General features: G+C 46.6%; 1 protein-coding gene and 1 pseudogene across 2 annotated transcripts; both read left to right on the top strand.

Moving 5' to 3' along the window:
• The first annotated feature begins 32,334 nt into the window (after positions 1–32,334).
• On the top strand, positions 32,335–35,148 carry APOBEC3A (apolipoprotein B mRNA editing enzyme catalytic subunit 3A). 2 transcript variants are annotated; one of them, XM_060166481.1, is made up of 5 exons: positions 32,335–32,425; positions 32,733–32,877; positions 33,952–34,231; positions 34,666–34,781; positions 35,045–35,148. In XM_060166481.1, exons 1-5 carry the CDS (start codon positions 32,397–32,399, stop codon positions 35,057–35,059), a joined length of 585 nt encoding a protein of 194 aa, XP_060022464.1. In that variant the 5' UTR covers positions 32,335–32,396; the 3' UTR covers positions 35,060–35,148. The 2 variants fall into 2 exon arrangements, with proteins under 2 accessions (XP_060022464.1, XP_060022465.1); XM_060166482.1 differs by having other exon boundaries at positions 35,051–35,143.
• Positions 35,149–45,029: 9,881 nt separating this feature from the next.
• On the top strand, positions 45,030–45,154 carry LOC132530098 (small nucleolar RNA SNORA70; annotated as a pseudogene).
• Positions 45,155–54,772: the final 9,618 nt, after the last annotated feature.

The raw sequence follows: 54,772 nt of genomic DNA, 5'->3' as shown, positions 1-54,772 counted from the left end.
TCCAAACTTCAGCTCCTTTAAACATTTCATACTGCATTATCCGGCACATATATTTGCTTAACTTCCTAAGTATAATAGACTGACAAACCTTCTCAAGTAATTAAGCCTAACACATTCTTATAAGCCTAACACATTTAGCTTAAAACTATGGTGACTTTGAAGTTCGATGAGCTGTCCCAGTTCTGTGTATGAAAGAGTAACATCTTAAGTGCTGATCAATTACTCGATTACATATTTTAAATTGGAATCACAAGGCAGTCTAATAAGCCAAGTTCTCTTTAACATTGTAAGGATATAAAATAGCAAAACCGCCTTCACATAAAAATATGAACACTTCAGTTTTTGTTCTTTTCACATTTCTGTACCTAATTTAAATCTTCCTGGGGGTAAAAAGTACTTACTCACTAGGGAAACCATTTAGTCATTTGAAGCAATTTTTGAGGATACCTACGCAGCCGTTTGAAGTCACATAATGACCCAAGACCTATAGGCCAGGATTCTTGCCTGTGACCCTCATGGGCCATTCAGAGATCTATATATAGATGCTTATCTCAAGATCTCCCATGTGGTGTCATCTCAGAGCCCTTGGGTTTGAATCATATCACTACCTAATTCTTCCCTCTGTTCACGGAAATCTGTAACTCTGACCTTTGTTTCTACATCATTGATTGGATTTTGTATCATTTTGCTTCTTAAAATATATAAAAATACCTAAAGTCCTCTGCATTTGATGATATTAGTAGCTGACGTTTACTGGAGGCTTACTCTGTGCCAGGAATAGTTCTATGTGTTTTTCACGTATTAATTCATTCAATTCTATCAACTCTTGAGGTAGGTGCTATTCATTTTCCCATTTTACAGATAAAGAAACTGAAGCACAGAGAGATTAGGTCATTTGTCCAGGGTCACATGGGCAGTTAAAAGATGATTCAGGATTCAGAGCCCATGCTTACCTGGGACCTTGCTGTTTTAAAAAAATCCTGGCAGGACCACTTAACTCTCATAACAATTAAAAGACTTCTGCTCTCTCTCAGGACTTTGACTACTGAGTCAGGACTCCACACTTAGACACGCATGTCACATGGGTCTGATGTCTGCTATTCAGACGTATCCATTCTGAGTTAGCCCTGAGAAACTGATCTTTACATGTTGGGAAATGGCCCTTGCTTCTCATTCTGAAGAGATAGTGCGGAAACGTTTTAGCAAAACATAAACAATGGGGATGTGTCAGTAAGCTTTTGCAATCGAACAAAAACACCCCAAAACTCAGTGGTTTAAATCAATACTCATTTATTCTTTTATAAATTTTATTCTTTTTTAAAAACAGCTATATTGGGCTTCCCTGGTGACGCAGTGGTTGAGAGTCCGCCTGCCGATGGGGGGGACGTGGGTTCGTGCCCTGGTCCGGGAGATCAGGCTGGGCCCGTGGGCCGTGGCCGCTGGGCCTGCGCATCCGGAGCCTGTGCTCCGCAGCGGGAGAGGCCGCGGCGGTGAGAGGCCCGCATACAGCCAAAAGAAAAAAAAAAAAACGATATTGAGATATAATTTACCTACAATAAACGTATATATTTAAAGTGTACAATCAGTGACTTTTGACATATGCGTACACCTGTGAAACCATCACCACAGTCAAGAGACTTTCGAGGAGCCTTCCCAGCAAGACCAGCCCCACAGTCGGTTTCTAAATCCACTGTAAGTCACTCAAAACAGTATTTTCAAGTTCTTATCATTTTCCAGGTACTCTTCCGGGTGCTAGGGACCATATTTTGTTAGCATAGGAACTGGACCACCTTTTAGCATCGTTGGAATAGGTTGATGATAATGTCGGCCTTCCTCTGGTACAACCAAAGCGCCGGCCATCTGGAAAGGCAGGACACTTGGATGCCCTTGGACCTGGGCAGCGGGGGCCCCAGGCTTCAGAGAGCCCCAAAGCAATTATCCTTTATAGCTGTTTTTCTAAATTAGGATCCAGGGCCCAACCTGTTTACATTGTAAATCTCTTAAAATTTAGAACAGTTCCTATTTTTCTAATGTGAATTGAAGGAACTAAGCTATTGTCCTGTAGGATGTTCTACTTTCTGGATTTGTCTGTTTGGTTCCTTGTCATGACGTGAGTTCAGCTGGTCCTTTTGTCTTCTTTTTCCCCCGTGTCTAATCTACCTCATTCAGTAACTCAGATGGAGCAAGCAGCCCTCCACCCCCCAAAATCTATGAGGATAAGAAGATGAGAACTATGGAATTACAAGTGTCACTTCATGGGAATTTCTAGAACATTTCACCAAGTAACTGGAGACGTGACCTTCTTTTCAAGCACACCTGGAATATTTATGGAAATTGACCATTTAGCTCATCAGAAAGCAATGTTTGGTTAATGTCAAAAAGTTGGCTTGAACAAATAACATTTTCTGACCACCATGTAATTCAAGAAGTAGTTAGTAACAAAAAAATATAGCAATAAAAAAACCCTCTTTAAATAATTCATGACTGAAAAGGAAGCATAATAAATTTTTGAGTATGCTTAGAAATGAATGATAATGAAAATTCCACGCATCAGAACGTATGGGAGGCTTCTATGAGATAAAAAGGCTGAAAATCAACAAGCCAAACATTCAACACAAGAAGTTAGCAAGAGAACAGCTGAATAAACTCAAAGAAAGTAGGAAGAAGGAAATGTAAAAGATAAGAATAGAAATGAACAAAACAAAGAACAACCATAAGGTAGATGTGACTAATGACGCCAAATTCTGGTTCTTTGAACAGACTAAGAAAACGGGCAAACCTCTGGCCAGTCTAAACAGGAAACAGAGGTGGCACCCATAAACTATTGAGAGGAATTGAAAGGAAACATGACTTCAGACAAAGAATAAATTTTAAATATGTTAAGAGAACATTAGGAGCACTTTTTGGCCAGTAATCTTCAAAATTTAAATCAAATCAAATTTTGAAAATTTAAATCGAGTGTGCACAATTTTCTATACTTACAAGTAATAAAATTTGGCTCCAGAAGGAATTTAAATGTGAACAATGTTGTAGCCATTAAAAAAATTGAGGGACTTCCCTGGTGGTCCAGTGATTAAGACTTCACCTTCCAATGCAGGGGGTGCGGGTTCAGTTGCTGGTTGGGGAGCTAAGATCCCACAGGCCTCGTGGCCAAAAAGCCAAAACATAAAATAGAAGCGATACTGTAAGAAATTCAATCAAGACTTAAAAAAAATGGTCCACATCAGAAAAAGCTTTAAAAAAAATAAATAGAAAATTGAATTAGTTACCAAAAATCTTTATATCAAAGAATATCAGAACTGAACTTTTTAAAGAAATCAGGAGTTTCACCAAACATTTAAAGATGTAGTAATTTCAATCTAATACAAACTCTTCCAGAGAACAGAAAAAATACCAATACTCCCTAACTCATTTTTTATGAAGTTGGCTTAATCTTGGTATCCAAACCAAAGGCTGTTGGAGAAAGGATATATAGGCCAATCTTTTTCATAAACAAAATGTCAGCAAATCGAATCCAGCAATACATATGAAAGATAATGCCTCATGACCAAGTTGGATGTGTCCCAGCAATGCATTAGAAAATCAAGCAATGTGATTCATCACATTAACAGATAACAGGAGAAAAACCATATGATCGTCTCGATAAATGCAGAAAACACGTTTGATAAAATTCAACCTCCATTTATGATCTTAAAAAATTCCAAGCAAACTAGGAATAGAAATTCTCTTAACTTAATAAAAGATATTTTTTTAAAAAAACATTAATTGAACATGTTAGTAAGCGATAAAATGTTAAGATCAGGAACAAGGCAGAGATGCCTACTTTCGCCATTTTTATGCAACATTAAAGTACGGTAGAGCCAGGAAAAATGAATAAAGAACATAAAATTGGAACAGGAGAAACAAAGCTGCCATTACTTACAGATGATCTGATCACTCTCTCTATATAGGAGTTGCTGAGAATTGTGCCTGGCACATGGTAGGCACTCAAAAAATATTGGTTGAATGAATGAATGCATGACTGGATGGAGAAAAGTATGTAAAAATGATTCACTCTGACAGTGATTTGTCAATTTCTGTTTGTAGGTTTGTTAATTTTTTCTTTATATAGTTTGAAGCTTCGTTGGCAATGAAGGTTAGAATTTTTCTATCTTCCTGATGAAACTTGTATCACTTGCATCAAAGATAAAGTGACTCACTGTGTCATTAGTTATTTTATTTATTTTTGCCCTGAAATCCCTTTTTTTCCCCTCTGAATATTAAAATATGTACACCTGCTTTCTTTGGGTATTTTCCCAGTATATATTTTTTATCTGTTTATTTTGCAACTTGGATTTTGTTTTCATATCAAATCTGCCAAATCCTTGCCTTTTATAAATTGCTATAAAATTCACATAACATAAAGGTCACCATTTATTTATTTTTTCTCACTTGCATTATTTTTTTCTTCCCGTTTTATTGAGATATAATTGACAGTACAGCACTGTATGAGTAAAAAGTTATCTTGGAGGGGCTTCCCTGGTGGCGCAGTGGTTGAGAGTCCGCCTGCCGATGCAGGGGACGCGGGTTCGTGCCCTGGTCCGGGAAGATCCCACATGCGGGGGAGCGGCTGGGCCCATGAGCCATGGCCGCTGAGCCTGTGCGTCTGGAGCCTGTGCTCCGCAACGGGAGAGGCCACAACAGTGAGAGGCCTGTGTACCGCAAAAAAAAAAAAAAAAAAAAAAAAAAAGTTATCTTGGAAAAGTGCCTATTCACGTCCTCTGCCCTTTTTTTTTTTTTTTTTTTTTTTGCGGTACGCGGTCCTCTCACTGTTGTGGCCTCTCCCGTTGCGGAGCACAGGCTCCGGACGCGCAGGCTCAGCGGCCATGGCTCACGGGCCTAGCCGCTCGGCGGCATGTGGGATCTTCCCGGATCGGGGCACGGACCCACGTTCCCTGCATCGGCAGGCGGACTCTCAACCACTGCGCCACCAGGGAAGCCCTTCCATCAATTTTTATGATTGGACATGAAGTACTAAGGGGCATCCCAGAACATCCTCTAGGTTTCAGATATCGCTCTCCCTGCCTCCACAGTGTAGTAGCAAACCAGTTTCCCCTCGTAGACAAGATCAGTCACCCCAGGCAGTAATCCCTATCTCGGTTTAGTGGCAGGGAGACCCAAAATGGCTGGTAGCAGCTGCAACTCTTGGGAACCGCAACCTCCAAACCCACAGAGCTCAGAGTTGTGGGGTAGGGAAGCAAAAGTGCTGCAAGCAGATTATTAGGTGTAACAGTGAGACGACCCACTCCTATTTCTATCCCTTAATTCTTGGACTCATATATTCTGGCGATGAGAGAGAAAGCACCATATATCGGTTTCTAACGCAAAGAATAAACTGCATCCTGTAAGTTAGAACTCCATCCTTTCCAGTTGTTCTTTCTGCTTGGTAGCCTGGAAGATTTTCTCTTTATCTTCTAAGAGCGGGCATTTTACCAGGATGTGCCCTCATGAGTGACTGTCTCATCAATCCAGCTAGAATTCAGCGAGTCTTTAAATCAGTTGGTAGGCGTATTTTCCCAGCTCAGGAAAAATTTCTTCTAGTATTTAATTATGACTTCTTCGCCATCTGCTTGCATTCGTCTCCATCTGGAACAGCTATTATTTGTCCATCAGATCTACTGGTTTTGTTCTGCTTTCCCTCATAAATTACATTTGGGGGTGGGGTGGGGATGATCTCTGTGTTTTTGAGATATTTCCTGTATGTCACCTTCAGGGTTGCTAACTGGGTATCAGTAATCTTCAATTTACCTGTTGAACTTTTTTTAGTTGAAAACCATGTTTTATGCTCCAAGAAATCGCATGTGTGTGTGTAATTTAAAAACTGAGATCCACTTGGATTCTATTTCATTAGGTATATTAGTTCTCTATTGTTACGGTAACTAATTACCAAAAATTCAGTGTATTAAAACAACATGAGGGCTTCCCTTGTGGCTCAGTGGTTGAGAGTCCGCCTGCCGATGCAGGGGACACGGGTTCGTGCCCCGGTCCGGGAAGATCTCACATGCCGCGGAGCGGCTGGGCCTGTGAGCCATGGCCGCTGAGCCTGTGCGTCCGGAGCCTGTGCTCTGCAACGGGAGAGGCCACAACAGTGAGAGGCCTGCGTACCACAGAAAGAAAGAAAGAAACAAACAAACAAAAAAAAAAACCAAAAAAAAAACCCCCACCAATTTGTTATCTTACCAGTTCTGGAGGTCAGAAGTCCAAAGTCAGTTTCACTGGGCCAAAATCAAGATGTGAGCAAGGTTGGTTCCTTCTGGAGGCTCTGAGGGGAGAATCTGCTTCTTTGCTTTTTCCAGCTTCCCAAGGCCACCTGCATACCTTGGCTCACAGCCACTTCCTCCATCTTCAAAGCACATCATTCTAACTTCTGGTGCTATTGCCACATCTCCTTTTTCTGACTCTGACCTCTTGCCTCCCTCTTATAAGGACTCTTGTGATTTTATTGGGCCCACCTGGATAATCCAGGCTACTCTCCTATCTTAAAATCCTTAGCTTAATAACATCTGCAAAGTCCCTTTTGCTATATAAGGTCACATGTTCATAGGTTCTGAGATTAGGACATGGACATCTTTTGGGGGTGCATTATTCAGCCTACCACACTAGGCCTGTGTTCTAATTGTCCAACTTGATCTTCCTTCCTCTGGTGGCAGGGGTGCCTCAGTCACCTTCTTTGGGAAGCCTGTTGGAATGTTCTCGAAGCTAGGTGTTTGGCAACTGCTGAGAGGCAGAGAAGTTGTACACCATGAGTGCCAGTTCAAGGGTAGCGTCTGTCAGTAATCTCACCTCCCGGAAATCCCAGAGGAAACTTCTCTGCAGTGTCTCCCAGTCTTGAGTCCGTGCAGGCATCCAGGTGTTTGACTCTTCATATATTTACTTCTTTAAAGCCATTGTCATATTGTTCTGTGATTACTTAATCTGTAGTGACTTCATGTGTTGATTTTGTTGGCTTCCTTTCTTAGCATTAGATTTCTTTATACGTTTTGGGAATTTTGGTTTGCAGACGTATTTTGAGAGGAAACTTTTGTTTCTGTTTCTCTTTTTTTTTTTTTTTGCGGTATGCGGACCTTTCACTATTGTGGCCTCTCCCGTTGCGGAGCACAGGCTCTGGACGCGCAGGCTCAGCGGCCATGGCTCACGGGCCCAGCCGCTCCGCGGCATGTGGGATCTTCCCGGACCCGGGCACGAACCCGTGTCCCCTGCATCGGCAGGCGGACTCCCAACCACTGCGCCACCAGGGAAGCCCTCTGTTTCACTTTTTTCCCCTCTCTCCCTCTAGATAGTCCTCCCTGTGAGCATCTTTCAATTGCTGGGTCTTTGAGGCCCCAACCTCGATCCCATTTCACATCAGTAGCTCAGGTGGTTACTGTTCTGGTATTACTTTGGGCAATGACTGATCCAATGACAGAGCAGTGGGAAGTTAGCACAGCCCCTGGTCACAAGGTTTCTATCTCCCTACCTGTACCCCCCACCAGCTTCCAGACCTTCTTTTCACAAGCAGGGGACAATCCACGCAAGATCCAAGATGTCAAGCAGTGAGGCCGGACCCTCCCCTCCGTTTCATGAGCAGTCCTTGGGGGCACGCCAGCTCATTTCTTGGTTGCATTTCCCTCTGTGCATATACTCCAAGCATCATCAGTTTTTTCTTTTCCATCTGTTTTCAGTCTTTCTGATTATTTTCTTCTCTAGGACCTCTCTTTCATTCTCTTCTTAATTATGGGTTTATTCCCTTTTTATTCTTTACTGTCATCTTGGAGGGGTGTCCTGGGGGGAATGGGCTGAATGTGTGTGATCACCTCATCGACTTCAGCTAGCAGTCTGTAAAATAATTAAAACCCCTGTTCTTCAGTCTACACAGATTTTGGATGAATGGTTGATTTAGAGACTTTTCTGAAGAAAGGATAAATGTCGTCACTAGCATATATAACAGAGGAGAGGAAGATGCAAAGGTGATTTCATATGGCTATGGCCTCAGGGACCAGAGTTTTAGAAACCAGGACGGTGAAGCAGATTTTGGAGGCAAAGACAGGGAGGTGAGACCTGAGGCTGGAGACAGAAGGAAAGGAGGACAGGGAGAGAGTTAACAGAGTGGCCCAGACTTCGTGTTTGTCAAGGCCTTCACTGAGGGGGTAGGAGGAGGAAGGAATGTCAGTCAAGTTTTGCTATGAGGGGTATTGCTCTAAGAGCGGACTCTCGGGGAGGGAAATCTCACCTTGCAGGTGCAACAGACAGGCCAGCAGAAAAGGCTCAGCCCTCCTTTGTGTTTGGCCCTGGGTGCCCCTTGCTGGGGCACTGCTCCATGAACTCCTGTACCTGAAAGTCGTCGACTAACTTGAATAGGAGGCTTAAAGCAGAATAGCAATGTGACTTTGCTTAGGAATTGCTCTCAGGGAAATCCACAGATGTCCCATCCTTTTATATCTGCTTACCCCAGAAGCTGACAATTGGAGCTCCCCTTTCTCATACATGGGTCCAAATGGAAAGCGTTCCTGGGTAGTTTTGGTTTTCAGAGCCGTCTTTCAGCCCTGAGAGGAGGGTTGTCATAAGTCACAGCACGAGTGCTGGTGTCCATCCAGTTACTCCAGCAGCTGGAGCCATACCTGTGAGAGGCAGGGAGGCTCTGCCGTCAGAATGAGGCCCTGGGCTCACAGGACTCACCTGTCTGGACCAGGAGGCGCCCATCTGGCGCTGTTCGTGGTCCTGAACCACAGCTGCTGGTCTTTATTGCGCTGTTATTCCACTTCCACTGGGGCAGTGGTGACTCCTGTTCAACCCCTCCCAGGGACTGGGAATCAAGTGAGCGAGGATGTAAGAGATAGAGAGAAGGGAAGGAAACAGACTGAGCCCTTTGGAGAATCCTGCTGCTGAGACATTTCCAGAGAGAAGAGACTGGGACGATTGTGACCGTCATTCACAAAGTTTTACAGTTACCAAGACATCTGGGAAGTTGGGAAGCACATGACCCCACCATTTCCCACTGATGGTAAATTTGTAGATGAGGATAGAGACATGGGACTGTGAATTCCTGGAGTTCAGGTTTCATGCTGGATTCCCTTATTGCCTTGCCAGTGTATATGGCAGGTGTTCAGTAGGTGTTGGTGGAATTGATAAGATGGGTGTAAGAGAAAGAGTGTGAACTAGATACTTAGAATAAGTTTTGCTTTCATCCCTGCCCTGAAGGAGGGCAAAGGGGCTAACATTTGAGATTCAGCTGTTTCAGCCATTTGATATTAGGTTCTTTAGCTTAATCCTCATGAGAGATTTATCACGAATTTCCCAGTCAAGAATCAGACTCATAGAGGCAAGCCTCCTGAATGAGATCCCATTGCTCCTACATGGGTGAGTCTAGGGCTCAAACCCAGGTCTTGCTGACTCCAAAGGCCATGTGTTTCCCATCATCACTGGCTACTTTCTTCTTTTGCAAGGAGAGAGACATAAATTCCACAAGGGAAAAATGGGCTTGCAGTCGGCACAAGCATCTTGTCTGATGTCTGGAGATCACGTTAAAAGGTTAGAGAGCTGGTTTTGTGGTGGCGACTATTGCCGATCAAGGTTTGGGGTCAGGAGCTTAGGTCTAGTGTTGGGGGTGGAGGGAGAGTATGGGTTCAACCCTCAGCAGGGCCCAGGGTTTTCCCCTATCTCAATGCCTCATGCATGTTCCAGCTTTGGACAGCAAAAGTAATGAGTAACTTCCAATGACAGAAGAAGTCACTAGGAGAGCCAATAAAGACACAACAGATCTGGCAGGGGAACAAGATATGGCTCAGGTGATGTGATATGAGGCTCAGTCTAAGCTGCAGCCAGGTGGTTTTCTCCAGCTCCTGGATGAATCACCTTGGCAGTCACCCAGGCTTCAATCAGATCCAAAGGTGCAGCCAACTCTGGATCCGTGTCAGGCCAGCTCTGTCCTCATGTCACCTGAGAATGGAGTTTTTTTTCTAGCCTACAGGGAGCTTATCTTGATAACACTTGGTCCACTTGAGTGCTGCTCTCCACCAGTGCTGGTAATCCACTAAGCATGGGCTATGCTGCCCTATGAACTGTCTCCGAAAAGTACCCTTAGAGGAGGATGTGAGGTTGTCTTCCAAAGGATCTATAGAGAAGCTTTGAAGTACTTATGGAGCCAGTGTCCCCTTTGCTGTGATCTTCCTTCCTCCCCCACATTGGTGGGAACTGCAGGCTTCCATGGCCAATAGGACCAGGTGTGGACACCTGATGCAAGCAGAACCACTCAGATTCTCCCTTCTGGAGACTTAGACTTAAGAGGCAGTGGTTCTCCTAGGTGAGCTTTGGCTGCTGGACCTGGAAGGTCAGAGAGCCCTGGGGCTGTGTGGGCCATTTTGGGACAGGCATGACAGTCCTTGTGCAGAGAGAGACACCAGACTGATGAGGGATGGAATGAAGGAACTGCACAAGGAGAAGCAGAAACAGAAAAGGACGAGGCGGACAGAGGCGCTGCCTTGGGCAGGACAGCCTGCAGGGAACACTGACATTGTGGAGCTGGTGCCAGGTCAGCACAGAGTTCGCAATAACAGGATAGTGGAAAGTCAGGCCTGCCGCTTCCAGCTCTCTCCCTGCCACTTGCTGACTCCATTCCCAATGAGGGGAACAGATGAAGGAGAGTTTTATTAGGGGTGATGAATTTGTAGTAGTTGTTTAAGCATTTGCTACTTAGGAGAACACGGATTTGCAAGGGATATTCGTTAGGTATTAGATCGTTGAAGCATCCTTTTAAAGCACAGTTCCTCAAAGGTTTCACACCACACATCACCAATTTGTAGTATTAAAAAAAAAAAGCATAGTTTCATCAATGATTTTAAATTACAAGATAAAACAGTATTTTAAACGTTAAGAATAATTTCGTATCGGTAAGATCGCCTTCCTGCCCTTCCCGCTGTGCTTTGCGGGCTTTTTGTCTTTAGGCCAGGGGTGGAGCAATCAGTGGGTTCCACCCCCCAGCCACACTGTGATTGGTTTAGAAGTGGACATGTGACCTGAGCCCATCCAATCACTGTGAATCTCAGGACTTTTTCTGGGAATTCGGGGCCACAGCTACTCTGTTCGTCTGGACTGTGTGGGTCGAATGTGTGAGGACTGGTTCTGTTGTAACCATTTTCTACCACAAGGGAAGCTAGCCTGAAAAGAAGCCAATACAAGGAGGAGGACAGAGCCAAGGCACCTGCAGTGAAATGGAGCCAGAGCCCTGACATCACAAACGATCTAATTAGTTCCACTTATTGTTTAATGCACTTGGAATTGGGTTTCTGTCGGCCCTGACTAAAAGCATACTGACCTGTATACTGTTTTTTTCTCTCAGAGTATGCAGAATAGATGTGCATTTAACTTCACTGGGATTAGATGATATGTTTTTGTTTTGTTTTGTTTTTTACTTCCTTTAACCCTGAATCAAGGTCCAGCTGCATTTTGTTGACCATAATTGCTTTTCTGTGAATAAAGCAGCGTGTAAGAGAGCAACCTCTTTTATTCACAGAGAAGAGTCCTTGCTCATGGCAGCCATGGCTGCTTCAACTCCGGCACCGATCCCAATGTGCCATTTCTAGCACATGACTCACAAAGTAAATAATCCATAACTGAGAAGCCTCTTATCATACTTTGGCACGACAAACAAAATGACAAGCCAGGCAGCATTTTTTCCTTCATGTTTGAACCCCATATATGCCAAGGGCTTGCTTCATACCCCACACGTGAGCAGTTTTGGCTTGCTGAAAAGCAAAGTATCCCCTGGCATGTGTACGCACTAATTGCTCTTCTACTTTGTGTATTCTTAATGTTGTGCAATGTCTAACAATGTAATCTGATAAAGGAATTTTGTCAATAGTCCCTTTGGCTCTCTCTCCAAGAATAGTCTTTATCATTGTTTTTGCAGCTGGTTTATAGTCTTCTTGGTAATTTTGTGACTGACTTTTATGAGCATTTTATGTGCATTTTTAAAGGGGGGCAGCAGCTTACGGCGATCCCTAGGTAGCTTTGGTCTCCTCTGCACGTTTAGTAACAAGGATAATTAATCTTATGTTAGAAAGCATTATTTTGTGTTTGTTCTGGAAAAACTGGATTGGTTGCTTTGGGGGAAGATAATGGAGCCCTTTTTATGGCTTCAGACTACCATTTACCAAAGTTTTAATTTTAATGGTAACGTTGAGGACTAGGAACAATGGACTGCTGGTCCAATAAATGAAATTTTCAAGTAGTTTTCATTGGGGCTTCCCTGGTGGCACAGTGGTTGAGAGTCCGCCTGCCGATGCAGGGGTCACGGGTTCATGCCCCGATCTGGGAAGATCCCACATGCCGCGGAGCGGCTGGGCCCGTGAGCCATAGCCGCTGAGCCTGCGCGTCCGGAGCCTGTGCTCCGCAATGGGAGAGGCCACAACAGTGAGAGGCCCATATACCGCACAATAAATAAATAAATATATATATTTTTTCCTTGAACTTATACTCACAATTTTCATTTATGGCTACATGTATAAAAATCATTGCCCCAGAATTTGTCTTAGAATACGCAGTTTAATATTTCATGGATACACTGGAGAACTATTTATTCATTATGCTTACTGTGTTCTTCTGATGATTTATGCTGTCATTTCATCATTACTTTACACTTTGAAGAACCTCCTTCAAGGCATTGATCCATTTTTGGGAAATGGAGATAAAATGCAACATAACAGTAACCATAGAAATTCAAAAATAGCAAATATAAACAACTTGCAAGTGAGAAGCCCTCTGCCAGTCTGATTCTCTTTCCTTTCTAGGCAATATCTCTCTTCTAACTGGTAGCTTTTAGGATTTTATTTTTGTTCCTGATGTTCTGAAGCTTCACAATGGCATTTTTTTGGTGTGTGTGAGAGAGAGAGATGGGCGGAGGTGGAAGCAGATGGGTGAGAGCAGGCAAGCCTTTCAACAAATATATCAGGATCGAGAGACCATTAATACTTTGTCTGAAGTCTCTTTCCCTCTGTTCTCACCTTTCTCTAGAAACATTTTGCTTTTTCATTGGCCAGGAGGTGGCTGGTAGGTAAGGTGTGTAAGGAACACGCCAGGCAGGTGCATGCTCTGTGCCTATGCTGTGCTGAGCTGGGACACTGATGCCAACTTCTTCCAGGCTGTGGCCTCTGTCCTTTTAAGGGGAGCTACGATAGAAAAATAATCTAGAAATAGTGTTGACAAACGTAGCCTCTTTTGAATTATCATACCTCTTTCCCTTTCCTGGGCTCATTTATTGGCTCAGACTTTCACAAAGAAGTTAGCTAAACTATTAGAGAAATGCAAATCAAAAGTACAAAGAGGTACCACCTCACACTAGTCAGAATGGCCATCATTGAAAAGTCTACAAATAACAAATGCTGGAGGGTGTGTGGAGAAAAGGGAGCCCTCTTGCAGTGTTGGTGGGAATGTAAATTGGTGCAGCCGCTCTGAAAACAGTATGAAGAGTCCTCAAAAAGCTAAAAATAGAGTTGCCATATGATCCAGCAATCCCACTCCAGGGCATGTATCCAGACAAAACTATAAGTCAAAAAGATATGTGCACCCCTATGTTCATAGCAGCACTGTTCACAATAGTCAAGACATGGAAACAACCTAAATGTCCATCGACAGATTAATGGATAAAGATGTGGTACATATATACAATGGAATACTACTCAACCATAAAAAAGAATGAAATAATGCCATTTGCAGCTACGTGGATGGACCTAGAGATTATCATACTAAGTGAAGTAAGTCAGAAAGAGAAAGACAAATACCATATGATGTCACTTATATGTGCAATCTAAAATATGGCACAAATGAACTTATCTACAAAACAGAAACAGACTCACAGACATAGGGAACAGACTTGTGGTTGCCAAGGGGGAAGGGGGCTGGGGGAGGGATGGACTGGGAGTTTGGGATTAGCAGACGCAAACTATTATATATAGAATGGATAAAACACAAGGTCCTACTCTATAGCACAGGGAACTATATTCAATATCCTGTGGTAAACCATAACAGAAAAGAATATGAAAAAGAATGTATAACTGAATCACTTTGCTGTACAGCAGAAATTAACACAACATTGTAAATCAACTATACTTCAATAAAATAAATTTTTTTAAAAAGTTGGCTAAGCACAGTGATACGATCATGTAATGGCCATCAGGGCTACTTTAGAACATTCCCATTGTCCTTCTTCCAGCCCTTGGTGAAGTTTCACTTTCTGACACCTTTGAGATTAGGTGTGAGCATGTAATTTGCTTTGGCCAATGAGATGTTAGCAAAAGTGACACATCATTTCCTGGCAGAAGCTTTAAGATCGGGAGAGTAATGTGCAGTGTCCCTGCCAGGTTCCTAAGTGATCAGGTAGAGGCATGGTGGCATCTGCCTGCATCCAGGAGGCTGGCAAGGATGGTGGCATAGAGTGTTCCCTACCCCCTGCCATGCACGGTGAACATAAGCAAGAAAAAGCCTTCTCTGATTTTTTTTTAATCTTTTTTTTTTTATTGGAGTAAAATGGCTTTACAATGTTGTGTTAGTTTCTGCTGTTCAATGAAGTGAATCAGCTGTATGTATGCCTATATCCCCTCCCTCTTGGACCTCCCTCCCCCCGCATCTAGATCACCACAGAGCACCGAGCTGATCTCCCTATGCTATACAGCAGGTTCCCACTAGCTATCTGTTTTACACATGGTAGAGTATTTATGTCAAACCTAATCTCCCAGTTCGTCCCACCCTCCCCTTCCCCCCATGTCCACATGTCCATTCTCTACGTCTACGTCTCTATTCCTGCTCTACAAATAGGTTCATCTGTACCATTTTTCTAGATTCCACATGTATGCGTTAATATATGATATTTGTTTTTCTATTTCTGACTTACTTCACTCTGTATGACTGACTCTAGGTCCACCCACATCTCTACAAATGACCCAATTTCGTTCCTTTTCGTGGCTGAGTAATATTCCATTGTATATATGTGCCACATCTTCTTTATCCATTCATCTATCATTGGACATTTAAGTTGTTTCCATGTCCTGGCTATTGTAAACAGTGCTGCAATGAACATTGGGGTACATGTATCCTTTTGAATTATGGTTTTCTCAGGGTATATGCCCAGTAGTGGGATTGCTGGGTCATATGGTAGTTCTATTTGTAGTTTTTTAAGGAACCTCCATACTGTTCTCCACAGTGGCTGTATCAATTTACATTCCCACCAACAGAGCAAAAGGGTTCCCTTTTCTTCACACCCTCTCCAGCATTTATTGTTTCTAGATTTCTTGATGTTGGCCATTCTGCCTGGTGTGAGGTGATACCTTATTGTAGTTTTGATTTGCAATTCTCTAATAATTAGTGATGTTGAGCATCTTTTCGTGTGCCTCTTGGCCATCTGTATAAGACTTCACTGATTTAAGCCACTGAGATTTCAAGGATTGATTGTTCCTGCATCATAACTAGCCTCTTCTGACCCAAACAGGTGGGTGCGCATATAAATAAAGAACATGGATCCCGTTGCCAGGTTCGCTGAGAGCTTCCCCTGATTGGTGCCCCGCCAAATCCCATGGGCGGGTCTACCCTCACCCCCCACCTCCAACTCCCCAAGGCCTTCTTTTTTACAGAGACGCACACTCCTATATTTTCAAGCTTTCATTATTCTAGTCGCCATTCTTTCATTTTCTGTTTGCCAATCACACACCCCAAATCAGGAATATTCTCAGTAGATCACTTTATTGGTATGGATTTTCATCAAGCAAAAATAATCTCAACAGCATTTTTTTTTTTTTTTTACAAAAACTGAAACTAATATTGGGCCTGAAGTCTCCCGTGGTAATTAAAATACAAGGATCTGTGCAATATTCAGAGATTTCCGGTGCGCGGCGCTGCTGCGCAGTCGGCCGAGTCCCTGGCATCGCCGCGCCCAGAGCGAGCCTCGTTCAGCCCTGATAGCGGTGGGGATGTCGCGGGGCGCGGGGAGGGAGGCGGGGCGGGGGGCCGGCTGAGGCTCGGGCTCGTTGGAGAAAGGCGGACGCCCACCCCGGCCCCCGCGCACCCCAGGGACCCGCCTGGCCGGACTCCGCGCGCTGTCCGCGCCCCCGACTCGCCATCGCCCCCCCTCGAGCGGCGGCCGGAGCAGCAGCGAGCGGGGGACCTGGCACCGCTTCCAGGCCCGAGACCGCGCGGCTGGAGGGAGGATGGAGCTGCAGCGAGAGGCTGGCTGGACTGTCGGAATACAGGTTTACGAAGAGGCTGGCGTCAGAGGAAGATTAGGGAGACGCCTGGGCAGATTTGAGTGGCACCAAGACCCCAACTTGTTAACCTTTTAAGAATAGGATTGCCGCTAAAAATTGAGTGCTGTTATACTGCCGGCAAATCGGGGCCACGGTTTAGAAAACGAAATCTTATGCCATAAACGCAGCGCAGCACATATGTTTATGTTCTTACCGTCACTGAAATATGAGAAGATTGGGAGAGATTCTGTGAATATGGCAAAGGGTAGAATGATTCCACGTGGTAGATGCAATCACAGTTCCCGTAAACCTGGAGAGCGAGAGCTGAGTTGTTTTCGAGCTCTGCAAACGCCACGCCCCCTTTCTGCAGACCGTTTGTTTGCGACTCTGCACAGACCTCAGGGTTACACCGAGTGTAAGAGGAGAGTAAGCCTCCGACACCGTGCACAGTGTCAGCCGAGAGAAGCGGCTTTATTATCCTTGGCAAACATCTGAATGACACTTGCAAACGAATTTGCCGTGACGGGATTTCAAACAATTTGCACGTTTCCCAGATGCTTTGAAATCCTCTTTAAAAAAAACAACAACAAAGTGTAAAATATTTTAATAGGCCAAAGCCATGTGGATTAAAAAAATGTTTAGGTGTCTTAACTGTGCCTCACCACCACCTTGTGTTCCTTGAGTGTCATTTTCTTCACAGCATTCAATTTTGGGGGGGTCCATTTGACATCAACCTGTGGTTTGTTTTCTAATGGTGGCTTCTCCAAGTCAGATCCACTTCCTTGTGGATACATTTCCCCCTGTTTTCTCTTTCATAGCACTTGCATATTCACCACTCCTTCTATGGGGGGAACTGGTGAAAATGCTCATTCTTGGGCCTCAAGAAATTTCCATCAATTCCAAAACTTGTTTCGTAGGGTCACCATCTTAATTCATAGATTTCAGATTTGGACTGGTGTTGTATTGTGCAGTATTTATTTTGGCAAATGATTTCTCTTGCTCTTTTCAAGAATTTGTCAACTCATTTGCCTCTGTTTTCACTCGTATTTTGTCGCTAGCTACCTCCTATGACTATTTCCTTTAATAACTCAAGGGTAATTTAACACAAAGTGCAACTCTACAGAGCTGGGGACTTTTAGGGGGGTGTTGTTAACAAAAGGCAGTTTTCATCAGAAGTTGTATTTACTACTTGCTGTCAGTGTTGTCTCCATGGCTAGTTGACTAAGTGACTTTTGCAAGGTTAGTTTCTTGCTGGCCCACTGTTGCAGACCTATCAGATTGCACAGAGAGGGACCTTAGATTGTTCCCTCTTCTCAAAGCTTTTTTTTTTTTTAAAGAAGATGTTGGGGGTAGGAGTTTTATTAATTAATTAATTTATTTTTGCTGTGTTGGGTCTTCGTTTCTGACCCAGAAAGCGAGGGCTTTCTCTAGTTGTGGCAAGCGGGGGCCACTCTTCATCGCGGTGTGCGGGCCTCTCACTATCGCGGTCTCTCTTGTTGCGGAGCACAGGCCCAGATGCGCAGGCTCAGTAGTTGTGGCTCACGGGCCTAGTTGCTCCGCGGCATGTGGGATCCTCCCAGACCAGGGCTCGAACCCGTGTCCCCTGCATTAGCAGGCAGATTCTCAACCACTGCGCCACCAGGGAAGCCCTCAAAGTTCTTGATAGATACTATTCTCACAAACTAATTTTGGGGGCACTGTGATGTGCTCTGAATTAAGGATTTTTTGTCTTCTTTCTACCTTTATACTTACTTGAAAGCTAGAATCCTATCCAAAATACACAGGTACCTGTTCTGAAATTCCTGCACTTCCCGCAACCAGGCTGGAAATGAGGTAGGAGGAAAGTCCTTTGAATAAGGTGTGGGATGGGAGAGTGAGAAAGGTCATCCTGTAGGTAGATTAAACTTTCTGCAAATATTGCAACTGATAGTTTATAAAAAGGCAAAAAATAAATATGGTTAAAATATTTTTGTCCAAGTTGTTAACCTTCTAAAAATATAGTTGCTACTAAAAATTGAGCATTTTACACTTAAGGAAAATTGGTACCACTGGTTTGGAAACGAGGTCTTAAGCCATAAATGTAGCTGAACTAAAGATGAACTTTAGTTCACAAATTAATGCTGTTAAAGGAAGGAGTCAGGGGACTTCCCTGGTGGGTAAGTGGGTAAGACTCCACACTCCCAATGCAGGGGACCCAGGTTCGATCCCTGGTTGGGGAACTAGATCCCACGTGCATGCCGCAACTAAGGAGTCCACCTGCAGCAACTAAGACCCGGCACACCCACAAAAAGAAAGATAGATAGAAAGAAAGAAATCTTTGAAAAAAAAAAAAAAAAGAAGTCAAGTAGAAAATAGCTTTTAGACATAGTTTCATTCTAAATCATCTAGTGTGTGCGATCAGATATGGTCACATCCAGAAGTCTGCAATTTTTCTTTGTACAGAAAGTGATTTATTCTGGATTTTTTTTTTAAAAAAAAGCAAACATTGAAAATCCCACAGACTGACCTTTTCTATCGGTCTTTAATGGACCAAGATCTTTTTCTGTCAGTAATCCCTCAAATTTCTTTAAGATATATACCCACACAGCAGAGACACTAGATTGTTTTTGTATAAGACGGCTTCCACCTGAAATGCTGTCATAAGCACTTGGGGTTTACCTTGTACGTGATATTCTTAGAGGTAGTAATGCATGGCCCTATTTTATATACTCTTGAACTCTTAATTTGACACATAAAATATGCATAGTATTGATGTTAACCATCTCTCAAAAATTACAATTTGTTATAAAATAGTCTTTGGTCATTTGGGCTAAGTAGTGTCATTTGGGTCAGGATTTTTTCAATTCCATTGAACAAACAACTGTGTTTAACCTAAATAGACATTTCTCCAAAGAAGACATACAGATGGCCAATAGGCATGTGAAAAGATGCTAAACATCGCTAATTATTAGAGAAATGAAAATCAAAACTACAATGAGGTACCACCTCACATCAGCCAAAATGACCATCATTAACAAGTCTACAAATAAATGGTGGAGAGAGTGTGGAGAAAAGGGAGCCCTCCTACACAGTTGGTGAGAACCCTCCTACACAATTGGTGGGAATGTAAGTTGGTGCAGCCACCATGGAGAACGGTATGGAACTTCCTCAAAAAACTAAAAATAGAGTTACCATATGGCCCAGTAATCCCATTCCTGGGCATATTATCCAGACAAAACTATAATTCAAAAACATACATGCACCCCTATGTTCATAGCAGCACTATTTACAATACCAAAGACATGGAAACAACCTAAATGTCCATCAAGAGATGAATGAATAAATAAGATGTGGTACATATATACAATGGAATACTATTCAGCCATGAAAAAGAATAAAATAATGCCATTTGCAGCAACATGGATGGACCTAGAGATTACCATGCTAAGTGAAGTTGGAAAGAGAAAGACAAATACTATATGATATCACTTATATGTGGAATCTAAAATATGACACAAACGAACTTATCTATGAAACAGAAACAGACTCCCAGACATAGAGAACAGACTTGTGGTTGTCAAGGGGGGAGGGGGGTGGGGGGAGGGAAGGATTGGGAGTTTGGGACTCATAGACGCAACCTGTTATATATAGAATGGATAAACAGCAAGGTCCTACTGTATAGCACAGGGAACTATATCCAATATCCTATAATAAACCATATGGAAAAGAATATGAAAGAGAATATATAACATATGTATAATTGAATCACTTTGCTGTACACCAGAAACCAACACAACATTGTAAATCAAAAAAACATTGTCTTTATGCTACTTGCAAAATTCTGGAGTCTTCTGTTCATATAAGCAACAGAAGACTTTAAAGTTGTCACACTTTGAATTTGTGGTTCTTGTTCACTATGCTTCTGGAGCCCCATTTAGCAAAGTTAGACCCCAAACAGATTTGTTTTTCCTAAGAGAATCAGCCAACAATTTCAGGCCAGAAAAGTCAAAACTACTATAGACAAACTATCTCAATCCTTCAAAATTTGCAGTGTGGGGACTGTCATTTGTGTTTTTTGTGTGGTGGCTGTGTGAAATTGGGCAGCGAATTTTGCAGTCCTAAGTGCCTCCCAAATAAAAAAACAGAAAATAATTTTTTATTGTAAATTAAGACTTGCAGACATGAAGTAGAAACTGTCCTACATGTTTTGTAAACAGGTGACATTTTTGCCACTGGAGGGGAAGGGGGAAGGGAGAGTTAGTTTTTAATGAGTACACAGTTTCAGTTTGGGAAGATGAAAACATTCTAGACATGGTCGGTGGCGATGGTCTCGCAGCAATGTGAATGTATTTAATGCCACTGAATTGTCCACTTAAAAATGGTAAATTTTATGGGAGTTCCCTGGTGGTCTAGTGGTTAGGACTTGGTGCTTTCACGGCTGCGGCCTGGGTTCAATCCCTGGTCGGGGAACTGAGATCCCTACAAGATTAAAAAAAAAAAAAAAAGATAAATTTTATGTTGTGTATATTTCACCACAATTTCAAAAAAGGCCTTCTGTGTCCTGGCTTCACTGCCAGCTCAGCCCCTTAGCCCTCAGGTCACCTCCCAGCGGCATCAGGGAGCTGTACTTCTGACCACACCCCTCCTACCCCTGCCTCTACCTGCTTCTGCGTCGCTGCGCTCGGCTCCTTGTCTGAAGTGCCTTCCTCTTCTTCACCTGGTCCAACCCCGGCCCTCCCCGCCCTGCCCCATCTTTCTGAATTAGGAAGAGGACAGTCGGGAATCACAGCCTCATGAAAATCAGCTTTGGGAATCCATTCGTGATCTAGGTTCCACCCCCGCCCCGCCCTTTTTTTTTTTTTTTTTTTGCGGTACGCGGGCCTCTCACTGCTGTGGCCTCTCCCGTTGCGGAGCACAGGCTCCGGACGCGCAGGCTCAGCGGCCATGGCTCACGGGCCCAGCAGCTCCGCGGCACGTGGAGTCTTCTCGGACCGGGGCACAAACCCGTGTCCCCCGCATCAGCAGGTGGACTCTCAACCACTGCGCCACCAGGGAAGCCCCGCCCCCCCCTTTTTATCTGCAGTTAAGTATTCAGTAAGTCAGAATGTGCCTGGGCAGATTCTGGGACCCCTGGAATTCTTGGCATTCACCTTGGACCTGTGTGGCCCTAGCAGTTCTGATGCAAACTTCCCCCTGGTTCCAAAGCCTCACGCACTTCCAGCGCAGAGGGGGCGAGGCTCCGGTCTGTCCAGGCGTCAGGGTCCTGGGAAGTCCTGAAGGATGTTATGAACTGAATGTTCGGGTTTTCCTAAAATTCTCATGTTGAACACCGCCCCCTACCCCCCTACCCCACCAGCCATGTGCTGGTATTAGGAGGTGGAGCCTTTGGAAGGTAATGAAGATTAGCTGAGGTCACGAGGGCTAGTGCCCTTATAAGAGTCCCCACAGAGCTTGATTCCTCTCTGCCCTCAGGCATGTGAGGCTACGAGAAGTCAGCCGTCTGCCACCCAGAAGAGGGTCTCACCGGAACCCAGCCATGCTGGCGCCTGATCTCAGACTCCCAGCCCCCAGCATGGTGAGAAATAAATTTATATTATTTATAAGACATCCAGTCTCTGGTACTTTGTCATAGCAGCCCAAACAGATGAAAACAACGGAAAACCATGCCATCTTGGGATACGGAGTTTAAAGAATGTCGAGTCATGAAGCGTGAAATTTGGCGCTAAGCCAGGCCCATCTCTTCTCCTAGCTTCTGGCAAAATTAGACACTGTTGACCCCTGGTTTTGAAGGGACCAGCGTCCAGCAAGACTGGGCCGTCATCACCCATCAGTCACTGCGGCCAGCAGCACACGTTGGTAACACTCAGTCCTTAGGCTTTGAGGTATTAAAAGCAGAAGCAAAACTCATCTTGACTGAAAAGATCCGAGGAGGGAGAAAAAAGGAGAGCGCTGTCTCTAGGTGAACGTGACTTCAGTTCTTCAACTTATGGCTCCTGCAGCCCATGTGTGGGCTGCTTACCTGGAGGAGCTGTGTTCTGTCTCTTCTTAGCCCGTGGGAGGTGCCACCTGGTCCCGGGGCAGCACTTTGCAGAGGGTTGGCCCCTACCCTCCCTGATGGGCTCTTTGTAGACGGAAGCGGTGGTTCCCGTGGTGGGGCCTTAGTAGACTGTGCCTGGGGCAAGGCCCACCCTTGAGAGGGCCTGTGGAGAAATGATGGCTTCGAGACTTTTCTTTCTTAATAACTTCTGTGACTATATAAACAACAGTCACTCATTGTAGGCAATTTGAAAAGCAGAGATAATATGCGACACAAAACGACTCCTATTACCACCTAGAGATAGTGAGCATTTTAATTTTACTTTTTATTGTTTAAACTTATTTGAGTTCAAACTTACAGAAAGTTGCATATAAAGAGCATCCAGGGGGGTGGAGTCACGATAGCGGACTAGGAGGACGCAGAATTCGAGTCTCCTCACAACTAGGGCACCTACCAGGCACCGGTGGGGGACCACGCACACCGAAGGGGATGGGAGGAGCCCCCAGCGACCGGGTAGGACGTGGGGCCTGGGGGGAGTGAAGGAGGAGGAGAAGTGGAGGCGGGATGGGACTGGCTCCCCTGAGGGGCGGCTGGGGGAGGGGAAGGGATCCCACACCCGAAGGGGTAAATTGGGGGACCACTGGGCGGGCAGAGGATCAAAGGGGAGCGTGGCCAGGTTTCCCCCTGCCCACTTGGGCCCCCAGGAGCTTGTTGAGATCCCAGGCTTGATCCTCTGCCCACCGAGGCCCCCTCCAGCCGCGTCGGTCCTGAGGGAGTGGGAGGGAGGGAAGGGGGAGCAAAAGTAAAGGCCGGACCTCTGGGACCAGCACCCCTGAGGGGTGGCTGGGGGGAGGGGAGGAGTTCCTACACCCAGAGGGACCCATCCATGGTTAGGGGTCCAGTGGCGAGGCGGGAGACCCTGGGGGAGACGGCAGGGGAGGGGCACGAAGGAACAGAAGGGAATGGGGCCAGCGCTTTCCCTGTCCACTTAGGCACCGGGAAGCCGGTTGGGCTCCCGGGCCTAACCTCTGCCCTCGGAGCCTCCCTCCTGCCGTGCAGAGCACAAGCCCCGCCCCTACACCTCCACCCAGGGCCCTACCTCTGCACTCGGAGACCCCGTCCAAGGAGCTGGGTCTAAACCCCACCCACACACCCTCACTCAGGGCCAAACTCCAGAACTCCACACCCCAGAGGCCCTTCTTTCCCAGTGCTGCTGCTCCCCGTCTGCACAGGTCCTAAGCAAAGGCCCCACCCCACGCTCAAACGTCACCCCCTCACCCGCCTAGGTCCCGCCCCACCCTAAACTCCACCCCTGCCTAAGTTCCACCCCCACCTAAACTCCACCCCCATATCCAAGACTTTTTTCTTTTCTTTTCTTTTCTTTTTTCCTCTTTTAGATTGGGGTTCTGTTTTACCTTGTTGATTCATTGTTGTTGATTCTTTTATATTTTTAGTTTTCCTAATAACTCTTATTTTTCTAATTTTATTTTATTCTTTAAGCTTTGTTAGTGATCTCTCCTTTTGGCTTGTCCACCCCCCCCTTTTTTTTTCCATTTTTCTGTTGTGGTTTTATTGTACCTTGTTGCAGTTACTTCAATTATAGTTTTATTTTTCCTAATATATTTTTTATCTTTCTAATATTATTTTGTTTTTTATTCTTTGATATTGTACTACTCTTTTTTTTCTTTCTTTCTTCCTTTTTTTTTTTTTTACCACACCACAAAGCTTGCGGGATCTCGGTTCCCAGGCCGGAGGTCAGGTCCGAGCTCCTGTGGTGGGAGCTCCGAGTCCAAACTGCTAGATTAACAGAGAACCTCAGACTCCAGGGAATATCAATCAGAGTGAGGCCTCCCAGAGGTCCTCACCTCAGCACCAAGACCCAGCTCCATCCAACTGCCTGCAAACTCCAGTGCTGGACCTCTCAGGCCAAACAACCAGTAAGACAGGAATACAGCACCAACCCATCAAAAAAAAAAAAAAAAAAAAGAAATGACAAAAAAATCTGTTACAGGAGAAGGAGTAAGGTAAAAACCTACAAGACCAAACAAATGAAGATGAAATAGGCAACCTACCTGAATAAGAATTCAGAGTATTGATAGTAAAGATGATCCAAAATCTCAGAAACAGAACGGAGAAAATATAAGAAACATTTAACAAGGATCAAGAAGAACTAAAGAGCAAACAAACAGTGATGAACAACACAATTAGTGCAATTAAAAATACTCTAGAAGGAATCAATAGCACAATAACTGAGGCAGAAGAACGGATAAGTGAGCTGGAAGACAAAATGGTGGAAATAACTGCCAGGGAGCAGATTAAAGAAAAAAGAATGAAAAGAATTGAGGAGAGTCTCAAACTCTCTGGGACAATATTACATGCACCAACATTCGAACTATAGGGGTCCCAGAAGAAGAAGAGAAAAATAAAGGGTCTGAGAAAGTATTTGAAGAGATTATAGTCGAAAATTTCCCTAACATGGGAAAGGAAATAGTCAGTCAAGTCCAGGAAGCACAGAGAGTACCATACAGGGTAAACCCAAAGAGAAACACGCCAAGACACATATTAATCAAACTATCAAAAATTAAATACAGGACTTACCTGGTGGTACAGTGGTTGAGAATCTGCCTGCTAATGCAGGGGACACGGGTTCGAGCCCTGGTCTGGGAGGATCCCACATGCCGTGGGGCAACTAGGCCCGTGAGCCACGACTACTGAGCCTGCGCGTCTGGAGCCTGTGCTCCACAGCAAGAAAGGCTGCGATCGTGAGAGGCCCGCGCACCGCGATGAAGAGTGGCCCCCGCTTGCCACAACTAGAGAAAGCCCTCGCACAGAAACGAAGACCCAACACAGCAAAAATAGATTAATTAATTAATAAAACTCCTACCCCCGATAACAACAACAACAATAAATAAATAAATAAATAGGACAAAAAGGAAAAAACCTTTGGAGCATTATGATTAAAAAAAAAATTAAATACAAAGAAAAATATTGAAAGCAACAAGGGAAAAGCAACAGATAACATACAAGGGAATCCCCGTAAGGTTAACAGCTGATCTTTCAGCAGAAACTTTGCAAGCCAGAAGGGAGTGGCAGGATGTGATGAAAGGGAAAGACCTACAACCAAGATTACTCTACCCAGCAAGGATCTCATTCAGATTCTACAGAGAAATTAAAACCTTTACAGACAAGTGAAAGCTAAGAGAATTCAGCACCACCAAACCAGCTCTACAACAAATGCTAAAGGAACTTCTCTAGGCAGGAGATACAAGAGAAGGAAAAGACCTACAATAACAAACCCAAAACAATTAAGAAACTGGTGATAGGAACATACATATCAATAATTACCTTAAATGTAAATGGATTAAATGCTCCAACCAAAAGACATAGACTGGCTGAATGGGTACAAAAACAGGACCCATATATATGCTGTCTACAAGAGACCCACTTCAGACCCACACGTACAGACTGAAAGTGAGGGGATGGAAAAAGATATTCCATGCAAATGGAAATCAAAAGAAAGCTGGAGTAGCAATTCTCATATCAGACAAAATAGACTTTAAAATAAAGACTATTACAAAAGACAAATAAGGACACTACATAATGATCAAGGGATCAATCCAAGAAGAAGATGTAACAATTGTAAATATTTATGCACCCAACCTAGGAGCACCTCAATACATAAGGCAAATGCTAACAGCCATAAAAGGGGAAATCGACAGTAACACAATCACAGTAGGGGATTTTAAAAGCCCAATTTCACCAATGGACAGATCATCCAAGTTTTTTTTTTTTTTTTTTTTTTGCGGTACGCGGGCCTCTCCCGTTGTGGAGCGCAGGCTCAGCGGCCATGGCTCACGGGCCCAGCCGCTCTGCGGCATGTGGGATCTTCCCGGACCAGGGCACGAACCCGTGTCCCCTGCATCGGCAGGCGGACTCTCAACCACTGCGCCACCAGGGAAGCCCGAATGAGTCGTTTTAATGACAGAGTTATATTTTAAACATTGCTCACATAGGCTGTAGTTATAATAGAAATAATCAGTAAGCAGGACTTAAGAGTGAATGAGATGCTCTTACAGTTGACAGCGTCGTCATAGGAACCAGTGTAACCTTGCCTGCCTACCTGGCTTTTTGGTCATAAGATCTGAAATAAGGACATTCTCTCTGAACATGTTAACTTTTAAATCCATTTCGACGTAGTTTCAGTTCCACCTCAGTCGACGTTCTGAAAGGTTAACAGGTCCAAGGTTTCCGAAAGCCCTGAAATCTGCCTACGAAGTTAGAAGGTAAGGACATGTCTGTCCAGTAGCCACAGAGATACTGGAGGCCCCAGAGCCCTTACAAAGGCGGGAATGACAGGGTTTGGCACTACAGGCAGAAAAGAATCCAGGGTGACACAAAGCCCAGGCCAGGAGCCTGGAGGGGGTTGGGCTGGAGAAGCTGATTTGGGGGCCTCAACAGAGCGGTCACAGCCGGCCCCAGGGACAGGGCCCATTCCTGGGGGGAAGGAGCCCAGAGAGAGGGCAGGCGGCCAGGGTTGCTCTGGAGAAGATCCAGGGAGAGCCCAGGAGGAGAGGAGGAGCTCTCGGGGGAAGGAGCCAACTTCACCACCTAGGAAACCCGGGAAGCAGAGAAAAGATGACATTGCCCGGGAGGATGGGGAGGGGGACCTGGGCCTCACCGGGGATTCCTCAACCTCGACCACATCCTTCTACATAACATCCAATCTACAACACATCCAATACATAACCCCTACTTCCCCTTCTCTGCAACCTCTTCTTGCACAGAAGACCAGCCACAGGGAGGGGCGGAGAGTAGGGAGTTTGGACATGCTAACATGGAAATGCTCTCCAGAGCTCAGAATTTAATCTGGGTTTTACTGAAAACCCTTTGCTGGGACAACTAACAAATCCTGACTTGTCATCATTTGGGGTCCAGTTTTCAGGGGCTCATCTCCCACTACCTGTCTCCTTTCATTGTGTTGTGTGGTTTTGTTTTTCTTTTCATAACCCGGGGACAGGAGAGAGGTTTATTCTATCAAACCGGGTGAAGCAATGCTTTACTGTCCTGTTTCCTATGTGGGGCGCTGACAGTTGTCTCTGGACCAGAATTCCTTCTCCCAGCCATGTATTTATAGGCGGTATTTGATGCCCAGGTGGACTTTGGCCCTGGCAGCCTGAACCTGGCTCTCCCTACCTTTGTCAGCCTGGAAACCTCTTCTTCCGCAGCGACTTTATTAGCATCTAATGATTTACAAAGTGCTTGCTTAATGCAACAAGTCACGTAGTACAGAGATATCTCACGGGAAAGCTTAGAGCCTCTCTCTCATCACCAACCCTCCTCCTCTCTAATCTCCCTCTTCTGTGGAGGAAGAAAAAATGTGTATTTCATTTCCCCATCACTTTATTTATTCAGTTTTTAATGTGTGTTCATTCTTTTGACTAATATTAATTGAGTACCTACTGGGGAGGTAGGCTTGGTCCAAGGTGCTGGGTACAAACTTGAATAAGGTGCAGGGGGCTCCAGACCACAAGGGGATGATGTCATGACGGCGGGAGACACAAAGGAAATAAGAAAATATGGGAACGGATAAGATAATTCCAGATCAAGGCAATTGCAGAAGGGATAAACAGGATGCTGTAATAGAGACGAACAGAAGGTGGGGAGCTGTTTAAATGGGGTGCTCAGAGCTGGTACCTTCTGCACCGGGACAGAAAGGATGAGAAAAAGTTAGCCCTGGGAGGACCTTGGGGGAAGAGCTTTCCAGGCAGAGATAACTCAAGTGCAAAGGCCCTGAGGCAGGAAGGAAGCAGAAAAGAGCGGTGTGTCTGGGGAGCAAAGTTTGGGGGCAGGGAGGTGGTGGCAGTTGGTCATAGGCAGGAGTTTAGATCATATGCTGAGTACAAGAGTCTGTGGGACTTCCCCAGTGGTCCAGTGGTTAAGAATCCACGCTTCCACTGCAGGGAGCATGGGTTCGATCCCTGGTTGATGAACTAAGATCCCGCACGCTGTGCGGCCAAAAAAAAGACTCTGTGCGTGTGTGTGTGTGTATGTGTGTGTGTGTGTGTGTGTGTGTGTGTGTGTGTGTTTTGAGGGGGTAAGGAAACAGGAAGTTTCATCCATCAGCCCAGTGACAGGTGACAGCGGAGGCCGTGGGGATGGAGATTAACAGTGAGTTTGACGGCAACACCGATCACGAGGACTTGGTTATGGATTCGATGTTACGGAGAAGAGGAGTCAAGATCTTCCGCTGGGTCTGGGCTCAAGCTCACCACTCGCTGGGTCGGTAGCGATATCCTTTATAGCGCTGGGGGAATCTGAGGAAAATGAGCTTTGGGGGAAAATATCCCACAAAAAAGTCTGTGGGGAAGGTTAAGTGTGCAGTGCCGGGCAGATGTCTGGTAGGAAGCTGGTACCTGAGTGTGGAGCTCGGGGCTGCAGCAGGACGGGAGACGTGGGCCGCGTGCCTGGGGAGCAGGCTGAGTCTCCTAGGGAGGTGGTGGGATGCACAGGGGGAGGGGCCGGATCACCCAGGAGAGGAGAGAAGCTGGAAGGTGAGCAGAAAGAGGGGGAAAACCATGGGGCAGGGTGGTCACCGCAGTGGGGGAGCAGCGTGTCTCAGGAAGGAGGTTATGCTCAGCTGTGTCCCTTGCTGCTGGCTGGAGGGGCAAGAGGATCACTGAAAGATATCCCTTTCTTCTTTTTCTTTTGGGGCCTGTGCTGTGCGGCGTGTGGTCTCTTACTTCCCTGACCAGGGATCGAAACTGCGCCCCTTGCAGTGGAAGCGCAGAGTCTTAACCACTGGACCGCCAGGGGAGTCCCGAACTATCCCTTTCTTCTGGCAACACGGGGATCATCGGTGACCTTGTCGAGAGCAGGTTCTCTGGAGTGGTGGGGAGAGGGAATGTCATGGGAGGAAAGCAGACAGGTGGGCAGGAAGCAAAACATGCAGAATAAAACATGCATAAAACTTTCTGATAGAAGTTTATTTATTTACGTCTATTTTTCTCCATGAAGGAGTGAAGAGAATGGAGGGAGATGTGACTCAAAGGAGAGTGTTTGTTTTTAAAGGTGGGAGGTACCTGAGCCTGTGGTTTGCTAATGGGAGCGATCCAGTAGTGCTGGGCATGATGTGGAAAACCACAGAAGAGAAACCCACTGGAAGAGAGAGGGCGTGAGCCCCAGAGCGCAGATGGAAGGTTGGACTTTGAACGGGTGGACCATGGAGTCAATCTTGTCTCTTTTGCTTAAAGTTCATCCAGCCCCTAGGGTAGCAGGTGGCACCTAGTAGGTGCTCAATAAAATCTGCGTTGGGTGAATGAATGTGAGTACCGAGGTAGACAGGTTTCTAGATGGGGAGGTGAGGGGAGGGGGCCTTTCTTCTGTTGGTTCGGGGAAGGCTGGGGTGGGGATGGCGGGGGGCTGAGAGAGTTGAATAGGAGCGGCGGTGTAGGAGAATCTCGCTTCACGGTAGAGGCGCCATGAGGATTTATTTCTCGTTCAGGTGACAACATGAAATGAATGATGCCCACCTTGCCCCCACAGCATTGCCACTCCACCTTTGTCATCATTTAGGTTCCCAGATATACTTGTATGTGTTTCTTTGCAGTGTTTTCCTCACGTCTATTTCGGGTCCTGGCTGACACCACACTCTTTTGATGACAGTGGCTTTATCCCTTCTCTAGTTTTTAGTATATTGCAAGGACCGCCTCCCTTCCTCATTTCTCTCTCACTTCTTCACTTTCAACCACATTTAGTCTGTCATTTGGACATAAACAGCCCTTTTCTTCCTCATTAAAAAGAAAACGAAAAACCCTGAGAACAATCATGGTGATTCTGTCTGTTTTGCATTTCTATCAATTTATTTGGGACATTATATTTATGTCTTTTAGGAAAACTTTTTCCTTATTAAAAATACAGGCTTCGTAACTTTTTAAAAATTGGGGTATAACTTACAGTTAAGTGCAGAATCTTAGGTTTCTAGGCAGTGTAACCACCACCCAGACTGAGGTGGGGACTCCCTCGTGTCCCCTCCCTGCCGTCCCCCATCCAGAGGGAACACATGTTAGGACTTCTATGATCATAGATTGACTTTGTCTGAGTTTGAACTTCCTATAGATGGAATCAGAATGCACTCCTTCATATGTGACATCTTTCATTCCATATTACATTTGCGGAGCTCATCCGATGCTCACTGAAGCCTAATGCTTGTGAGAAGTGAGGAAACTGCCTCCTACCACCGGTCCATCCTCAGGCAGCCGTCTACCCACGAGGACAATTGTCACTAGCCCCACACCGCCACTCCCCCACGGTCAGCCACGCCTCCCCCCTGCCCTTCAGTTTGGCCGATTCTAATACGAATAGGTTTTGATTTCCCTGTTCTGACAAAGGCCCGACTCAGCCTGAGTGCCTCAGGGACTGGGGTGAATGATTCTGAAGTTTCTGGAGTCCTGGCCAGGCTGCTCTGTGCAAGGTCCCAGCTCTGCCCTCCTGAGGGTGCCCTTTGCTCCCTAGAGAAGGATGGAGGAGAGGCTGCCTGTGCCCAGCCCGGCTCTCGGAAGTCCCCAGGCTGTGTCATCTCCCAAGCACCTCAGGGTCCCTGTGTCATAGGCACAACTCTGAGACCAGGGCCTGGGGAGATGGGCCCTTGGGAATGGGGGCCCTGGGGTGATGGAGGTGCGTCTGCCAGGAGCCTGCCCTCTGACAGCACGGGGGGGGGGGCTTCTCCCAGTGTAAGCCCACCTGTCCACTGGGGTTGCACCCTTTGTCCACAGGGCGTATACTTTGTGGATTTTTGGGTCACTTCAAGGAATGGAGTGGGGAGACGGGGAGGAGGGGCTGCTGTTGGAGCCCAGAAACCAAAACCAAAGGAGGCGATTTGATGATGAGTTTCTTCCCGGAAACCACCCTTGGGAAGTGTCAACATCGTCTGATCTTCGTCAGAGCTGAGATATTTGGGTGTGTCTGGGGAACCCGAATGTGTTTCCTTTTTGTTAAGTCACTCTGTGTGTGTGTGTGTGTGTGTGTGTGTGTGTGTGTGTGTGTGTGTGTTCCTTGTGGGTCAGGACCATGGTTAGTTCTGTGTGCTCAGGCACAGCTGTGTTCCAGGCCTGATCTTTGTCATATATGTGGTACCTGAGGTCCCACAGGACATCCTGAGGTGGGACCGCCAGCTGTAACCAAGCAAATAAGCCATAAGTCCCAGGCAGGAAGCAATGCAGAAGGCCCTGGGGCAGACACAGCTGAGCCAGGCCTGACTCCTCTGTGGTCCCAGCACTGTGGTCCGTGTCTGCTCCCCAAGCCTCCTGCCCCAGGGCTGCAAGCCAGGGTCCCACTTGGGGCTGGAAGACACAGTCCCCACATTCCTCGGGCCTGGAGGGGGACAGCAAGAGCATGGGCGGCCACGCTTTCTGAGGCCGAAGTACGTCCCACAGCCACGTGTCCCTGCGTGGTCCTGGTCCAGCCTGGTCCCTCCGGGAGCGTTTCTCTTCTCCTCTGTGTAATGGGGTGAAAATGCTCTATGGCCAGTCGGCTGGCCCTGCACGGGGGGCTCCTAAGGAGAGCTCGGCCCAGGTTTCTCCCCTTCCCTTCCCTTCCCCAAGGATGAAGGCCGCTGCCTGCCTGTCCGAGCAGCTTCTCCCCTCCCCACTGAGCGCCCCACGGGTCCCTCAGCCCAGCGGCCCCAGGGAGCCTGCGCCAGGCCACGGCCCGTGCAGGAGACTCAGCGATGGGCCGCCATGGAGCTTGTCCTCCAGGATATGGACACCTGTCCTTTCGTCTGTCCCCTCACCGCCTGCCTTGCCGGTCCCTGCTGCCCAGATGACCGCACTCTCGCAGACCTCACTGGCCCATGGTCAGTCTTGGTGGCATCCAAGTCGGGCCTTTGTCAGAACAGGGAAAAAGAAACTTAAACCTCTCCGTGAAGGTCTGAGGTTTGGGCGGAGAAGGTCATTGTGTCATGAGTGGCCAGAGTTCAGGAAGGGGTGAGGCCCAACTCTGCTGACACAGCGGTTTCCAGACGCTCTGATCGTATATAAGGCTCCTGGTGCTTGAAGAGCTTCAAGTAGGAGGCCACAGGTTGTGACCGAGCACAGAAACAGAAGACTCAGAGCCAGGGACGGTGAAGAAACTGACTCATGGAGGCCAGCCCGTCACCCGGGACCAGGTACCACGCTACAGGGGAGCGGGGCAGTGGGAGCTAGGACAGGGGCGGGACGGTGGGGAGAGGCCGTGACCCAGTCCGACTTTGGGCAGAGGGTCAGGTCTTCATTGAGGCTCTGGGCATCTTGCATCGCTCCTGGGGGGAGATCCTGAATTCCCTGGGAGCCCCCAGCGGGGGCCAGAGGGGGAGGACTCATGGCTCCAGCAGAGATGTGGGGTGCAGAGGGAAAGAGTGTGCGGGGAGGGGAGGAGCGCTGGGCAGCCCCAGAAGGAGCCCCGTGTCTTCGGGCTTCTCCCGCCTTTGACCGTAGTTGCCTGTTGGATGAAAACACCTTCACTGAGAACTTCATGAATCAGATGAGCCCTGGTAAGACCTACCTGTGCTACAAGGTGGAGATCCTGGATGGTGACGCTAGGATCCCTCTGGACGAGAAAAAGGGCTTCGTGCGCAACAAGGTGACTGACCCAGCCCGCCCGCAGCAGGCAGGGCCTCCCTATTGTGGGACATTCAGGGTAGAAGGTTGTCAGTTGCACACAGGATGTCCCATAAGCTCTCTCACCCCTGGTCCCTGCTGTTGCTACCGCTGCTCTGCTTGGAATCAGGTGAGGACCCTTGCTGTGTGGCTGGCAGCTCTGAGCCACATGTCGTAAGCCAATCACAGCAATCCAGGGCCTGGTACCTCCAATGTCACCCAAGGCTCTAGGACTAGGCTACTCCTCTCCTGCTGTGCCTCTGGGGAGGGGTTGGGACAGAGGGAAAGGCATCTGGACAAGGGGCCGGGTTCTTCCCCGGATTCTGCCCGGGGGATGGCTCTGGCTAGAGAGCCCGATTTCTTCCTCAGTCACTGTGGACTTAGACGGGCCCAGCAGGACCCCTGCCCACTGCTTGAGAGATCTTGCCAAGGGCGCTGATCCCTGCAACCCCACTGCCAGCTGTCTTTAGCCCAAGGACGCCCCTCAGCCTCGGGCTCAGCACAGGGTGAGGCCCAGAGTAGAAGATTGTAGAAGTTTTGGTGCACATGTGGGGTGGGGTAGAGGGGGAGCTGGAGAGCAGGGTGAGTCACTCCAGGGAGGAAACACCCACTTCCATGGCAGGAGGCCAGCGTGGGAGCTCCCCTGGCCTCCTCTCTGCAGGGCTGGACTAGGTGAGGCTCCTGATGCCCTACCTTGGGCTCCAGAAAACTCAGAAATCAGGATGAGTCACATTTTAAGGCAATAGTTTAAAAATCAAAATTAACGCAATTCTATGATGAGCAAAACATCAACATTTGCATGAAGACTGATGGGTTTCAGTGCTATGCAGAGCCACAGGGAGCCGAGGGCCCATAACAAGTCATCACTGCTTGCCGAGCTTTTTGTAAAACACTGATACTGAGTCTCTCGTGGAGCTTTGCGTTACTTTGAATCATGTAAATGCTGCGTTGAAACACCACTCACTTGGTGCTGAGGCTTGCCCAGCGCCTCACCCACCTGCCTACTCTGGCCTCGTCCTGCCCCAACCCCGTCCACTTTTCTTCCTCTTCTATGTAGGGTGCTAACGAACCAGGGGGGCCCCGCCATGCGGAGCACTACTTCCTGGACCGGATCGATTCTTGGAATTTGGACCGGGAGCTGCACTACAGGCTCACCTGTTTCATCTCCTGGACCCCTTGTGATACCTGTGCCCAGAGACTGGCTACTTTCCTGGGGAAGAACAGCCACGTGAGCCTGCACATCTTCGCCTCCCGCATCTATAGCCGCTTCAGTTATGTGGCTGGGCTGCGCACACTGCAGGCGGCTGGGGCCCAAATCGCCATCATGACCTCTAACGGTCAGCACGGGTCTCCTGGGGGTGGGGCGGTGGCAGGGAGAGGCCTGTGGGAAGTTGCTAGAAAGGGGCGGGTAGGGTGGGAATCCCTGGTAGAGAGGTCTTTGTGTGCTGCCTGAGAGGTGATGCTAGACTCTGGAAGGGGTCTATGGGAAGAGAGAGTTCAGGGGAGCAGAGCTGCTTCGGGAAGGGGAAGAAGGGGAGTGGGTGGATATGCAAGAAAGACTAGGGGACTTCCAGAAAGGAGAATTGGGCTGGCTCAAATTCCAGGTGCAAGAAAGAGCTGGAGGGGTAAGCTATTGAGTCCCCAGGAGGAAGGAGAGAGGAGGAAGTGAAATTATGACGGGGAAAGTCTGTCCCGAAGAGTCATTTCAGCCCTGTGGCCCCAACCCTTCCCCAGACTGGAGTTCACCTTTCTCTCCCCTGTTCCATCTCAGAGTTTGAGCACTGCTGGGAAAACTTTGTGGACCACCAGGGAAAACCCTTTCAGCCCTGGGATGGGCTGGAAGTAGTGAGTCAACGTCTATGTAACAACCTGCAGGCGATTCTCCAGGTGAGCGCTCCTTCCTGCTGCTTCCCTGGACCTCCTCCGTCCTCTCCTCTCCCTGTGGCTTTTTCCTCCTCTCAGAGCCTCCTTTGGGTGACCTGCTCCCTCCTGGGGTGCCAGCTCCATCCTTTCCTTCCCTTCTCATGTGGTCCCTCTACTTTCTCACTTGCTGTGTCCCTCCTTCCTTCCCCATCTTTGTAACACTCCCCAGACCTCCCCTCGGTTTTTGTTTCATCTTCCAACTGTCTCACTCCCTACTCCCGTCCTAGACGCAGGAAAACTGAAGGATGGACGTCAACCTCTCTAAAAAAGTCAGGAGACCTCTGTTGAACAGGAGAAAAAAACAGCTTTTTTTGAGAAATATAAACATGCCATTTGCTACCCTCTCCAGATTGATCCAAAGAAACCAGTGAAAGGCAAATGGCTCATAATAAAGAGTTAAAAAAAAAAAAAATCTGGGGGCTTCCTTGGTGGCGCAGTGGTTGAGAGTCCGCCTGCCGATGCAGGGCACACGGGTTTGTGCCCCGGTCTGGGAAGATCCCACGTGCCGCGGAGCGGCTGGGCCCGTGAGCCATGGCCGCTGAGCCTGCGCGTCCGGAACCTGTGCTCCGCAACGGGAGAGGCCACAACAGTGAGAGGCCCACGTACCGCAAAACAAAACAAAACAAAACAAAATAAAACAAAAAACAAAAACAATCTGGGTAGATTTACTTTTCATTCAAACCTATATTACGTCCCAATCTACATCAGTAAGATTCTATTCAATATTATCAGAATAGTTTTCGATTTTTAGAGAAATGGATATTTTAATTGATTTTAAATCCAAAGCAATAAAATGAAATATTAAGAATCTTCCACCAAATATTTTTCCTCAGTAAATGTATCATGAACTACAAGTAGTTTATTAAAAGTTGCAGACATGCAGATGCCTTTCTCTTTTGTAGTGGATCTGATTCATGGTGGAGTGGAGGTATAGTGGTCACACTAATTCCTGCTGGAGTGAGTAAAAGTCAACTAAATCTTGTAGGAGGGGAATCTAGGATTCAAAAATCTACAGTATACCCTAATGATGAAAAATCTGAAAGTGAAATTAAGAAAACGCTCCCATTTACCATTGCAACAAAAAGAATAAAATATCTAGGAATAAACCTACCTAAGTAGACAAAAGACCTGTGTGCAGAAAATTATAAGACACTGATGAAATAAAGATGATACAAATAGATGGAGAGGTATACCATGTTCTTGGATTGGAAGAATCAACATTGTGAAAATGACTATACTATCCAAAGCAATCTACAGATTCAATGCCATACTTATCAAACTATCACTGGCATTTTTCACAGAACTAGAACAAAAAAAATCTCACAATATGTAGGGAAACACAAAAGACCCTGAATAGCCAAAGCAATTATGAGAAAGAAAAACAGAGCTGGAGGAATCAGGCTCCCTAACTTCAGACTATACTGCAAAGCTACAGTAACCAAGACAGTATGGTACTGGCACAAAAACAGACATATAGATCAAAGGAACAGGATAGAAAGCCCAGAGATAAACCCACACACATATGGTCACCTTATCTTTGATAAAGGAGACAAGAATATACAGTGGAGAAAAGACAGCCTCTTCAATAAGTGGTGCTGGGAAAACTGGACAGCTACATGTAAAAGCATGAATTTAGAACACTCCCTAACACCATACACAAAAATAAACTCAAAATGGATTAGAGACCTAAATGTAAGGCCAGACACTATTAAACTCTTAGAGGAAAACATAGGCAGAACAAGCCATGGCATAAATCACAGCAAGATCCTTTTTGACCCAACTCTTAGAGGAAAACATAGGCAGAACAAGCCATGGCATAAATCACAGCAAGATCCTTTTTGACCCACCTCCTAGAGAAAGGGAAATAAAAACAAAAATAAACAAATGGGACCTAATGAAACTTAAAACCTTTTGCACAGCAAAGGAAACCATAAACAAGACGAAAAGACAACCCTCAGAGTGGGAGAAAATATTTGCAAACGAAGCAACTGACAAAGGATTAATCTCCAAAATTTACATGCAACTCAATGTCAAAAAAACAAACAACCCAATCCAAAAATGGGCAGAAGACCTAAATAGACATTTCTCCAAAGAAGATATACAGATTGCCAACAAATACACGAAAGAATGTTCAACATCATTAATCATTAGAGAAATGCAAATCAAAACTGCAATGAGATATCATCTCACACCGTCAGAATGGCCATCGTCAAAAAATCTACAAACAATAAATGCTGGAGAGGGTGTGGAGAAAAGGGAACCCTCTCGCACTGTTGGTGGGAATGTAAATTGATACAGCCACTATGGAGAACAGTATGGAGGTTCCTTAAAGAACTAAAAATAGAATTACCATACGACCCAGCAATCCCACTACTGGGCATATACCCTGAGAAAACCATAATTCAAAAAGAGTCATGTACCACAATGTTCATTGCAACTCTATTTACAATAGCCAGGACATGGAAGCAACCTAAGTGTCCATCGGCAGATGAATGGATAAAGAAGATGTGGCACATATATATAATGGAATATTACTCAGCCATAAAAAGAAATGAAATTGAGTTATTTGTAGTGAGGTGGATGGACCTAGAGTCTGTCATACAGAGTGAAGTAAGTCAGAAAGAGAAAAACAAATATGCTAACACATATATATGGAGTCTAAGAAAAAAAAATGGTCATGAAGAACCTATAGACAAGACAGGAATAAAGACGCAGACCTACTAGAGAATGGACTTGAGGATATGGGGAGGGCGGAAGGGTAAGCTGGGACGAAGTGAGAGAGTGGCATGGACATATATACACTACCAAATGTAAAATAGATAGCTAGTGGGAAGCAGCCGCATAGCACAGGGAGATCAGCTCGGTGCTTTGTGACCACCTAGAAGGGTGGGATAGGGAGTGTGGGAGGGAGAAAGATGCTAGAGGGAAGAGATATGAGGATATATGTATACGTATAACTGTTTCATTTTGTTATAAAGCAGAAACTAACACACCACTGTAAAGCAATTATACTCCAATAAAGATGTTAAAAAAAAGAATCTACAGGCATTGACAACCTATCACCCTGCCAACAATACTGTTTTGAAATGACAGACCATGCGACAGGAGAAGAGAAAGAATGAGTCTAAATACTGGAAGGGAAATTTCAAATCAGCAGTCGGGTGAACACCAGGAATTACTTCAGCCCCACACCACTCCTAATTCTACCACCCTGTAGGGGAAGCCAGGGAGGTGCTTTCCTGCACAGATGATGAACTGGCCCCTGCACAGTACATGGACCCAAGCAGGACCCATCTCAGGCACTAGATTTCTCTCCTGCCACTGATTCTGTCGGGCCTGAATTGAGCTGAGTCAGCCCCTGACAGCTGGTTGTCCTGCACAGGTGTCCAGACAGCGAAGTCTCCCCAGGTCTCCCCTCACAGACTTCTGCTCACATGTCAGGGGCCCAAACTGTGTCACAACCTCACACAATGACTGTGAGGGGCTGGGAGTGGAATCATTTGGTTTGAGACTTGAAGGGATAGAAAATAAGGGAGAGACGATGATGATGGCCAAGGAGGGAGGAAGGGACGAAGTCAGGGAGGGCTGGCACCCCGGAGGGAAGGACTGATAGAACAGTGTGACCCGGAAGGGGGAGGGGACGGGAGAGGAGGGGATAGGAAAGGAGAGGAGAGGAGCAAAGCAGGGCCAAGGGCCAAGGGTGGAAGGACAAGGGACCTAAGGACAGGATGCTGGGATGGAGGAGGGTGGGCAGGGACAGAGCTACCTGGAGGGGCTATAAGTCAGGCTTGTTTCACAGAAGAAGCCATGTGGGGAGGGTAGGATGGTCCAGGACTGGCTCAGCTGCTCAGCGATGCTGTCAAGGAGCAGCCTGCTGTTCCTGCTCCCCAATCTCAGCTCTCGGCACTTGTCTCCTCAGGGCCTCAGATGGCTGCCCACCTCCAGACGTCACATCTCATTCCAGAGGGGAAGAAAGAGGATGGGACAAACCCCAGAACTTCAGAGCCTGTACATCTTTTTAATGGATACTAGCAGTGTCCTACCGTGAGAAGGGGCTGATGGGAAAACTCACAGGTCACACTTTCTGTTGGTGTTTCACTTGAGCCAGTGTGGGCTGCAGAGGGAAAAATATCGGTTCTTGGGCTCCTCACCTGGAACATATGGAGAATAATAGTGACTGACTGAGGGCTGTTGTGCAGTTAAACGTCAAGTACTCAGGACGATTTGACATAGTTAGTCTTCAACAGATGATGATGCTACTATAAAAAAGAGGAGAAATCACTCATTTAATAAATCACTCAATCCACAGATAATGCAGTCTTCCGGCACATTCTGGCTCACACCGCGTGCAGCCAGGTGCCCAGAGAGACGTGGTGGACAGGCAGCACTGGGGGCCTCAGTAGCAGAGCGGTTCTGGCCGAGACCCAGGCCAGGCTGGTTCCTGCTCCCGAGCCCCTCAGTGTCGCTGATGGGGCCTCACCTCCTCCTCCCGGGGTCTCCTCCTCTGACCCCTAGGGGTTCTCCTCCTGCACTCCTGACTCGATGTCTGGGCCTGGCCTCTTTTGATGGGTCCCGGCTGTGTTCTCAGCTGATGCCCTCATTTCTGTGTCTCCTGCCCCCTCCTGCTGCAGGTGTGCCAGGGAGTCTGCAAGTCCCCAGAGACGAAGGAGTCACGCCCATGGGAGGGAGGATGGACTGAGAGGGGACCCCTTTCACTTATCTTTATTTTATTTTTAATAGTAATTAATTAATTTATTTATTAGGCTACATTGGGTCTTAGTTGCGGCACTCGGGATCTTTTAGTTGCGGCATACAGGCTCTTAGTTGCAGCATGCTGGATCTAGTTCCCTGACCAGGGATTGAACCTGGGCCCCCAGCAATGGGAGCGTGGAGTCTTAGTCACTGGACCACCAGGGAAGTCCCTCACTTGGCTTTAAATTAACAGCTACCTTTTGGTTGCAAACTCACCATGTCTCCTCGCGTTGACCAAGCCCTTTTCACACATAAGCTTATCCCAACTTTACCAAATCTCAGAACAAGGAATTACTACTTAGCACTAGTTTGCTATGAGGCAAAATCCTTTTTCCCCTCTTCCCAAGGTCTTACAGGTAGGACGTGGTAGGGGCCAGATTCACACCTGGGTCCGTGCCAGTCCCTAGCCAACACTGAGACACTTTCTTAAAGACTGTGAGTTATACTAGGATGCACACAGAGGGGCAGGAGAAGGTCACAAGCAAAGCTGGGGTTTCCAGCCCAGGAGTCTGGAGTTGGCCCAGTCAGACCAGAGAGCACATGTGAGAGACTTCAGGGAAGAGGGGAGGGACTGAGACAGGACCAGGATCCTGGGGAGATGGCTGGAGAGGGCAAAGGAGGGTCAGGGCTGAGGGTTGGAGGGGCCCGAGTGAGGGGACAGGAGCATTTGTCACCTAGGGAGCTGGAGGGTAGGTATCTTCATCATCCTGGAACCCTGTGAAGGTGCCATGCCCTGTGTCAAGGTGTCAGAGGGTACAGACACAAGCACTCTATCAGAGGACTGCTAGTGACAGAGACTGCATACCCGGTTAACTTTGAATTTCAGATAAACAACAAATATATATTTTTGGAACTTAACCAAAAATATATTCACATTTAACTGGGGTCCTATATTTTCGTTTGATCGATCTGACTGCTCTTTCTGTACAGGAGACATTTACAGGAACCCTCATTCTTGTCCCAGCCCTGCTCGGGCTGAGCAGTGGTCCTGCATCCTCCCTGGGGGTCCTTTGGCCCCAATCTCCCCTCTGATGAGTTCCCCTGGGGCACCCCGCCATGTCCCCAGGATGGTTTCTGGTGTGCTCCAAACAGAATTAGGGTTAACAAGGGCATGCTTCCTGTCTGGTTATGAAATATCAAAAGGGGAAATACCTCTGAACGTGACACTAAGAGACTTTGAGGTGCACAAGTGTCATTGCACAAGCGACATTGCAACACTATGAAGGGAAGGATAACTCTTCCTGCTCGTGGAGAGACAAATATCTGCATACCTTTAGATTTAAGCTGCAGAAAGTGGTGGGTGTTTAACACAGCAGAATATTTTCTCTGAAATGTAAAATGAAAAGCTGAAGTTTCAGGGGAGGTGGACTGGCAGGGAGAAACACAGGGGAGGCTGAGCCCTCCTGTTACAAATATGGGAGCCACGGGAGACGTTCATGGTTGGCATGATGAAAAATAGAATTTAAGCTGAAGGGTTGGGGCGGTGGGGAAGAATTGACGGTCTGAGAACAGTGATATCACTTCCAAGGCAGAGACGAGTGAAAGGAAGATGCTGTGGTGTACATACTCCCCGATCAGAAATGACGTCAAAAGATGATGGATCAAGACCCAGAAGTATAAGCACATCATGTAACTGTAAGGAAAGGACTGTGGAAGTTAGAGAGGTAGTTAGAAGCCGTGGTGTTCGACAGGGCTGGAGTTGGCAAGAACGATGGCACAACTTTGCTTTTAGTTTTGGGTTTCTTTGTCATTTTGATTTTGTAATGGTGTGTGTCTTTTCATGAATATCTTCTAATTCCATTCACAGTAGGGACAAAACCCGTAGAAAATGCTTTGTAATAAATTTAATAAGGAATGGATAAAACTAAAGTAATATATAAATTTAATAGAAATCCATAGAAAAACATGATTGCTTTTGCCTTTTTTGTTTGTTTTTTGAACTTGAAGAACTACTACTTAGGTTCAAATAGTAAAAGAAGAAGTTAGGTAACATGTGATGGATGGTGATGCAGCCAAATATCTCATGGGCCTCGTGGGCCCGAAAGCACAGCAGGAGCCCAACTGGGAGGGGGGCTTGAGCTTGGACATCGCCCAAGACAGGGAGATGTCCCTCCCCACACTCTGGGTGAAACAGGGACTCAGAAAGCCCCAAGGAACTGTGGTTGAAATAATCTAGCACCTGGCTTTTTTCTGGACTGCAAGAAGCTCACGTTAAGAACTAGTGTCTCTATAGATCTCTTCTTGTGTTGTAGGTGCAAAGGAAAGTGAAGTGAAGTACAAACTGGACGTGAATTTCACATCAACCTCATTAACGCTAAACATTTGCTTGGATACTGATGGGAAATGTGTACTGAACCCAATGGCCAATCAGGAGCTGACAGTTCTTGGAGGGTATTTAGCTCTCATTCATTTGTAGCAGAAATGTTTTTTTTCTGTATTATTAGATGTCCAGTCCAGCATGCTCTCTTTACGCTGTCTGGACAGGCAGCTGTTTGACTGGCACTAGGCAGGCTGAATGTCATTTGCAATCCCTTTCAAATTACCCATGACATTTTTCACAGAACTAGAATAAATAATCCTAAAATTTATATGGAATCCCAAAAGACCCAGAATTGCCAAAGCAATCCTGAGGAAAAAGAGCAAAGCTGGAGGCATAACCCTCCCAGACTTCAGACAATACTACAAACCTACAGTAATCAAAACAGCATGGTATTGACACAAAAACAGGCATATGGATCAATGGAACAGAATAAAGAGCCCAGAAATAAACCCACACACCTATGGTCAATTAATCTTCAACAAAGGAGGCAAGAATATACAATGGAGAAAAAGAGTCTCTTCAGCAAGTGGTGTTGGGAAAGCTGGACAGCCACATGTAAGTCAGTGAAGTTAGAACACTCCTTCACACCATACACAAAAATAAACTCAAAATGACTTAAAGACTTAAATAGAAGACATGACATCATAGAAATCTAGAAGAGAACATAGGCAAAACATTCTCTGGTGTAAATCATACCAATGTTTTCTTAGGTTAGTCTCCCAAGACAATAGAAATTTTTGCTTTTGTAAAAATAAACAAATGGGATCTAATCAAATTTATAAGCTTTTGTACAGCAAAGGAGGCCATAAACAAAACAAAACAAAAAGACAACCTACTGACTGCAAGAAAATATTTGCAAATGATGTGACCAACAAGGGTTTAATTTCCAAAATATACAAACAGCTCATACAACTCAATAAAAAAAAAAACCCAATCAAAAAATGGGCAGAAGACCTAAATAGACATTTCTCCAAAGAAGACATACAGATGGCCAAGAGGCACATGAAAAGATACTCAACTTCACTAACTATCAGAGAAATGCACATGAAAACTACAAAAAGGGCTGAGAGGAACCAAGATGGCAGAGTAGAAGGACATGCTCTCACTCCCTCTTGTGAGAACACCAGAATCACAACTAGCTGCTGGACAATCATCGACAGGAAGACACTGGAACTCACCAAAAACATACCCCACATCCAAAGACAAAGGAGAAGCCACAATGAGATGGTAGGAGGGGCGCAATCATAGTAAAATCAAATCCCATAACTGCTGGGTGGGTGACTCACAGACTGGAGAACACTTATACCACCGAAGTCCACCCGCTGGAGTGAAGGTTCTGAGCCCCACGTCAGGCTTCCCAACCTGGGGATCTGGCAACGGTTGGAGGAATTCCTAGAGAATCAGACTTTGAAGGTTACTGGGATTTGAATGCAGGACTTCAATAGGACTGGGGGAAACAGAGACTCCACTCTTGGAGGGCACACACAAAGTAGTGTGCGCATCGGGACCCAGGGGAAGGAGTAGTGGCCCCAGGGGAGACTGAACCAGACCTACCTGCTAGTGTTGGAGGGTCTCCTGCAGAGGCTGGGGGTGCCTGTGGCTCACTGTGGGGACAAGGACACTGGCAGCGGAAGTTCTGGGTAGTACTCCTTGGCATAAGCCCTCCCAGAGTCCACCATTAGTCCCACCAAGGAACCCAGGTAGGCTCCAGTGTTGAACCTGCCGTTTGGAACTCAGGAAAGGTCAGGGAGGCTGAACAGAAAGACTCCCATGTCCAGGAGACCCACAGGGCCCTGCTCAGTTTCACTCCCCCCCTTTTCTTTGATACTCCTCAATCTTGAGGAGAACAGATGTTGGACAAGAAAAGGAAAAATTGTTTTGGATAGAGATGTTAATCATAAACTCGGCAGAGGAACTCGATTCTAGGGGGACTCAATTTTAATCCCCACTTCGCTTTTATCTTTCCCCAAATCCTTCAGGGGATGGGATGACAACCACTCTGGCTACTTCCTGCTGAAATGGAGCATAATCCTGTCTAAATTTGGGGGAATGGATAGATACCGAATTAGAAATATATTTGAGTTCCAAGTCCTGGGTCTGAGTCTTATATGACTGAGATCTCAATCCCTTTGTCTGCCATTTTGGTGCAACAGATGCAGTTAGAGGTAGAAGGAAGTGACAACTGGAACTTCTGCAACAGTCACTTCGTTTTACCTTGGATGTCTGAACAACAGTTCCTCCATTTTGACTTTCAAATGCATTCTCCTCCTTGATGGCTAAAGCAGATGTACAATGCATGTCTGAAAGGCCACAAAACAGGCTGCTTTGATGAGCAAAATTTAAGTTAAACCATGTATAAGCCAGTGACTTCCTCATACATCAATAAGTGCAGATATTTTTCTTTCATCATATCCTCTCTTGATTGAAAGTCTTTCAGTAGAAGACATTGATGATCAAAACATCTGTCCCTCAATGCTGGGGTAATTCAGCTCTTTGCCCCTGGTGCAGATCGTGTCCCTTGGTGCTAGGCCTCCTTTGTATTTGCCTAGTTAATCCATGTTGGGGAAAAATTGATCAGGTATATTGTGAACAAGCTCAGAGGTATGTTAATGAAGAAATGCTTTATAGGCCGTACATTTGATCATTTATACCCAATTGTCACACAAGCATTGTATATGCGCTTTTAGCAGTAGACCTAAAGCAAACGGTGATAAGTCATGAGTAATTACACTCTGATAACTTCACTCGGTAATTTTCCTTTCCTCCTAAACATCAGGGCAAAAGTGTGATTAACACAATAACTTTCATAAATACAGACTTCAACGAACAGAACTAGAATTTCATGTCTATTGAAACAGAAGCCTGCCACCAGATTCTGCCTTCGTGGATTTCTCCTTTCTAGAAGTCGCCGAAATATCAAGATTCCTACACATGCCAGGAGACAGTCTTTCCCATTCACCTGGTAAGGCTGCTCAGAACACAAGAATCTCCAGTTTCTGGAGGGACCAGGCAGAGAGAAAAAAAATATATTTCCATTTTTCTGACAGAGGTGTAATTTATCCAATTGCTCTAAGTCATAAGTAGCTTGAGGGGAAGGACTTCTCTATGTCTGGAAAACACAGATCAAAACCAGTAATAATCTGCCGTCAATTAAGCCAACCATGCTCTTTTCCCCAGTGTACAATGGCTGCAAACAGTAGCCTCCTCGGTAGTGTATGCAGTCTGTTGCCTGTATGGGTTCCCCTAAGGGACCTTGGAGACAGTCCTTTCCAGTGGACATTCACGACTGGCATGCTGTGCCCAATCTAGGCTCCAGACAGGGATATGCACAGTCTTTGGAAAGCCCAAGGGCACAGTGGCCAGGGCCCCCATTGGCCAAGTCATAATATCCATCTTCCCCAAGCTGCAGAACACGGATCGTGTGACTGAGGCCCTAGGCAGGGCCAAGTTCAAGTTCCCTGGCCGCCAGAAGATCCGCATCTCCAAGGAGTGGGGATTTACTAAGTTTAATGCAGATGAATTTGAAAACATGGTGGCAGAAAAGCAGCTCATCCCGGATGGCTGTGGAGTCAAATATATCCCTAATCGTGGCTCCCTGGATAAATGATGGGCCCTGCACTCATGAGAGTCTTGGCACTGTCTCTTCCTTACTCATGCCCACCAACGAATCCTACTTTCCCGTCCAAAAAAAAAAAAAGTAATAAAAAACCCATAAACATTCTAACTGTATTCACCAGTTCACTCAGTGACCAATCCTTTTTCAACTTTTTATGAAGCCATCAGATTCTCCGTTAAGATTTTTAATTTCTTACCCAGTTCAGCAGTAGGATACGAAGTTTATGAGACCTGTACCTGTCAAAATGGTCCTTCACGTAAATCTTCTTAAAGATGAAGCACTTTTGCAAAGGCATCAGAGTACAATAAAAACTATCTGTAAATGACAGAAAGACTTGAAAAGGGCATGGTGACACATCTGCTTACAATGCAATCGATAAATAGCCCAAAGATTCCATTTCTACTCCCAGACAGAGGTCTCAAAGTGGCTCGCAACGAGCAGTTAGAATTTTCCCAGAGTGCCTCACCCCAAAATAATACACGAAAAAAACACAAACAACAGATAAGCTACAGCTGCGCAGACAGAAAATCAGAGCGGGTATAGTTTAAAAATTCCACTTCCATTCACAGACATAGGCTTCCAAACAGACTGGCTCAGTTTTTAAAAGAGAACAAACCCAGAATTGGCTCTCAGGGAGCCCAAAGTGGCTCAGTTCCCACAAGGGACTGAACTCAGTGTGGCTAGCCCACATGGAGTGGAGAGAAGTCCCAGCCTTCCCATTCCTGTGACCAAACAGTTCTAGCGGACGAAGAGTGTAATAATTTAGGCTACCATTCACTGGCCACCTTTCCTCACTTTCAAGAATGTACATTGGCCAAACAGAATGACAATAGAATCGCGTTCTTGTCTTAGTCCTAGGTTTATCACTATAGGTCGACCAAGCTGCCACAATTTTCCCCAGGGAAAGTTATCAGATGGAATCAACAAAATGCTTCCCATATCCGATCACAAAACGCTCACGCAGGGACTGGAAACAAACCAGAACCTTCACCAGCAGACGGAAGACTCACGCCAGAAACAAAACGAAAACAGATACAAAAAACAAAATCTGAAAACATCAGACAGCTCAGAGCTCAGAGTCCCACTAAGCCAGTGACCTTAGTCCAAGCAGTGCCTTACGTGGGATTTCCAAAACGGAAAGTCCCCAGATGGAAACGAAATGTTCCCCAGATGTAGGCAAAAGTTCTCCAGAGGCACAAAGTTGAAGGAGCCCCGGAGCGCACATCCAGGGGACTTACCCAGATTCTGGCCGAGGTGTCTCGATGTCAGACACCATTTTTCTCCTTCCCCCCAATAACTCCTTGGTGTAGGAAATCCGAGCTGGTGCAGGCAGGAGGAAGAAGGGAGTGTCCTCAAGGCAAAAGTGACCCTGGCAGCTGCTAAGATGGTCCCTCTTTTGCTGCCCACTCCTGACTTGGAGGAGTGCTGACTGCTGGGATGGTGGAAGGGGTATGACCAGGGCTGGGCCTTTCCAGGCAAGGGTCCCAGGCGATCTGGCCTCTGAAGGAATTCTGCAGCCCTCTGCTCTCTTGAAAGGGGACGGCATGGAGAAAACCTCAGAGCATCCGATCAAGCCAGGGGGCCCTCCTGGGGCTGTTCCCAAGTCGGCCCCACACTGGGCACAAATTTGAAGCTGAATCCGGCCTCTGTACCCTGACACCAAATTAATTCTTGGAGACAGAATTTTGGGTGAAGTAGAAAAGAATAGCTTTATTGCTTTGCCAGGCAAAGGGGGCCACAGTGGGCTAGTGCCCTCAAAACTGTGCATCCCAACCCAGGAGGATTTGGTGAGGATTTTTATAGCAATGGTTCAAGGGTGGGGTTGCTGATAAGGATTAGGGTGTGTGCAGGGCCTGTACCCCTTTAATCTGGTTTCAGGTAATCTTTTGATGAATTTCTCTGGTTCCTTTAATCTGGCCTCAGGTGGTCATCCCTGGAATGAAGAACGCTACATCTTCCATTTGTTGGAGGTCTTAGTTCTGTAAAGAGCTCAAAGATATTGTTATGTGTATCCCTTGATGTGGAACCAGGACACTTCCCCAAGGCTACACTATCGTTGTTGGCTGTTCCTCCCTTGTCTCTGCATCTCTTCTCTTCCCTGATTAGTGACTATTTGAACCTGCCCTTCGGAACGCAGGGAAGGTCATGGAGGCTAAACGGAAAGGCTCATGCCCAGGAGACCCACAGGGTCCTACCTGGTTTCAAAGGTGAAGCTCTGGGTGGGATTTTCTTGATTGTACACCTTTCTTCCCACTAAGTTTACCAAAGATGCTGGCAGTGTGGAGCTGGGTGGAGACAACAACGATGAAAACCTGGGTCCTGGGGTGCCTCTCAGAACACTCCACAATGCTTAGTGTGACCAAGACCAGCCCACGAGTTAGCCAGAGCTAACTGGCTAACTGGCCCACTGGCCCCTGGAGCAGAGCTGCCACCATGGCTACCTGCAGTACATCCTCCCCTTTCTGTCCTGCCTTGTCCCTGGGCGTGGTTGCCTCCCAACAAGGCTTGCTTGCCCCACGCACAGTGAGCCAAAGGCTGAGATGCCAAGGTTTGCAGCAGAGAAGAGGTTTACTCAGGAGGCATCCAAGAGAGAACATGGGAGAAATGATGAGGGCTTGGGGTATTTACGAGATAAAGCTGAGGCGTGGGGAGCATGGCAAAAGGTGACTGGAGATAAGAAGAAGGCGAGGTAATTGTCGTTCTGTGCAGATGCAGCTAAGCTACAGGGTCTTCATGGGGAGAGTGTCCAAAGATGGCAGCACCAGCTCCCACTGAGGGTGGAGGTTTTGACCCTCTGAAACCAAGCAGAACCCTGTGGGGCCCCTGGGCACGGGAGCCTTTCTGTTCAGCCTCCATGACCTTCACTGAATTCCAAAGGGCAGGTTCAAACAGTTGCTAATCAGAGGAGGGAGGGGATACAGAGACAAGGGAGGAGCCGTCAAGAAGCAATAGTGCAGCCTTGGGGCAGGGTCCTTGTTCGAGATTACCTGAGGCCAAATTGCAGGAGCGGGTCCTGCACACACCCTAATCTTGTCAGCAATCCCACCCTTGAACTATTGGTATAAAACTCCTCACCAGGGGCTTCCCTGGCGTACCACAGCTACTAAGCCCACACGCCTAGAGCCCGTGCTCTGCAACGAGAAAAGCCACTGCAGTGAGAAGCCCACGCACGGCAACGAAGAGTAGACCCTGCTCAAGAGCAGCCCCTGCTCGATGCAACTAGAGAAAGTCCGTGCACAGCAACGAAGACCCAATGCAAACCAACAAACAAACAAAAACACTCCTCACCAATTCCTCCCGGGTTGGGACACATTTTCGAGGGCAGGAGCCTGGCAAAGCAATAAAGCTATTTTTTTTCTACTTCACCCAAAATTCTGTCTCTGAGATTTGATTCAGCAGCAGTGTACGGAGTCTGAGCTTTCGGCATCACCTCTGATGTCGAAAGGTCTCCCAGCAGACACTCACACATGCCCAATTGGAGGGTCAGTGGTCTTAACCAATCTTAACTGGCTTGAGCTCAAACTGGACACAGCTGACTCCAAATTCCTAAAGAAACAACTTTGGCAAACACCTTACTGTTTAGACTATGTTAAGCTTAGAATACATGCAAGTTTTTGTAAAAATAATTAAAGCAAGCTCGATCAGTGAAGACAGTTTACAGTTTCTTATTTATTAATGGCTAACTGATGACTACCCCTGGTTCCACCCCAACTTGACTGCAGGTGTCAGGGCAACACCTGTACGTAGCTGCTGGGGCAAAAGTCCAGGCTGCTGTGTCTACAGGCAGATATAGGAGGGGGTCTGTGGGATGGAGAGGGTGGGGGTCACTATGGATCCAGACTGGGATTGCCTTGAGGGCAGGACTGTGGGGTTCCTGCCTGAAGATCCTGCCTGGGATCTTCCCGGATCAGGGCTCGAACCCGTGTCCCCTGCATTGGTAAGCGGATAGGCACACTTCAGGCAGGAACCCCAGCCTGGCCCAGTCTGCACACAGATGCGTGAGGACGCCCAAGGTGAGCCGCCCTCCTCCCCGTCGGCCCCTCCCTCCTTACCAGTTTACCCGTCACTGGACCTTCCGCCCTTTCTGGGGAGACCTTCCTTTCTGTAGCTTTCCCTTTCTCTGCGAAGCTCCTGCAGCCTCTCTGCTGTAGCCAAAACCCGGCCTCTGTACACCGGCGCCAAATTGAATCTCAGAGACAGAGTTTAAGGTGAAGTACAAAAGAATAGCTTTATTGCTTTGCCAGGGTAATGCCTTCAAGTCTGTGTCCTCCTTTTGGAGGGGGAAGTGAGGAGTCTTACAGTATCAGCCTCAAGGAACAGGGTTGTCGATAAGGAACAGGGTAGGTGCAGGGCCCGCCTTCTTCATCCACGGAACATATCAAAACCATCAAGGTTGGCATCCGGTGGTCCCATGACGGGCTCTGGTGGTCTCCGAGGTTATCATACTGTGACCTTCTCTCTGGAATGAAGAATGCTCGCAAAGGAAGGGAGTGTTAGGGAGTGTTTCAAAAGAGAAAAATAGCAGGTGCACGATACGAATCTAACAAGAAAGGAATCATTTGTGAAAATCAATATGGAGTGAGGGAGTGAGTTAAAACGGAACACCACAGGATGGAAACTGTTTTTAACTAGTTTTTAGCTGGGACAATTCTGTCCTCCGTGTGCTCACTTCAGCTTCACTCCCTGCTTTGTCCCCTCTTCCCTGTCCCTCCCTCCCTCCCTCAGCCTCCCTGCCTCCATTCTCTCCTCTCTTGGGCCCCTTTTGCTTCTCTTCATCTGCCCAGCATGTTTTATCTTCCTCCTCTCCCCCTCACTTTCCTCCTCTTCTCCCTCATGGCTGCCTCTTCCCTTCCAGGTTCCTCCCTAATTATTAGGCTTCATTTCTTTGTCTGTCTCAGACCCAGCATGAATCAAGGCCTTTAGCGTCTTCCACCCTCTGGGACTTTCATCTCCAAGATGACCCGGCATGAGTCATCTCACATGACCATAGCCTGAAAAAGCCTTTCTTGGAAATGCCACCCTGGACCCTGAGTCAAGTCCCTGGGTCAACGCAGATGAGCAAATGTCTCCCTGTGTCTTGCTGTCCTTCCCCCTGCCTCCACAGAGTTTGGAGTCTGTTGTTCATCTTTGCTCTTTTAGAGCAGAAAGCCCATGTTCAGCTGCTACTGGAGGAGCTGCCCCAGTCCTTTGGCACTCTGATAACCAGCCCGGCCCGTCTCGGGAAAGACAGCACATCTGTTGAGAGAGTGGCCTGAGACCCTGCTCTCAACACGGCTGCTCACTCCATCTCTGAGCCCATCTGGCCCTTAGTTCAGCTCCTCTGGTCACAGGCTGTGTCCTTGCACTTCAGCTCGGGGTCTGGGGGTGGGGGCGGTCCTTAAAATAATGGTGGGGTATATTAGTTACCACAAAAATAAAAATTACTGGGACTCCATTCTTGTGTATTAAAAAATATTTTATACAGATGAACCAAATTATAGGCTTCTAGTAAAACACTCAAGCAACTTATAATCAAGAGAATTAGAAAGAAAATCTCCTCTTCTTCCATTCCCTGTGTTCATCCTACCCAGCCCTCTCCAGACACGTTGTCTGGTACGGTTGTCCAGTGTACCTGTCCAGACCTTTCTCCATGAACTAAGGACAAATGTGCATGCAAACACATCTGCAGTGGGATTATAAGGAAGTTTCTAATTAAGGTGTGAAGCACAGACAGCTAAATTCACAATTTCCAAAAATGAATGTCCCAGGTAGATTATAAAACAGAAAAGTCCAGCCCCTGGGGACCCACCTTCTGCCCCATCTCACTCCCGCTCCCTGTCTCCCCCAGGATAAACACTCTCCTGATTTCTAACACAATAGGTTGGTTCGTCTTTTTTCTGTGCTTTGTATAAACGCACTCACACACCCCAGAACCTTTGGAGTCTGCCTTCTGTCACTCAATTATGTTTGCGGTTCACCCATTCTGCCTCTTATCATCAGTTCTCATTGCTGTATAGAATCCCACTGCGTTCTTCATCAGCTGTGTTGTTGATGGGCATTGGCCAGGGGCACAGTGACCATGGCTGAGCTCAGGAGGCCATGAGGGGTATCAGGGGAATGGAGACCGCCTGAGCCCTGCTTCATCAGAACTGTGTTCTTTCCCCCAGAACATTGCCCATGAGTCCATTCAAAGAATCTCGTCAATGTTTCCCAATCCGACGTGGGAAGGAGCTCTTGTATTGGTCCTAATTTGTATTTCCCTGATTACTAGTGTTACCAAACCAAACTTGGGTTCACTGGCCCACGCACAGGAAGGCCAGTCTACTGACACCAGGTTGTGGTGAAGGAAAGTGCAGCGTTTATTGCAGGTGGCAAGCAGGGAGTCCAGGAAGCTAGTGCTCAAAACACCCCCCCCCAACTCCCCAGTGACTTTCAGGGGAAATTTTTTTCAAGACCAGGTGAGGGAGGGGAGTGGTGCAGCGTGTGATCAGCTCGTGGATATTCTTCTGATTGGCGGGTGGTGAGGTAATTGGGACACAACACCCTCAACCTTCTGGTTCCAAATGGTCTGGGGTCTACGTGCTTGTGGTCAGCATGAAATTAACGTCTTTCACGGGTGGGGGTTTCAGTATGTGCAAAAACAGCTCAAAGGATATGGTTCAGAATATTATCTAGAGCCCTTGAGGAAGAACTAAAGGTCCTTGACTTTGTTTAATGGCTAAACTATTATATTACTTGTTCTTGCTTGACTGTTTTCCTTTGTTTCTGCGTTTTCTCACTTCTCTGATTAAATGTATTCTTTGGAACTCAGGACAGGCCGAGGAGGCTGAGGTTTTTCTACAGACGAGAAAGGGGCAGGTGGAGGACATGGCTGGTGTGTGTGTAGGGGGATGGTCCTGCTCAGTACACTAGGGACAGGATGAAAACAGTATGTTTGCTTTAAACTCTTTTTTAAGTGAAATCCTATCACCTCTCACTCCCTTTCTTCCTGTAAAAGTTGACTCGACCAACCTGCTACTGGCTTTTCCACTACAGATGAAGTTCCATGGACTTGTTCTAAAAAAATTGCTCATCTTGATAAATACAGAATAATATAAGACAGAGGTGAAAACACCCCTCCCCCCCACAGCAGTTGTGAGAGAGAGACCTTGCCGTGTCATAGAAGTAGTTCAAAGAACTAGTTCAACAAGTCTAAACATAAGATTGAATCTTCCATTCAGAGCATCAGTCTTGTTTTCTGTGCTGTTGGACTCTTGTGTGAACCTTGCTAGCTACTACCAAGTAGCATAGCGTAATGGTGGGAGTAGGGGCTCTGGAGCCAGCTGCCTGAGTTCCGATCCCCTCTCCACCACCTGCTGGATTATGACACCTGGCAAGTTACTTAGCCCCTCTGTGCTTCAGTCCTATAGTGTAAAATGGAGACAGTAGTAGAACTTCCTCATAGGTGGTTGTAAGGTTCAAGTGAGTTTGTTTATATTTATATCTACGTGTATTATGAAGAGTGCCTGACCCATAATAAGCAGTATAGAAGTGTTTGCTGATCTATTACTAGAAATCTGTCTCTGAAAACAGAGCATTAAACATCATCTCGGAAAAGATGTGTAAGACCCATACACTGAAAACACCACTAAGAGAAGGTAAAGAAGACCTAAATACATAGAGAGATGTACCATGTTCATGGATCTGAGGGCTCACTAACGTTAAAATGTCAATCCTATAGATTCCATGCCATCCCAACCACATTCTCAGGATCCCGCCCCCTTGTGGTAGCTTTGTAATGTGTGAGCTTGGCCAGGGCGAACGACGTTTTCCAGAGTTCCCTTCCCAGTAGTTTTGGACCAGGCCCCCGGCACCTTTTCTAGGTGCTCAAGTGTTGTTGGTGTGCTGTCCCAACTCACCACCCTGGTGTGAAGCAGCAGCTGGGCCTGCAGCTTCCAGGAGTTTCCCCACATCCCCCTCCAGCAGCATACTGCATCTTTAGCTCCCAGAGGAAGGGCCTCAGCAGGACACCCAGACCACTAAAGTCAGAGGCAAGAATGATTGTATGGGTTTCTGTCTACCCTCGTGTGCTCCACAGCTTGTCCTGAGGGTTCCAGCTTATTCTTACTCTCCCACACTTTACATCCATCTTCCTTCCCAAATACTTTCTTGCAGACATCAGCATCAGACATAAGACAACACTTGACGGAGACTGCTTAACTAGCCCCCACAACTGCAGAAAGTCAGAGTCCTGTAAGAAACCCTTATATGCACCGTGTGATCCAGTAATCCTACCTCTGGGTATATATCAGAAGGAAATGAAATCAGTATGTCAGAGAAAGAGATCGCTTTGTGATACGTCCCATGTTCAGTGCACCGTTATTCACAATGGCCAAGATATGGAAACAACCGAAGTGTTCATCAACAGGACTTCCCTGGTGGCACAGTGGTTAAGAATCCACCTGCCAATGCAGGGGACATGGGTTCAAGCCCTGGCCCGGGAAGATCCCACGTGCCGCAGAGCAACTAAGTCCGTGTGCCACAACTACTGAGCCTGTGCTCTAGAGCCCGCGAGCCACAACTACTGAGCCCATGTGCCACAACTACTGAGCCCACGCACCTAGAGCCCGTGCTCTGCAACAAGAGAAGCCACTGCAATGAGAAGCCTGCACACCACAACAAAGAGCCGCCCCCGCTCTCCCCAACTAGAGAAAGCCTGCGCACAGCAACAAAGACCCAACACAGCCAAAAATAAATAAATTGATTAATTAAATAAAATTTTTTTAAAAAGGGGGCTTCCCTGGTGGCGCAGTGGTTGAGAGTCCGCCTGCCGATGCAGGGGACATGGGTTCGTGCCCGGGTCCGGGAAGATCCCACATGCCGCGGAGCAGCTGGGCCCGTGAGCCATGGCCGCTGAGCCTGCGCGTCCGGAGCCTGTGCTCCGCAACGGGAGAGGCCACAGCAGTGAGAGGCCCGCGTACCACAAAAAAAAAAAAATACTGTATTGGAGACTTGAAATTTGCTAAGAGTAGATCTTAAGAGTTCTTACCATTCAAAAGTTGACTCTGTGAGGTGACAGATGTGTTAACTTGATTGTAGTCATCATTTTACAATGTATATGTATATCAAGTCATCATGTTGTATATTATAAATAAATACAATTGTATTTGTGAATTATACTGCAATAAAGCTGGAAAAAAGAGAAGTCCTTATATGAAATGTATATATCGTAGATGCTCGACTCGTGGTTGAACCCTGACTAATGCATCCCTGAAGTGTTACTCTCCTCCTTCATCTTTCCAAGAATAT

This window comes from Lagenorhynchus albirostris, chromosome 11 (genome assembly GCF_949774975.1).
Source record: "Lagenorhynchus albirostris chromosome 11, mLagAlb1.1, whole genome shotgun sequence".
Taxonomy (NCBI): domain Eukaryota; kingdom Metazoa; phylum Chordata; class Mammalia; order Artiodactyla; family Delphinidae; genus Lagenorhynchus; species Lagenorhynchus albirostris.
Note: the sequence above shows the minus strand (reverse complement) of the source record. Positions and strands in the feature narration are given on the sequence as shown.

Excerpts from the sequence above, each read along its gene's own strand:
- APOBEC3A (XM_060166481.1), top strand. The coding sequence starts at position 32,397 with ATGGAGGCCAGCCCGTCACCCGGGACCAG. Across the intron at positions 32,426-32,732 it reads AGCCCGTCACCCGGGACCAG|TTGCCTGTTGGATGAAAACA; the intron begins GTACCACGCTAC and ends CTTTGACCGTAG. Across the intron at positions 34,232-34,665 it reads CGCCATCATGACCTCTAACG|AGTTTGAGCACTGCTGGGAA; the intron begins GTCAGCACGGGT and ends GTTCCATCTCAG.